The sequence below is a fragment of the Tachypleus tridentatus genome, chromosome 13, assembly GCF_004210375.1.
Source record: "Tachypleus tridentatus isolate NWPU-2018 chromosome 13, ASM421037v1, whole genome shotgun sequence".
Taxonomy (NCBI): domain Eukaryota; kingdom Metazoa; phylum Arthropoda; class Merostomata; order Xiphosura; family Limulidae; genus Tachypleus; species Tachypleus tridentatus.
The window spans coordinates 270,654,737-270,720,243 of record NC_134837.1 but is presented as its reverse complement, the minus strand read 5'-3'; the positions used below and the strand labels follow the sequence as shown (position 1 = coordinate 270,720,243).

Here is a 65,507-nt window from a genome sequence, read left to right as displayed (position 1 = left end):
AGTATTGACCAATTAGCTGAAGGAAGATTCATGAATAATCCACAAGCAGCAATGTATTAGGTCATCCCCCTCTGAAAATTTAATATAGAAAGTGCATTATCATTTGTGTCATTGTAGAAGCCTTTAATGGCTAAAAAATGCGAAGTAGGCCATGTATAAAATGTTCAGACAAATAAAAAAATTAACTCAACTCTACTTTTTCTGATTATTAATCAAATAAACCTCCATGAACATGGATATGTTTGACGAGCACATCAGGCATAAAATACTTTACAAGTTTACAAAAGGCAAAAGTGCAGCAGAAACTACATGAAACATTCAAGATGTTTATGGTGCAAAGTCCCTCAGTGAAAGAAAATGTCAAAGGTGGTTTCAGAGGTTCAAATCAGGTGACTACAGCTTAAATGATGTGCCACATTCAGGTCGTCCTGTTAAGTTTAATGATGACTTGCTGCTAGCTGCACTTGATGAAGACTGTGCTGTACCAGTTGAAGAACTAGCATAGAAGCTTAATTCAACCCATTCAACAGTTTACCAACATCTGCAACAGCTTGGAAATGTGTCAAAACTTGGAAAATGTCGTGGCAGTTATCACATTGTATTTTATAAATAATGTTGGTGTGATGTTTGTCAGTGTAGTTTTTACATAGTATAGACCTCAGTTTTGTGCCTGGTTTTTGAATAAATTTAGTATTAACTGAAATGTCATATTTTGTTACTAGTTTTTACCAAATGTTGGTATTTGTTTGCTGATGTCAGAATATATGGTATACAGCAGTATATGGTTTCAGTGATTTTGATCTGAGAGATATATTTACTTTAGTTAGTTGATTTTGCTTTTCGTCTAGATGTGTGTGTATAAAGTTTTATACGGTTTGTGGAGGAAACTTTTTAATGTTGATAAAGTATTGTTTTATTTTGTCTAATTCATCGTTAATTTTATCTTGTGAGCGTAGTTTTATGGCTGTGTTTATTTGGTTTCTTTGCATGTTGAGTTTTTATTTTGTTTCATGTGTTGAGTCCCAAGGAATGTATAGTCCAGTATGGGTGATTTTTCAGTGGATTTCTGTTTTAAATTGTGTATCAGTTCTTGTAATTTTGAGGTTAAGAAATGATATTTGATTGCTTTCTTCCTGTTCACATGTGAAGTTAATGTTGGGATGTATGGAGTTAATGTGATTGAAAAATTAAGTGTGTGTTCTGTAGATCTGAATCCTGCAACCGTGTCATCTACATATCTGTACCAGTATAGTGGTGGATGTAATGCTGTGTTAATTGCTTGTGTTTCAACTTGCATCATAAAAATATTGGCTAGAACTGGTGATACTGGGTTGCCTATGCTTAGGCCATTTGTTTGTATATAGTTGTGGTTGTTGAACATGAAGTTTGTCTTCATCATGGTGAATTCTACAAGGGTTACTAATTGGTTGCTGGGAATGTCTATAGTTGAGTTAGGGTCTCGGATATAGAGTTCTAAGGCTATCTTGCAGGCTTCAGTGGTTGGAACTTCTGTAAAGAAGGATATAACATCAAAACTGGCCATTAAAGCTATATGATTAAGTTGATTAAAGTTAGACTTGAAATTAAAAGTCTTTGATGAATGAGCTGGCTGATGTTGCATATTTGGAGAATGCCCATGCTATGTATTTACCAAGATTGTAATTAAACGATTCATATGTGGACAATATTGGTCGAAATGGACAGTCTGGTTTATGAGGTTTGGGGATGCCGATATATTTGCGGTGTCGCGTCGAGTCGGTTTAACGTAGGTAGGAATAAAGTGTTTGTGAAATTGTGTTGGCTTTTTCATTTGTAGTAGTAATTTGTTCAGTTAAGGCCTCGTGTGTCTTTGTTGGATTTGTGTGTACTGGTTTAAATTTGTTAGTGTCTGACAGGATGTCCTTCATTTTTGGATGTATTCATTCGTGTTCATTATGACTATAGTGTTTCCTTTATCTGCTTTTAGAATTTTAATGTTTTTGTCTTGTTTTAGGTTTTAATGGAATTAATGTCTCTTTTGTAAGATTATTTTTAACTTTCTGTTTTGTGAAATTATGTTGACTGTTTTGTGAGAAAATTCTTTGAAAAAATCATTTAAGATGTTGTTTTTAGGTGTTTCTGGAAAATATAAATTTTTAATTTTACCTGGGAAGTTTGGCTGTTGGATGTCAATAAAATTGTCCAAGTTGTCTTCTTTCTGTTGGTTGTTTTCTTGTTTTTGTTTTCTGTAGAAAGTATCACAAGTCTCCTGGCTAGATCTTCTAAACATGTTTTGATTTCTATGGTTGGAATGTACCTAGGTGCTATTGTGAAGCTGAGTCCTTTGTTAAGTAGATGTATCTCGTCAGTGTTTAATTGTCGGTCGGATCTGTTAATTATGAGGTTATTCAACGGTTTGTCATGTTGTCTTTTCTGTTGTTTACATCTTAGTTTTTCTAATTTTTGTTGTGGCAGATCTTTTGTCTCTGTCATTCCTAGTGTTGATTTGTTTTATGTTTCATTGTATAAGTCCATAAATCTCTGGTTTGATGCAGCATACCAGTTGATGGTCTAGGTTCATTTTTTGTTTTGTAAGTCATGTAGTTCTTTGTATTTCGTGTTCAACATGGCTTTAAGTAGTTTTTCTGTAAATTTTGGATAATGTTTGTGTATGTATTAAAATTTTTTGATAGTTTTACCTTTACAAAATTAGGGGTTAGTTGTTCTTTCTACATTGTTGAATGAAATATATGTCATTTCTTCTATTGATAATTTATTGGTTTAAATTTCTTAGTTTCTTAATGATCATATGAGTATATACTGTTAATAGTGTTGTAAGGTATGCTAGTTCAGATATAATGGTAACAGGTAAGTACAAAAAACACAAAGACGTACACTTCTCGTACAATTGCTGTGATGAAATAATAATCCGTGACATCGAGAAAACCCACTTGTAGATAAATATATATGTAAAAACGGCTCGTCTAGGTTGAGAAAATTTTTTACGTGGAGGAGTGAACAACGTTTCGATCTTCATCGGTCATCGTCAAGTTCACAAAGAAAGAAAGAGGTAACTGACCGAAGCTGACCACATGTTTGAAAGGGGTTGTGTAACTGTGTGATGGAATGTAGAGGGCGGTGTTTGATGTTTGAATATATAATTTTATATCATTTATTTTATTATTTTTAATATAGGTATAAAGGTGTTCCTTTGTAATGGTTTATTTTGGGTGTAAGTTGTTGTATAAGTAAGGCTTCTTTAATTTTGCATTTGTTTATGTTTGCTTCTTTATTTAGTATTTGAGTGTTTTCTATGCTTATGTTGTGTTTATTTGACTTGCAGTGTTCAAAACATGTGAAGGTGACATCACCTAACACTTGAATGTGTTTTTTAACTGTTAGAAAATATGGCAGAGTAACGTGTGTATTATTTTTTCAATAAAGCAGCAGTTTTAGTATGAGTCAAGGAAGAGTGGAGTACTTTTATTATGAGTCAAGAAAGAGTGGAGTACTTTAAGTATGAGTCAAAAAGGAGTGGAGTACTTTTAGTATGAGTCAAAAAGGAGTGGAGTACTTTTAGTATGAGTCAAGGAAGAGTGGAGTACTTTTAGTATGAGTCAAGGAAGAGTGGAGTACTTTTAGTATGAGACAAGGAAGAGAGGAGTACTTTTATTATGAGTCAAGGAAGAGTGGAGTACTTTTATTATGAGATAAGGAAGAGTGGAGTATTTTTAGTATGAGTCAAAAAGGAGTGGGGTACATTTAGTATGAGTCAAGGAAGAGTGGAATATTTTAGTATGAGACAAGGAAGAGTGAAGTACTTTTAGTATGAGTCCAAAAGGAGTGGAGTACATTTTAAAATGCCAGATCCATCTGGAAATCTCTTTCTCAATTCTGGAACAACTCTTCTCTGCAAAACTTCGATGTACTGTGATCCTCGCATCATACCTTCTAACGATATGTAAGCCTCGATGCCATAGTAGCTCAAAAAGCCCCCAAACATCTTCTTCAAGGGATGTTATACAAACTGACTGATGTGAGATTCTCAACGTTTCTCACCTGGAGATCTGTGAACATGCAGACTTCTTTGACCCTGTACGAAGAAATGAGTCTCAACACTAAATAACACCTTCCTTCATTATTCTTGCATCCAGTTCTTATATTTCAGATCCCATTGATACCGTTTTTTCTTCACTGAGCTGGTAAGAAGTTATTTTTTGGCTGGTCTCCTTGCCCTTCTAACACAATTTCAATGATGTAATATTCCTCAAAATTTCGTCATATATCCCAAAAATAGATCGATCATACAGCAAAACACAACTAATGATGCCGCCTGTGTGAAAAATGACTATTAAAGGAAATTAGCGGGTCCAGCAAGCCTACACCAGCCACCATGCTGAAAATATTGTAAAATGACCATTTGTTTCAATTAATTTGCACCAGGGCTGCACTTTCAAAATAACATACTTTACAGGCAGACTATTTTTGAAAACAATGACTCACCTTTTCTGTGTATCATCTGGTTCATACCTATACACTGAATAAAAAAATGTTAGAAACTTGCTTGCTTTTAAAGTTAACTTTCTCAGTTACTACTCAAAACATGTTAGTTTGAACTGATTTCTGACTAACAAATAAGTGTTTATATTACTTTGTTTGGAACAGGTACTCACCAAAGCATACACTGTTTCTTTCAATAAAAATATTTTCAATTTAATCTGTATTTTACAGCTTTTCAATAAGTCTTACAGCATCAAAATTAGCACTAAAGTAAACACAGGTCTATTTAAGGGATAAATTTAGAATAAGTGAATCAAGAATACAAGAAAAAAATATTCTACGGAATCTACTAGCATGTGGAAGAAGTAGGTAAAGGAACCCATCACACTAGACATGGCCTCTGTGAGCAAAATAATGGAAAAGGAGACAGAAATGGAGATCCTGGTTTGTACCTTATGTGTCTGACGACACAGGAAGAATGGAGAGCTTGACACAGAACTAGAAATGCTATGTGTTTCATCACACAGGGGAATGGAAAGCTGACACAGAACTAGAAATGCTGATATGTGTTTCATCACACAGGGGAATGGAAAGCTGACACAGGACTAAAAATGCTGATATGTGTCTGATCACATAAGGGAACAGAAAGCTTGACACAGGACTAGAAATGCTGATGTGTCTGATCACACAGGGAAATGGAAAGCTTGACACAGGACTAGAAATGCTGATAAGTGTCAGACGACACAGGAAGAATGGAAAGCTTGACACAGAACTAGAAATGTTGATATGTGTTTCATCACACAGGGGAATGGAAAGCTGACACAGGACTAAAATGCTGATATGTGTCTGATCACATAAGGGAACAGAAAGCTTGACACAGAACTAGAAATGCTGATATATGTCTGATCACATAAGGAAACGGAAAGCTTGAAACAAGACTAGAAATGCTGATATGTGTCTGATCACATAGAGGAATGGAAAGCTTGAAACATGACTAGAAATGCTGATATGTGTCTGATCACATAGAGGAATGTAAAGCTTGTCACAGGACTAGAAATGCTGATATGTGTCTGATCACACAGGGAAATAGAAAGTTGACACAGGACTAGAAATGCTGATGTGTCTGATCACACAGGGAAATGGAAAGCTGACACAGGACTAGAAATGCTGATATGTGTCTGATCACACAGGGAAATGGAAAGCTTGACACAGGACTAGAAATGCTGATATGTGTCTCATCATACAGGGAAATGGAAAGCTTGACACAGGACTAGAAATGCTGATACGTGTTTGATCACACAGGGAATGGAAAGCTGACACAGGACTAGAAATGCTGATATATGTCTGATTACATAGGGAAATAGAAAGCTTGACACAGAACTAGAAATGCTGATATATGTCTGATCACATAGGGAAATGGAAAGCTTGAAACAAGACTAGAAATGCTGATATATGTCTGATCACATAGAGAAATGGAAAGCTTGACACGGACTAGAAATGCTGATATGTGTCTGATCACACAGGAAATAGAAAGCTTGACACAGGACTAGAAATGCTGATATGTGTCTCATCACATAAGGGAACAGAAAGCTTGACACAGGACTAGAAATGCTGATACGTGTTTGATCACACAGGGGAATGGAAAGCTGACACAGGCCTAGAAATGCTGATATGTGACTGATCACACAGGGGAATGGAAAGCTTGACACAGGACCAGAAATGCTGATAAGTGTCTGATCACACAGGGGAATGGAAAGCTTGAAACAGGACTAGAAATGCTGATATGTGTCTCATCACATAAGGGAACAGAAAGCTTGACACAGAACTAGGAATGCTGATATGTGTCTCATCACATTGGGGAATGGAAAACTTGACACGGGACTAGAAATGCTGAGAAGTGTCTGATCACACAGGGAAATGGAAAGCTTGACACAGGACTAGAAATGCTGATAAGTGTCTCATCACACAGGGGAATGGAAAACTTGACACGGGACTAGAAATGCTGAGAAGTGTCTGATCACACAGGGGAATGGAAAGCTAACACAGGACTAGAAATGCTGAGATATGTCTGATTACATAGGGAAATAGAAAGCTTGACAGAGGCCTAGAAATGCCGATATGTGTCTGATCACACAGGGAAATAGAAAGCTTGACACAGAACTAGAAATGCTGATGTGTCTGATCACATACAGGAATAAAAAACTACACAACTAGAAACTCATTATGGTGAAAATAGTACTATCTGTACTTGTAGTGACCTGATACTATTGCTGTTGACCAACTCACTGTAGTGAAAACTGTTGCATCTGTACTTCTAGTGACCTGATACAACAACTGTTGACCAACTCACTGCAATGAAAACAACACCATCTGTACTTCTGGTGACCTGATATTACTACTGCTGACCAACTCACTGCAATGAAAACAGTACCATCTGTAGTTCTAGTGACCTGATACTACTACTGTTGACCAACTCACTGTAATGAAAACAGTACTATCTGTAGTTCTAGTGACTTTATACTACTACTGTTGACCAACTTACTATAATGAAAACAGTACCATCTGTAGTTCTGGTGACCTGATACTACTACTGTTGACCAACTCACTGTAATGAAAACAGTACCATCTGTAGTTCTAGTGACTTGACACTACTACTGTTGACCAACTCACTGCAATGAAAACAGTACCATCTGTGGTTCTAGTGACCTGATACTACCACTGTTGACCAACTCACTGCAATGAAAACAGTACCATCTGTAATTCTGGTGACCTGATACTACTACTGTTGACCAACTCACTGTAATGAAAACAGTACCATCTGTAGTTCTAGTGACTTGATACCACTACTGTTGACCAACTCAGTGTAATGAAAACAGTACCATCTGTAATTCTGGTGACCTGATACTACTACTGTTGACTAACTCACTGTAATGAAAACAGTACCATCTGTAGTTTTAGTGACTTGATACTACTACTGTCGACCAACTCAGTGTAATGAAAACAGTACCATCTGTAATTCTGGTGACCTGATACTACTACTGTTGACCAACTCACTGTAATGAAAACAGTACCATCTGTAGTTCTAGTGACTTGATACTACTACTGTTGACTAACTCACCGTAATAAAAACAGTACCATCTGTAGTTCTAGTGACTTGATACTACTACTGTTGACTAACTCACTGTAATGAAAACAGTACCATCTGTAGTTCTAGTCTTGATATTACTACTGTTGACCAACTCAGTGTAATGAAAACAGTACCATCTGTAATTCTGGTGACTTGATACTACTACTGTTGACCAACTCACTGTAATGAAAACAGTACCATCTGTAGTTCTAGTGACTTGATACTACTACTGTTGACTAACTCACCGTAATAAAAACAGTACCATCTGTAGTTCTAGTGACTTGATACTACTACTGTTGACTAACTCACTGTAATGAAAACAGTACCATCTGTAGTTCTAGTCTTGATACTACTACTGTTGACCAACTCAGTGTAATGAAAACAGTACCATCTGTAATTCTGGTGACTTGATACTACTACTGTTGACCAACTCACTGTAATGAAAACAGTACCATCTGTAGTTCTAGTGACCTGATACTACCACTGTTGACCAACTCATGATCAAAATTATATCAAAATGACTTTATTCATTACTACTCATTTATAGTTGTTAACAAGGAGGAATCAACATAGTAAACGAAATTCAATATAGTGTTTATAAATCAAGTTAACTCCTTCTTCAAGAAACATTTTATTTACGTATTTTCTACTTAATGTGTCACTATCTTGATTAAAAGGTTTCATGTGGTAGAACATGTAAAACCTCTATCGGATTGAATGGTATGAAATATTAAAGTTTAAAACCCAACGCACAAGATAATTCATGCCTCTCCTTACAAGTTGGTGGAATGTGGTTGTCAAATGTAAGTTACAATATTTTGAGTACCAACTAATCCTCGAACGTCAATTAAAATGACCCATATATTTAGAGCTATTCTAGTCGTGTGAAGACCTCAGATTGATCTAAGAAACCACAACTATAAGTTTAAACTTGGGATATCAATTGTCTCTTCTTTCAACACTTTGCAGGAAATAATAATAACGTGGCACATTTTGTCAAATTATTTCACTCTTTCGAATTTGCGTTGAACCATCGCATTTTCAACGAGATAAGGTTAACTATCATTTTCACAAATTTTTGAAGATCAAGTTTACTTTGTCGTCACTTATAAGTTCATTTATATTTACTTGGTAGGATTTTGTTGACCAACTTAATTTTATAACTTATCATACAATACCACTATAGCTGAGAACACAATGGCCTGGTACTTCGTTTGGTCCGAAGTTACCGACTCAACATGCAGAAGCTGTTTACAACATAAATTAGTCTCCATTCAAATCAATCTGAGTTTGTCATTTTTCAAGTGAATACTACAGCTTACAACATAAATTTACAAAAAGTTTAGTCTTACATATACAAGTAATAATTATGTAATTAAACAATACTACTGAGAACTTACCTGAGACTGTACAGACAACTGTAACACATACTTTGCTTTCAATTTAAATATACTAAAAATAACTGCGTTTCAGAAATCTACGTATACGATTCGCACCGCGATACCACCGCTTTATTAATAGCTGTCAAAAATGGATAACCAGGACAGTAAACTGCGCAGCTGCATCAATAAAATCTTCTCGCCTCACAGCATCTGACGTCATGAAATCTGATACACGCGCTGAACTGTTTGTTTTCGAGATCAATTTGATACCAGTTATTCATCTTTGAAGAGCGTTATAAAATGTACGGCGTAGGTAGCCTATGTTTATAAAATTTAAATAAAACGTTATTTTGCATTTTAAGTAGTATTAAATATGAATATTCGTACAATAAGAAAGACAAATAAAATGTAGTGTAGTTTTTCAAGACATACAGCAGTGATGTAGTTGTTAGCCTCACACCAAAGTACGAGCTGTAAAACAACTCTAACATTGTAAACAAATTCAGTTTTCTTTTCTGAACTGTAATATTCTGTAACATTAGCTACATTAAACTAAATAGAAAACAACATATGATATTGTGTAATGCTTTTGTTTTTGAATTTCGCGCAAAGCTATATTGTAATTAAGTCATCCAAGTTCTGCTTATTTTCCGTGTTTAAATTTTCAACAATCAGTAATTTTTATTAAATCAGTTACAATCATCATGAAAGTTGTACGTGACAAATACCAATGTAATATTACTTAACATATGGCCCCCACTAATTGCAAGTGTATAAAAAGGGTTAAATCCAGTGGGTCAGATTAAAAATATCCAATATAGTAATAATTGCACTCGTTTGTTTTTACTGTAATACAGAAAACAACGCTGTCTAATATACTCGTACCATCTTTAAATTTTCATACATAGTTTTTATTATGGTGTGAACGTAATATAGTAACATTCCTGTTTAACAGTCTACTACATATATTTGATTTTGTTTTCAAATTATTTTCATATATTTTATACAGAATGATTCAGATACTCTCGTTTCAGAAAAAAAACACTTGGAACTTTCTAATTAATACGTTCATTAATATACCAAAGCACTCAGTACTTTTAAATGCTCTGGCTAATTCTGTATGTCAAATAGTCGTAAACATCTCTTTATTATCATAAGTATTTTTTCTATGATAAGGGCAAAATCCCAACCTGTCGTTGTTCAGTTGATAATTACGTGAATTCAATGAAGCAAACAACGTTGAGGCCTAAATATTCTATGATTTATTAATGAGGTGTTAATTCAATGGAACTTGTTACGTATTATATCACGATTTATCTCGGACGAGTCTCGTATTTATATTATGTACGTTACATATTATGATTTCAAATAGCCGGAAATTTTCATTTAGAAGTTAATTAAATGTCAATACGTATCAAATTTAGAATTGTCAACATAAATGTATTTTAATATAAAAAATTATAATAACGATTATTACAAATAGTTATTAAACATATGGTTTATATACAAGTTTTATAACTTACAAACTATACCGAGTCTTCGATCTGGTCTAGAACTGAATATCTTACCGACTCTAGGTCCACGACGAGCAAATGAATTCTGATTTTATATTCTTATACATCTACAGGGTTGTCAGGTGTCTTCTGCCGCACAAGACCAAATTTTTATGGTCTTGGGACCCAATTAAGTAGCTTCAGTACCAAAATAATCAAATAATTTAAAATCCATCATCAGACTAAGCTTGCTGGAAAATGGATTAAGATACATATTTTTTTATCTGTTGTCCATGTATATTTATGTCGTATCATGTCATTCGTATGTAAGGGATTGTTATCTTTTATAAATTTTCCTTTTGTTTCAGGCTATACGATTTATAAATAACCTGTATGATATCTGAATATTACTGTATGGAAATAAAGCAAACAAACAAATACAGAAAATAACATGAGCTTAGCCGACAGTTTTCGAAAATGTTGTCTCTGTTGGCTTTGTGACTGGTGAGGTTCTGCCATAGAGTTAAAATTGAAACTTTAAGGGGCCTGGTTTACGTCCTTGATACTGCATTGTTGTCTACGAAATACACTTAAAAAGGACTTTTCAACAGTTGGAATACACTTGATAAGGACTTTTTAACAGTTGGTATACACATTATAAGGGCTTTTTAACAGTTTGATGATTCGATTTTCATCTTTCTTATTTTCTTGTGAACGTCTCTCGCTGAACATCTTGGCTCCATACTTGTTAGAGAAGGAGCGTATCAAGATTGCCATCTGGATCACTTTTACTATGGTATATTTTCGTGTTAAATAGTACCAACATGTTATCCGTCCGTTGCTTTTAAACCTATGCAACAGTTACTACTCATCATAAGGTGTGTTCTGATTCTCAAAATGGCTTCTAACATGCGTAGTCCCATACGATTGCAGACCTTGTTTTTCACAGAAATGACACGAAGAAGAATGACACTGCTTTGAAGAAATCTGTAGAGAATGTGAAGGTCATTTATTAGCTTTTCAAGATTGGCATTTGTTGCCTGAAAAAGTGCATTTACTTGTTCAAACTCAGAAACGAGTGGTACCGCAAAAACGAAATAGAGATAGTTGACATCATCTGCTAGCATGTCTGCAATCCTATATGCAAAAACGGCTCGTTTGGGCTGAGAAAACACTTTTACATAGAAGAGCGAACAACGTTTCGACCTTCTTCGTTTTGTAACGCACGTGCTGTGTTCCATATTGGCTTGTGGATGTAAAGTACTCCTTCAGTTCTTCCCAGCTTAACAAAATGTTTGATAACCTTGTCTCGCACTAGCCATCTTGTGTTTAACATTTTTTTAAAGAGGTAATGCCACGCCAACCCTTTCATTACCTGCATTTATAATTTCAAATAAATCTTTAAAATTTGAACGCCTAAGGGCACTTTTCCTGAACCATGCAGCAATTTCACTCAAAAGAAAACCTAAATTTGAAGGCAGATTTTCAAAGCCCTTCTGAATGCAAATCATAAGACTGTGGCAGGATGCATGGTATCTTAACACAATCTGGTGTCGCATCTCGAAGTTTCAACCACAATGAATTATTTTCCCTACCAAGTTACTAGCTCCATCACTGGCAAAACAATACAATTATACAGACTCAACTCTCTTTCCTAAAGCTGAAATAACAGTGCTTTGCAAAGAAATTCTCCAGTTGTTTCGACGACAGGAACAAGTCTCAAAAATGATGTTTTCACCGTACCATCGTCTTCGTCATAATATCTTGTAGGCCTGGCATGGCCTAGCGCGTTAAGGCATGCGCTTTGTAATCTGAGGGTCGCGGGTTCGCGCCAAACATGCTCGCCCTCCCAGCCGTGGGGGCGTTATAAAGTTACGGTCAATCCCACTATTCGTTGGTAAAAAAGTAGCCCAAGAGTTGGCGGTGGGTGGTGATGACTAGCTGCCTTCCCTCTAGTCTTACACTACTAAATTAGGGACGGCTAGCACAGATAGCCCTCGAGTAGCTTTGTGCGAAATTCCAAAAACAAACAAACATAATATCTTGCATAAACGTACGTTTTTCTCACTGGAAATGTCAGTATTTCTTGTTTCTCATTTTGTTCATTACTTCGTTTTCTAAACAATGATCAATCACGTTTTGAATGAGCAATGAACACTTAGTTCGGTGCAGTTGAAGGTTTTCGAGACAACTTCCCTTACCTTGCTTTGACATCACACCACAACCTATTTCACAACAGTATTCTATTACTGTTTGTAGACTAGCTTTATACCAATTAGACGAGATTCTCGAATGTTCGAAGACACAGTTTTCGTAAACCATATATTGTTGATTCTTGTTCTTGATAGTATTCTACAGATTTAGAGAACAGGCAGAACTTGCGCAACACAGATCAAACAATATACATCACATGCATCAAATTGAAACAAACGTACGTATTAAATTAAATGTATAACAGTAAATCCATTACAAACCACTCAGCTGCAGAGAACAAACTATGTCAGGCGATGATTTTGCAACACGATGAAAGTAAAAGCACAGTACATATCACACAGGTTCTTTGATGTTGGCCAGTTCTAGACAGGGCCAAACTTGGATTTATCTGTAGATACTCTCTTTCTACCGATTTTATGTCACAGAAAACTCGCATGTTGATGGAACAATTCATACCAATTGAAATTCGTTTAGGTACTCTTTCCTTAAACAACACGGAATTTTTAGCCTCTCATAAGCATTCTCACAGAATTCCAATAAGTTATTTGTAATTCAAGTAGATGAGTATAACATTTCAATATAGTCCCAGACATGGTATATTGCAATTATCATTGAAATGTAGTAGTAATTCAAATGGTAATACGACAAATTGTCACATTGGTATTCTCTCTGTTTGCTTTCGACATGTACTTACTCAAGATCCAATGTTGAAATCCATTTTTATCCACATGGTTTGTTTTTTGAATTTCACACAAAGTACTCGAGGGCTATCTGTGCTAGCCATCCCTAATTTAGCAGTGTAAAACTAGAGGGAAAGCAGCTAGTCATCACTACCCACTCCCATCTCTTGGGCTACTCTTTTACCAATGAATAGTGGGATTTGCCGTCACAATATAAAGACCTCATGGCTGAAAGAGCGAGCATGTTTGGCGTGAAGGGGATTCAAGCCCATGACCCTCGGATTATGAGTCAAGTGCCCTAACCATCTGGCCTGTTATCCAAACAGAGAATCCAAAGAAGAGTCAACCTCTGACAATGAACAGGTATCATGTTTTATAACTACATTCATCTTCTGGCGGTCGAGGCAGTACCTTAGAGATTCATACTTTTCACCAGTACAATAAGTGGTGCCCAAGGGTTAGTATTTGGTTCTATCACTCCTTGTTCCTTTATTGATTGTATATATTTAAAAGCCATAACCTGAATTGCGATGGGAAGTTATCTAGCTAAATGATGTACTAGAGCTGCATATATGTATATGGTGTTTATACGCATCCCTAGTGTCAACCTTAACATTGTACCTTAAGTCATGAGGTTCTCTGGCACTGGAAAAGACGTCTTGATATTCTGTGAGCAAGTTATGTAACCTCTGACACTGATCAGCTGTGAGACATATAAAGTTCTGAATATACAGCTTTTTATAATTCATGCAATAAGCTGTCCTTATGAAAGGACTTGAGATCAAACTTCAATAATTCTCGCCAATGGTGACAGCTTCTAATGTTAGTTAATGTGAAAGTACAATGTGGAAGCTACTCATCGTACAACAACGTCCCATCCAGATTTTCTATGGTTTGTTTTGTTCATGGCCCTAATAATGACTTCTTTACTCCTCAGATCCATGAAGATGTTACATTGGAAATACCTGTTGCATTGTAGCTTATTTCCCCATTTTGTTTAACTAGCTGTCTAACAACTTCTTACAATTTCTCTACACTAGGACTTCATGTTTAAATACTAATTGGTTTGACAGTCCTATAAATTAAATATAGCATCTTTAGTTGCTTACCAGCAACTTTAATGGATTCAAGTTCCATTGCTAAATTAACTTAGCTATACAACATAAAAATGGTAGAAGCTGCAAATAAATGACTTATTGTTGCTTCTCACATTTATACAAAAAATGTGAAGTGATCAGACAACACGGGAAAGATGCAATTGATGTATAAATGATTTATTGTGGTTTCTCACATTTATACAAAAAATGTGAAATGATCAGACAAAACGGGAAAGATGCAACTGATGTATAAATGATTTATTGTGGCTTCTCACATTTATACAAAAAATGTGAAATGATCAGACAACACAGGAAAGATGCAACTGATGTATAAATGATTTATTGTGGTTTCTCATACATGTTTACATAGAGATTTTCTTTAATAAAAGAATGCAGGAAACAAAAACATGAGAAATAAATTATTTTATTGGAATTTCTACTTAATATTTACATAAGGAACTTTAACCAGAAGAAAAAGATGATTGGTTGTTCACAGCTGGATTTTAACAAATGAATGTACATATAACTTCAAATGATAAACAAAGCTACCACCATTAACTCACAACTAATCTTCTTTCATACTACATCTAATGTTTTACCAATCAAAGAAACCATTGTTTGACCTTAGCTGACACTTAATCTTGTGGGTTGTCTTGCTGTGAAATCTTAGAACAGGGAATTTGTTCTTTATTATATATCAAGGATTGTAATCTTGATTAAAAACCTGACATTAATTATATTTTGGTTAAGTGAAACTAGAAATTTGTATCACCAACGATCATTCAAATTATTACAATTTATCTATATACTTGCTGCTTGTTATTATTTTTCTGTGATACATTAACAAGTAACATGCATTTTAGAAGTTGGTAAATTTATTTCAGTAAAACAAGTAATTTTCAAGTGGTTTCAAACTTAACTGTTCTTTCATCGTAAGCTAACTTCACACTATTTGTCGAGTTCTTCTACATTTGAGCTCTTGACACCAGGTTTTGAGATGAAGTTGAGGTGGGCCTACCAGACTCTATATTAAGCAAGTGGTCCCAGTTTGGGGATCTTTTAAGCTTTAACAGAAATTGACACGTTATTATACAATACACACATACAAGAAAACATATCCTCAAAAAAAAACACCATAAATATCAGTCAGTGGACATATTCTGGTATGAATTGTCTCAACATACATATATAAATAAAATTATGGATATCATGTTTGTACAGGAAATGTGATAATTTTTTACATACATAGACGTGTACATTGGGACCACAAACTGAGCCACAAATTCAGTTGACGAATAAATTTTAAAATTTTATATATTTGTTTACAGGTTTATCAATGTCTTTAAACTATGTATACAAAATTAAATTTAGAATGTAAACTTGTACAAAAACTTTTCTTGGAAGATAATTTATCTACATGCCTAATGAAAATTATGATTTTGCATACGAAGAAAACATGTTTAATGTAAACTAAAGAAACAACTTTTAATGGAACACAAAAATAAGTTTTAATAAATAAAAAATTACAATAGGCAGTGGAAAGTTTGATGTAGAAATTACTAATTATTTATCCATTCTAAATTACTCTAAATGTTTGTTATTTCAGTAATTAATCTGATAAGTTTAATTATTTATCCATTCTAACTTTCTCTAAATGTTTGTTATTTCAGTAATTAATCAGATAAGTTTAATTATTTATCCATTCTAAATTACTCTAAATATTTGTTATTTCAGTAATTAATCTGATAAGTTTAATTATTTATCCATTCTAACTTACTCTAAATGTTTGTTATTTCAGTCATTAATCTGATAAGTTTAATTTCTGTAATACTTACATAAGTACTTTTTTGAATCGAACCCCTGTATAGATGTCCATCATATCCCCTAAGTACCGTCTGTTGTCTGGAATATTAAATACACAATAAATACTTTAAGTACCATATGTTGTCTGGAATATTAAATACACAATAAATACTTTAAGTACAATCTGTTGTCTGGAATATTAAATATACAATAAATACTTTTAATTACTGTCTGTTGTCTGGAATATTAAATACACAATAAATACTTTTAAGTACTGTCTGTTGTTTGGGGTATTAAATACACAATAAATACTTTAAGTACTGTCTGTTGTCTGGAATATTAAATACACAATAAATACTTTTAATTACTGTCTGTTGTCTGAAATATTAAATACACAATAAATACTTTTAATACACTAAGACAATATTAAATACACAATAAATACTTTTAAGTACCGTCTGTTGTCTGGACTATTAAATACACAATAAATACTTTTAAGTACCGTCTGTTGTCTAGACTATTAAATACACAATAAATACTTTTAATACACTAAGACAATATTAGATAAACAATAAATACTTTTAATACACTAAGACAATATTAAATACACAATAAATACTTTTAATACATTAAGACAATATCAAATACACAATAAATACTTTTAATACACTAAGACAATATTAAATACACAATAAATACTTTTAATACACTAAGACAATATTAAATACACAATAAATACTTTTAACACACTAAGACAATATTAAATACACAATAAATACTTTTAATTACTGTCTGTTGTCTGAAATATTAAATACACAATAAATACTTTTAATACACTAAGACAATATTAAATACACAATAAATACTTTTAAGTACCGTCTGTTGTCTGGACTATTAAATACACAATAAATACTTTTAAGTACCGTCTGTTGTCTAGACTATTAAATACACAATAAATACTTTTAATACACTAAGACAATATTAGATAAACAATAAATACTTTTAATACACTAAGACAATATTAAATACACAATAAATACTTTTAATACATTAAGACAATATCAAATACACAATAAATACTTTTAATACACTAAGACAATATTAAATACACAATAAATACTTTTAATACACTAAGACAATATTAAATACACAATAAATACTTTTAACACACTAAGACAATATTAAATACACAATAAATACTTTTAATACACTAAGACAATATTAAATACACAATAAATACTTTTAATACACTAAGACAATATTAAATACACAATAAATACTTTTAATACACTAAGACAATATTAAATACACAATAAATACTTTTAATACACTAAGACAATATTAAATACACAATAAATACTTTTAATACACTAAGACAATACAAAAACTGATAAGAAGTATGAAGTTCTTATTGCAGATGATTTTAACCAACATTTATTATAAAATATTTAAAACTAATTTACAAAGACATCAAATTTAATAAATTCATCCCTTGCATATATATGTCCATATATTTATTTTCATGTGCCTTCTTAAAAACAAATCTGTTACAATATCCTTTGGATAACAAGTCAATCTTTTGTTACATTAACATATTCCTGTACTTCTAACTATCCTAAATCTAACAAATCTGTTACAATATCCTTTGGATAACAAGTCAGTCTTTTGTTACATTGACATATTCCTGTACTTCTAACTATCCTAAATCTAACAAATCTGTTACAATATCCTTTGGATAACAAGTTAGTCTTTTGTTACATTAACATATTCCTGTACTTCTAACTATCCTAAATCTAACAAATCTGTTACAATATCCTTTGGATAACAAGTCAGTCTTTTGTTACATTGACATATTCCTGTACTTCTAACTATCCTAAATCTAACAAATCTGTTACAATATCCTTTGGATAACAAGTTAGTCTTTTGTTATATTAACATATTCCTGTACTTCTAACTATCCTAAATCTAACAAATCTGTTACAATATCCTTTGGATAACAAGTCAGTCTTTTGTTACATTGACATATTCCTGTACTTCTAACTATCCTAAATCTAACAAATCTGTTACAATATCCTTTGGATAACAAGTTAGTCTTTTGTTACATTAACATATTCCTGTACTTCTAACTATCCTAAATCTAACAAATCTGTTACAATATCCTTTGGATAACAAGTCAGTCTTTTGTTACATTGACATATTCCTGTACTTCTAACTATCCTAAATCTAGCAAATCTGTTACAATATCCTTTGGATAACAAGTTAGTCTTTTGTTATATTAACATATTCCTGTACTTCTAACTATCCTAAATCTAACAAATCTGTTACAATATCCTTTGGATAACAAGTCAGTCTTTTGTTACATTGACAAATTCCTGTACTTCTAACTATCCTAAATCTAACAAATCTGTTACAATATCCTTTGGATAACAAGTTAGTCTTTTGTTACATTAACATATTCCTGTACTTCTAACTATCCTAAATCTAACAAATCTGTTACAATATCCTTTGGATAACAAGTCAGTCTTTTGTTACATTGACATATTCCTGTACTTCTAACTATCCTAAATCTAACAAATCTGTTACAATATCCTTTGGATAACAAGTTAGTCTTTTGTTATATTAACATATTCCTGTACTTCTAACTATCCTAAATCTAACAAATCTGTTACAATATCCTTTGGATAACAAATCAGTCTTTTGTTATATAAACATATTCCTGTACTTCTAACTATCCTAAATCTAACAAATCTGTTACAATATCCTTTGGATAACAAGTCAGTCTTTTGTTACATTGACATATTCCTGTACTTCTAACTATCCTAAATCTAACAAATCTGTTACAATATCCTTTGGATAACAAGTTAGTCTTTTGTTACATTAACATATTCCTGTACTTCTAACTATCCTAAATCTAACAAATCTGTTACAATATCCTTTGGATAACAAGTCAGTCTTTTGTTACATTGACATATTCCTGTACTTCTAACTATCCTAAATCTAACAAATCTGTTACAATATCCTTTGGATAACAAGTCAGTCTTTTGTTACATTAACATATTCCTGTACTTCTAACTATCCTAAATCTAACAAATCTGTTACAATATCCTTTGGATAACAAGTCAGTCTTTTGTTACATTGACATATTCCTGTACTTCTAACTATCCTAAATATGCAATTTTTGATTTACAGAGAAATAGAGTTTTTACACATCTGTACCTTTTAATTCTCACTAAACAAAAAACAGATATAACTGACAAAGTAGCATAGTTATCCTGTGGCTGTAGGATCGGTCAGTACATTTAGTGAGGCAAACTGTGACAGTTAAACTTTATTACAAAAACAATACTGACCAATCATAACATTTTTGTCACTTGGTGAAACAAAAGTTAAAAAATGACAGTTTTTACAGGTTTGAAAAACAAAAAATGATGTTCTCAAGTTAATATACATAAAAAAAATTTATATCTGAAAGCACTTAGAAACTAGGGCAATATAATACACCCATTTCTGTCAGGAAATAATTAGTTTATTACATAAACTTGTTTTAACAGTTTTGAAATATACTTTAAAAGGGATAATTTACTCCAGAATTTAAATCAAATATCACGATTACTGTCTTTCAGTCCTTATATTAGTGTTTATTATGTGTGTAACATACAACCACTACTGTCTTTCAATCCTTATATTAGTGTTTATTATGTGTGTAACATACAACCATTACTGTCTTTCAGTCCTTATATTAGTGTTTATTATGTGTGTAACATACAACCACTACTGTCTTTCAATCCTTATATTAGTGTTTATTATGTGTGTAACATACAACCATTACTGTCTTTCAGTCCTTATATTAGTGTTTATTATGTGTGTAACATACAACTACTACTGTCTTTCAGTCCTTATATTAGTGTTTATTATGTGTGTAACATACAACCATTACTGTCTTTCAGTCCTTATATTGGTGTTTATTATGTGTGTAACATACAACCATTACTGTCTTTCAGTCCTTATATTAGTGTTTATTCTGTGTGTAACATACAACCACTACTGTCTTTCAGTCCTTATATTAGTGTTTATTATGTGTGTAACATACAACCATTACTGTCTTTCAGTCCTTATATTAGTGTTTATTATGTGTGTAACATACAACCACTACTGTCTTTCAGTCCTTATATTAGTGTTTATTATGTGTGTAACATACAACCACTACTGTCTTTCAATCCTTTAAATTAGTTTTTATCATGTGTAACATACTACAACTACTGTCTTTAAATCCTTAAATTACAGTTTTTATTATGTGTGTGACATACTACAACTACTGTCTTTAAATCCTTAAATTACAATGTTTATTATGTGTGTAACATACTACAACTACTGTTTTTAAGCCTTAAATTACAATGTTTATTATGTGTGTAAAGTACTATCACTATATCACTACTGTCTTTCAATCCTTTAAATTACAGTGTTCATTATGTGTGTGAAATACCACCACTACTGTTTTTCAATGTTGAGTTAAAGTGCTTGTGATGGTTTTAATTAATATTAACTCTTATGTTAAAGTGCTTATCAAATGTTTAAATACATAAAGTACAATTGATGGTTTAAATACTCTTATATCTAGATGTGATTTTAAACTTATAACCATGATAGAGGTTACTTTAATAATAATTATTTGTATTACAATATGACTCTAAATATTAACAGTAAGATAATCAGAATAATGTCTGGATTTCCTGATCTTGTGTGCCTGTGTGTACAGGTAGAGATCAAAGTGCACATATAATGACCTTTTATAGAGTGCAGTTCAACATCTTATTATGTAGTTAATGTCAGAGTTATCAACCATTGATTTTACCCTAGACTGTTCATTTAGTAATAATTCATGGTAATAAATACCAGATATAAAAAACAGGAATACTGTAGATATACATTTAGAAGGTTGTAGAGGTCATGCAAGTGCAATATAGAAATTGTACAGATTTAATTTTTCAGATAAACATCACTTAACACTTTCATTTGTCACTGTTTGAGCCAAACTCAATTACAACATTTGAAGAGTACATATATTTTTGTAAGATATCTGATTTTCTGTGTACAACATAACACTTAAAACTTAGCACATTTTTTGTAGATACATACAGTAAACTGGTAATTATAGTCAATATTCCTTCTTCAGTATCTGGTCAGTTCAATAAACTGATCCTTCACACATTCAGTTAGTTAAGGAACAATACTTTAAGATGTTTGTGTGTGTTTGGTGACTGACTCAGTAGGTAAACAAATAAGTCTAGATCTCTAGTTCTCACTCATATGTTCTGCCCATGTTTTAAAATTAATTCCTCAGTTAAGCAGTACAACAAAGAACCACATATCATGTTAAAAATAATCAATGATATAATTCAAGAGGGGTCACTACAACTGTCTTTGAAAGTAAATGAATGAGAAAAGTATGTATTGAATAACTTCAGAAGAGAACTTGTCTGTATAAAGTCAACATCCTGAGGAGCCAAAGGTTCCTGTAGAAACCACTTCTACCAGAGGAAATCAACAAACTCAGAGCTTCTAGCAGAGTTGCTCAACAACTTTCCCAGGAAGAAGTCTCTTAGTGACGGACAGCCAGTGACGACAAGGGACATCCTATCACGAGCCTCAGAAGTGAAATCCATCAAAAACATGGTGAATGGATAGTTTAGTGTACTATTTTATTTGTTTGGTAAGATTGTTGAAGTTACATTACAATCCACAAAATGAAACAGAGTTGAAAGCTATATATTTTTGCCAGAGAAAGCTGCTGGTTATAACAGTTAAAGTGAGTAGTAACTTATTAGAATACCAGTCACTTTAAGTATTTAGTTTCAGTTCAGTCAGTAAACAAAAGAAAACATCCAATCAGTATTAGTTACCATATATATTAAATTACACAATTAATTAACTATGAAATTCTTTATATACACTGATCTGTATGATAGTTGTAATACCATTACTGAGTAAATTATCTGTTGAAAATGATAGTTGTGAACATAAGCCTACAACTGTGTACAAGTGATAGTAGCCTGTAGCAAATGTCAAGAAAGGAATCAACTGATTTGTTAGTGTTATGTGCATTGGAATTCCTGTTTAATGTATTCATTCTAATACTAAACACAGAACCTGATTTGGCCTATATTAAGTTAAACATAACACTATTTACCAAAATGATGTGTAGATATACACTGTTTTATGTGTTACTTCTAACATTAAACATACATAAAGAACCTATTCTGGCCCACATGAAGTTAATCATAACACTAGTTAAGAAGATGATATGTAGATATACATTACTTCACATTTTACATCTAATATTAGACATAAAACCTGATTTGGACTACATTAAGTTAAACACAACACTAGTTAACAAGATGATGTGTAGATACATGCTGTTTAATGTATTTCTTCAAATATTAAGCATAGAACATGATTTGGACTACATTAAGTGAAACATAACACTAGCTACTAAGATTATGTGTAATTATGCACTATTTAATGTGCTACTTCTAATATTAAACATAGAACTTGATTTGGACTACATTAAGTGAAACATAACACTAGCTACTAAGATTATGTGTAATTATACACTATTTAATGTGCTACTTCTAATATTAAACATAGGACTTGATTTGGACTACATTAAGTGAAACATAACACTAGCTACTAAGATTATGTGTAATTATACACTATTTAATGTGTTACTTCTAATATTAAACATAGGACTTGATTTGGACTACATTAAGTGAAACATAACACTAGTTACTAAGATTATGTGTAATTATACACTATTTAATGTGTTACTTCTAATATTAAACATAGAACTTGATTTGGACTACATTAAGTGAAACATAACACTAGCTACTAAGATTACGTGTAATTATACACTGTTTAATGTGTTACTTCTAATATTAAACATAGGACTTGATTTGGACTACATTAAGTGAAACATAACACTAGCTACTAAGATTATGTGTAATTATACACTATTTAATGTGCTACTTCTAATATTAAACATAGGACTTGATTTGGACTACATTAAGTGAAACATAACACTAGCTACTAAGATTATGTGTAATTATACACTATTTAATGTGTTACTTCTAATATTAAACATAGGACTTGATTTGGACTACATTAAGTGAAACATAACACTAGTTACTAAGATTATGTGTAATTATACACTATTTAATGTGTTACTTCTAATATTAAACATAGAACTTGATTTGGACTACATTAAGTGAAACATAACACTAGCTACTAAGATTACGTGTAATTATACACTGTTTAATGTGTTACTTCTAATATTAAACATAGAACTTGATTTGGACTACATTAAGTGAAACATAACACTAGCTACTAAGATTATGTGTAATTATACACTATTTAATGTGTTACTTCTAATATTAAACATAGAACTTGATTTGGACTACATTAAGTGAAACATAACACTAGTTACTAAGATTATGTGTAATTATACACTATTTAATGTGCTACTTCTAATATTAAACATAGGACTTGATTTGGACTACATTAAATTAAACATAACACTAGTTACTCAGATTATGTGTAATTATACACTATTTAATGTGCTACTTCTAATATTAAACATAAAACCTGATTTGGACTACATTTAAGTGAAACATAACACTAGCTACTAAGATTATGTGTAATTATACACTATTTAAAGTGCTACTTCTAATATTAAACATAGAACTTGATTTGGACTACATTAAGTTAAACATAACACTAGTTACTCAGATTATGTGTAATTATACACTATTTAATGTGCTACTTCTAATATTAAACATAAAACCTGATTTGGACCACATTAAGTTAAACATAACACTAGTTACCAAGATGAATTGTGGATATATGCTGTTTAATGTATTACTTCTAATATTAAACATAGAACGTGATGTGATCTACATTAAGTTAAATATAACACTAGTTAACATGACCATATGAAATACATATATTACTTCTCATATTAGATGTAAGATATTATTTCACCTACATTAACTTGAGAATAACACTGTGTACAATGTGATATGAACAAACATCTGTCTATGAACATACTTACATGTAGGGTGAAGTTGTGAATAGACTGAAATAGAAGATAAAATTATTAAAACAGCAAATTTTTATTTTTCGAACAGAACAACGATAATTTACAATTTTATGTTAATTGAATATTATTGGATATGTGAGTAATATCTAGCTTTACTTTTGTTTAAATATTCCATACAATACATCTAACAATACAATTGTGAAGGTGTGGCACAATGGACTGAGATTCTGAACCCAGGGGTTCATCATTCATACCCCATTGCTGAAGATATATGCTCTACAATCTGGGACCATGGACGCTATCCAGTCTGACTAGATTAGCCCAAGTTTTGGTAGATGCCAATGTTGACTAGCTATCTTTTGTTAGCCTATAAGTTTAAAATTTGGGATATCTTGTCACAGATAAGTTTTGTGTAGCTTGTGTAAAATTTATGAAATAAAATAATACAAGCTACTTATAAGAAAAACATAAGATAGAGAGGTTATAAATCTTAATTTAGTTATAAAACTACTAATACATTTAATACCATCTTATGAAGTGGGCACTAGATACAAGTTACTTATAATATTAACAGTGAAATAGATAGGTTTTCAAAATTCAAAATTTGATCTTCCTAAACATTTTATGACACATACATAATAGAGATTACATCATTTGTTACACACTCTCTTGGAAGTTTACTGACAGCTATCTCCAATCACCATTCAATACCCCCCCCCAAAAAAAAAAAGGTTTGATACTGAACTTTGTAAATAATTTCTGTCAGTTATGCTAAATAATATGAAACTTCTTTCCATAGACATAATTTACTGAACATCATGAGTAAATTATAATCAAAATTTAATTACACTTCTTTTTCCCTAATACACCAATAAATATATTATAAAAACATATCTGATAATCCATATGTTAATATTAAGTAAGTTAACATGAATTTTTTTATAAGAATAATAATAATAATAAAAAAAATCTACAATTTTCCCTAGTATGAGAATTATGATATTTATTCTCTAAGTATTCCTAACACCCCTCCAAGACGTGGTATTCCTAACACCCCTCCAAGACGTGGCATTCCTAACACCCCTCCAAGACGTGGCATTCCTAACACCCCTCCAAGACGTGGTGTTCCCTCTTCTCTAATTTATACAACACCCCTCCAAGACGTGGTATTCCCTCCTTCTCTAGGTATTCCTAACACCCCTCCAAGACGTGGATAAATCTTTAGTAAAGATACTTCATTAAAAAATCTGATTTTGCTTTGTGTACCAAACACTTATAATAGTTACTAAAAGTCTGCCAAATTTTATAAAGATAAAATTAAAATATGGTTATGTGGTCAGTGAAAGATATAACACCTGTGTCTTCTAATGCTAGCTCACCTTGGAAAAACAGATTTTTTGGTGCGAGAGAAAGGAGTAGTCAGGGTATGTTTGCCCCCACAGTTACGGCCATTATGAAAACAGTTATTACAAAACACTGTTCTTCCAGATCTAAAATGGAAAATCCATGAGTGATTATCAAAATGACATGACAAATAAACAGATTTTAGACTTAATTTATTCTCAATATACACTCGTTAATCTAAACACATTATTCCATACTTCATTTCTGTTGAGGGGTTAACAGATCAACACACAACCATAATACATCACAAAAATGAAACTCAACAACTGTCAGTTTTAAAGTTATGTAAATCAGAACCAATCTAGGATAGACTGAAAAGAGTGGAGATATGACTGCAAAGTAGACCTCTACATCAATTTTACTAAAACATATCTTTGGAGAAATCCTATAATACATGAACATTTCAAGCAAATAAAGCAAAATTAATTATGAAATACATATTGACCTTAAAAATTAACATTTTTTCTTTCAAAGTGTTCAACTACTGCAGTACTATCTGAACACATATATATACACTACATAGCCAAAAGTATGTGGATACCCGACCATCACACTCATATGCACTTGTTGAACATCTCATTCCAAAACCATGGGCATTAATATGGAGTTGGTCCCACCTTTGGTGATATAACAACCTCCACTCTTCTGGGAAGGATTTTCACTAGATTTTGGAACATGGCTGCAGAGATTTGCTCCTATTCAGCCTTAAGAGCATTAATAAGGTTGGGTGAAAAGGTCTGGTCATTTTACACTCTATCATTAAGATTTCCTTTCACTGGAACTGAAGAGCCTAGTCTAAACCATGAAAAACAGCCCCAGACCATTATTCCTCCTCCACAAAACTTTACAGTTGGCACTATGCATTCAGACAGGTAGCATTCTCCTGGCATCTGCCAAACCCAGAAAATGAGTTTCCAATGTTCCAGGGTCCAATAGTGGTGTGATTTACACCACTCTGGCCGACACTTGGCATTGTGATCTTAGGCTTGTGTGCGGTTGCTAGGCCATGGAAACCTATTTCATGAAGCTCCCAACAAACAGTTGTTGTGCTGATGTTGCTACCAGAGGCAGTTTGAAACTTGGTAGTGAGTGATGCAACTGTGGATAGACAATTTTTATGCACTTCAGTGCTTGACAGTCCTGTTCTGTGAGCTTGTGTGGCCTACTGTTTTGTGGCTGAGCTGTTGTTACTCATAGATGTTTCCACTTCACAATAACAGCACTTACAGTTGACTGCAGCAGCTCTAGCTGGGCAGGTATTTGACCATCTGACTTGTTGGAAAGGTGACATCCTGTGACAGTGCCACGTTACAAATCACTGAGCTCTTCAGTACAACCCATTCTATTGCCAATGTTTGTCTACAGAGATTGCATGGCTGTATGCTTGATTTTATGCACCTGTTAGCAATGGATATGGCAGAAATAGTTGAACCCACTAATTAGAAGGCATGTCCACATACTTTTGGCCATGTAGTGTGCAAATGTATCTATTATAACCATAATTTTTTAAAAAAGATCCTAGGGTACAAGCTACAACGTGGGTTTACAAAATGTTTCTTAGGTTTTGGATACGTGTATATATATATATCAAAGTTTAAAACTTACTTTATGTATCAGACAGTTTTAAACAACCTTGTCATATTTATGTAACAAGCTCTTGTGCATTTCTGAAAGTTGTTTAATATTACTATTATAATTTGTAGTAGTTTGAGTTAAATAACACAATTACTATGCATAGTAATTTTGGTAAATGAAAGTAAGTCAGTCAAAGTTTTAACTTTAGAGTTAGTGGTGTAAGTTGTACTACAATTTTAAATTAGGCTTTGCAAGTGTAATGGTAGTTTAGGTTTGGATATAATTCATCTTGTAACTTGAAGAACAGGATAAATACATTATGTTATTAAATAAATATAATATAAAATCTAGTTTATTGTCTTTTGGTGTTTTAATAATTAACTTGTTTACCTGAACTTATATCTATTAATTTAAATTCAGTTTATAGATACACCTAGGTTATAACATAAACCAAGCTAAATACATTGTATTGTTAATGTTATGTATATATCAAAGTAAAGTCTAGTTATTGTCCCTTCTAATACAGCTATATTTCTAAGTTGTATATAAATAAAATAAACATAATTACTTTACAGTGAAGACAAAGTAGTGCCAAAAAATTAATATAATTTATTCTTAAACATTAGGATTAATAGTCAAAGTATCAATAACAGGCTACTGGTATTTGATACAAGTGTAGGAATAAAGTGTTCACAGTTTTTTAAATGTTATGGGTTTTAACTGAGAACTTACAAATGTCATGTACTTTTAAGGAAGCTAGTAGTGAAGATGTGTGACTGTTATATAGACTTTGTAGGTTGGAGGATATCCTAAGTAAAGTAGAGACAAGAGAAGTATAGACTGTGGGAAATAATAGCAGTATTCAAAAAGAAGCTTACACTTTTATGTGCAAGGAACATGGCAGTTAAAAATGGTGTCTGAGAAGTTAGAAAGAGTATTGTTAGGACTAAAAGTAGTGAATTTAACTGTTAATGAGCCTACTCTGTTGAGCAAAAGACTTCAGCCCTTGGTTTACGTAAATGACGAACTACTGGAGAAAAGGAAAACTAAACGGGCAGAAAAGAATGTGGAAAATAAACTTAAGGAGATGAAAGTTATAGGTGATACCTAAACAAAGCCTATGAATGGGATAGTTTGTAGGGTAAGTATGGTAAAAAAAATTAAATTGTGTTACCTGGAGGAGGATATAACTGGCAGAGCAGTAGATAAAATAGAGGGGACTAGCAGAGATGCAGTTTTTGTTGTGTATGTAGGGGCTAATGATGTACAGAAAGATAGGTCAGAGTAACTAATTAATAAGTTGAAGAGGTTGATAAAGGTATTTAAAAAGAAAGTCCATAACTTAATTTTGTCAGGGATAATGCAGAGAATTAAGTATGAGGATGGAGTTATAAGTAGGTGACTAGGGCTAAATATAATGCTAGATATACACTGCTGACCAAACTCTTAAGGCCAATGAACATAAAGACAAAATATGCATTTTGTGTTGTTACACTCAACCACTTATTTGAGCAGAGCTTCGAAAGATGAAAATAAAAGGGAAAGTAAAAATAAAACACTTTTAGCATTGAGTAGGGAAAATGTGAATACCATGAAATTAACCTAAATACTAGCTGGTCAAAAGTTTAAGACCACACCAAAAAGAAGTCCTAAACAGGGTAGGAAATGTCTAACAAGAGGTCTCAGTAGTGAGTTGCATGGCTGTCATTGCAAATAACTTCAAACATTTGCTTTGGCATGATCAATATAAGCATTTGCAGAAGGCTGGCTGGAATGTTATTCCAAGTGGTGAAGATGGCTTCACAAAGATCATGCACTATTTGGAATTGACGTCCATTTCTATAGACTTCCCTTGCCATCCAGCCCCAAACATTTTCAATTGGGTTCAGTTTGGGCAAACACGCTGGATGGTCCAAAAGAATCACGTTATTCGCCATGAAAAAGTCCTTTGTCCTGCAGGCATTGTCCTGCTGAAAGATCCAGTCATTTTCACACAAGCGAGGGCCTTCAGTCAATAAAGATGCTCTCTCCAACATGCCAGTGTAGCCAACTGCTGTTTGACGCCCCCTGTATAACCTGAAGCTCCATTGTTCCATGGAAGGAGAAAGCACCCCAGATCATGGTGGAACCTCCTCCACTGTGTTGTGTAGCAAATGTCTCCAGTGGGATATCCTTATCGTGTCAGTAACATTGGAAGCCATCTGGACCATCCAGGTTAAATTTTTTGTTATCAGAGAACAAAACCTTCATCCACTTTCTTACGTCCCATGTTTGGTGCTTCTCAGCAAAGTTTAACCGTGGTGTGGAAGGAGGCGTGGCCTTTGAAGATGTTTATGGTTTTTAAAGCTTTTCTCTCATAGATGCCATCGTATTGTTCTTGAGCTGTATTCTGCATTCGTAAGGGCCTTAATTTGGTTTGACGATTGGCTGGTGTCTTGCCAGACAACCCATTAAATCCTTCTGCTCAATGTCGGCAAAATTTTCTTGGGCTGACCACTTGAAATTCTTGTTCTGTATCCCTCAGGGTCTTTTAAGAAATTTGCAACAGCACTTTTACTCTGCCCAATCTCACCAGCGATGGTACACTGAGAGAGACCTTGCTTTTGCAGCTCAACAATGCTGCCATGTTCAAACTCTCAACTTTTTAGTTTTTGTCATGTTTTTACCCAATGTAACACAGGAGATGTCAGTGGGAGATGTTGACAATGCTAATGTTTGAACATAAATGACTAAATTTTGTTATATGTTTACCAATTAATACTTCCTTTCAGTATGGTCTTAAACTTTTGACCAGCTAGTATTTAGGGTAATTTCATAGTGTTCATATTTTCCCTACTAAATGCTGAAAGTTTTTTATTTTCATCTTTCGAAGTTTTACTCAAATAAGTGGTTGAGTCTAACAATGCAAAATGCATATTTTTTTCTTTATGTTCATTAGCCTTAAGATTTTGACCAGAAGTGTATAAGAAATAAAACAGATGGCTTTAGAGCACTGGTAGGAACAAAAGATTGTGATTTAATGGGAATAACCGAAATATAGTTAAATGTAAATTATTTTGATTATTGAAATTTCTTTGATATTTAGGGTTTAGGCTATTTAATTGGGATAGAATATGTATTAAAAAGAGGGCTTTAAGTGTAAAATGTGAGTTACATCCCGTTGAAGTTGAGGATATGAAAGATAATAGCAAGTATATTGAATTCATTTGGGTTTCTGTTAGTGGATATAAAGGAAAGAGGCTTTTAGTGAGAATTTGTTACAGACCACCAGATGATACCAACAAAATTAGTGAGAAACTTTACAGCTGTTATTGAAGTCATAATTATAGGTGATTTTAATTTTTGACATATAGATTTGAAAATGCTAGAGTGAAACCATGAAGAGAAAAGGTTTTTAGAAACTGTTTAAGATGACTTTCCTCACATATCAGTTAAGGAACCAACTACAAGTAATGCTGTTTCAGATTTGTTAAATTCACATATAAAAATGATTTAGATGGTGGTAACTGTGGAACATCTGGGTACAAGTGATCATTGTTTCATTAGGTTTAATGTTTTCCTACATATGGAGAGAAGGATTTAGATGGTGGAAACTGTGGAACATCTGGGTACAAATGATCATTGTTTCATTAGGTTTAATGTTTTCCGACATATGGAGAGAAGAAATAATGACAATTTGGTGACAAATTTCAAAGTAAATTTTGTAAGGAAATAACAACAATTATTTGTTGTGAAAATAGTAGATAAGTTATCTGTAGACACTGATCAGATGTGTAAAATATTTAAATATTCAATTCCTTATCCCTACAGACATGGGTCTTCCTATGATCCCAGGTCAAAGGCCATGTTACTGGGTTTATAGACTCACATTCAACATTTTATTGAACTATTTTACAAATGTATGTCAATAGGATTGGCATTAAGCTGTAGATTATAATTCATATTTTAGTATTATTCATTGATCAATTTCATAATTTAAAGGTAAATACCGAAAAGAACCACCTAAATATCTATTTTTGTGTATCACATGGTATGTTAAATGTAGCTTTGGTTCAAATTAAATGTCTGTGTTGTAAAAATACAAAGTCTACAGTTTCTACCAAATTAAATACTCATATTAATGATACTTACAAGCTAGAATTTAAGAACCTCCCATCATTTCTATTTTGTGAGATATTGATATATTTAAATGTTGAATCAATCATGGTGGCTTCACCCACCTCTTGCACTTTTGGAAATACTTGCTATATACACCTACTTAGCTCTGTGACATGTTTATAACTGAAAGCTCAGAATGCCCCACCCCCCTAGTGGTTTTATCAACCTCTGTAAAGTATTTACAGAAGAATGTCTTTCTTTTTATGCTAGAGTAAAGTAAGACATTAGTGAGGTCAAAACATATTGATTTATACCCTAATACAGATTAGTTACTAAGCATGATAAATTATAATGGAATTCTGTTGTACTGTTGTAGTAATTTATAATTTTCTCTTTGTTATTACAAACGTATTTATATAAAAAAATTTTTCCTGAAAGTGTGTAATGGTAAATAAAAGTTTTATCTTACTTTTCAGCGGTTGTTTGCCTACTGTGTTTCTTAAAAACAAATACTTATTATTTCACGTACGTATGTCATGAATATCGTAAAATATTTTCGTGATGTAACTGTATATACGGTTAACAGCAATTGTGAAAAATATAAAGCAATCATAACAGCTTACTTTTGAGGTACTGAAACAGCAAAATGTAAGTGTTCATTTAAAACAGTGTGAGTAGAGATGTGGTTAACTCCTTGGGAAGAGGTTTCAAATTCACTGAGTGAAAATCCCGAGATCTCTGTTGGTTGAGAAAAGGAAACTACAGATGCATTGTCTTTTTGTAATTGGGTTAGTTCCTTTTGAATTATAGTCATCTTCATTGTATTCAAGTAATCACTAAATGAAGGAAATATGCAAATACACACATAAATAAACACTTTGTATAAATGTATACACATAGGACAAGGAACTTCAATGAAAGAGAAAATGTTTCTGTACATGTTACACAATTAAAAATTACAAAATTAAAGTGCTATTAAAAATATGCATAGAGAGCAATTGTAACAAACAATGCACAATGTGTGTTCAAATAATGTCATACACCTTTCACACAAAAAGCCCACAGTGAACAGATAAAGAACGATATGAATTATCATTAACCTTTATGAATATATCACATACTTTTTATTTCTTTTAACATACATAAAAGTTAAAATATAATCTATGATGTAGAAGCCTAGCTCACTTTCAGACTTTCACACATACATAAAGTTTATGTATCATAGTATCCACACACAGTATAAAAACAATTTAGAAAATACATTTGTAATAACATTCACACAACAGAAGAGCAATACATCTAGTAAAACAGAAGTTTTTATGAATTACAATAAGAGTGGAACAATAAAACTGTTACTTGTTATTTTCTGTGGCATATCAACAGTAGAATACTGAAACTACAAACTGATGTTTTATAGCATTACACCAAGAGTAGAACACTGAAACTACAAACTGATGTTTAATAGCATTACACCAAGAGTAGAACACTGAAACTACAAAATGATGTTTTATAGCATTACACCAAGAGTGGAACACTGAAACTACAAAATGATAAATGTTTTACTACACCAAGAGTAGAACACTGAAACTACAAACTGATAAATGTTTTACTACACCAAGAGTAGAACACTGAAACTACAAACTGATAAATGTTTATAGCACTACACCAGGAGTAGAACACTGAAACTACAAACTGATAAATGTTTATAGCACTACACCAGGAGTAGAACACTGAAACTACAAACTGATAAATGTTTTATTTCACAACACCAACAGTAGAATACTGAAACTACAAACTGATGTTTTATAGCATTACACCAAGAGTAGAACACTGAAACCACAAACTGATGTTTTATAGCCCTACACCAAGAGCAGAACACTGAAACTACAAACTGATGTTTTATAGCATTACACCAAGAGTAGAACACTGAAACTACAAACTGATGTTTTATAGCATCACACCAAGAGTAGAACACTGAAACTACAAACTGATGTTTTATAGCATTACACCAAGAGTAGAACACTGAAACTACAAACTGATGTTTTATAGCATTACACCAAGAGTAGAACACTGGAACTACAAACTGGTGTTTTATAGCATTACACCAAGAGTAGAACACTGAAACTACAAACTGATAAATGTTATATAGCATTACACCAACAGTAAATACTGAAACTACAAAATGATGTTTTATAGCATTACACCAGGAGTATAACACTGAAACTACAAACTGATAAATGTTTTATAGCATTACACCAAGAGTAGAACACTGAAACTACAAACTGATAAATGTTTTATAGCACTAACAGTAGAATACTGAAACTACAAACTGATATTTTATAGCATTACACCAAGACTAGAACATTGAAACTACAAACTGATAAATGTTTTATTTCACTACACCAAGAGTAGAACACTGAAACTACAAACTGATAAATGTTTTATAGCACTACACCAAGAGTAGAACACTGAAACTACAAACTGATGTTTCATAGCATTACACCAAGAGTAGAACACTGAAACTACAAACTGATAAATGTTATATAGCATTACACCAACAGTAAATACTGAAACTACAAAATGATGTTTTATAGCATTACACCAGGAGTATAACACTGAAACTACAAACTGATAAATGTTTTATAGCATTACACCAAGAGTAGAACACTGAAACTACAAACTGATAAATGTTTTATAGCACTAACAGTAGAATACTGAAACTACAAACTGATATTTTATAGCATTACACCAAGACTAGAACACTGAAACTACAAACTGATAAATGTTTTATTTCACTACACCAAGAGTAGAACACTGAAACTACAAACTGATAAATGTTTTATAGCACTACACCAAGAGTAGAACACTGAAACTACAAACTGATGTTTCATAGCATTACACCAAGAGTAGAACACTGAAACTACAAACTGGTGTTTTATAGCATTACACTAAGAGCAGAACACTGAAACTACAAACTGATAAATGTTTTATAGCATTACACCAAGAGTAGAACACTGAAACTACAAACTGATAAAAGTTATATAGCATTACACCAACAGTAGAATACTGAAACTACAAAATGATGTTTTATAGCATTACACCAAGAGTGAAACACTGAAACTACAAATTAATGTTTTATAGCACTACACCAAGAGTAAAACACTGAAACTACAAACTGATAAATGTTTTATTTCACTACACCAAGAGTAGAACACTGAAACTACAAACTCATCAATGTTTTATTTCACTACACCAAGAGTAGAACACTGAAACTACAAACTGATAAATGTTTTATAGCACTACACCAAGAGTAGAACACTGAAACTACAAAATGATAAATGTTTTACTACACCAAGAGTAGAACACTGTAACTACAAACTGATAAATGTTTTACTACAACAAGAGTAGAACACTGAAACTACAAACTGATAAATGTTTATAGCACTACACCAGGAGTAGAACACTGAAACTACAAACTGATAAATGTTTTATTTCACAACACCAACAGTAGAATACTGAAACTACAAACTGATGTTTTATAGCATTACACCAAGAGTAGAACACTGAAACTACAAACTGATAAATGTTTTATAGCACTACACCAAGAGTAGAACACTGAAACTACAAACTGATGTTTTATAGCATTACACCAAGAGTAGAACACTGAAACTACAAACTGGTGTTTTATAGCATTACACCAAGAGTAGAACACTGAAACTACAAACTGATAAATGTTTTATAGCATTACACCAAGAGTAGAACACTGAAACTACAAACTGATAAATGTTTTATTTCACTACACCAACAATAGAATACTGAAACTACAAACTGATGTTTTATAGCATTACACCAAGAGTAGAACACTGAAACTACAAACTGGTGTTTTATAGCATTACACCAAGAGTAGAACACTGAAACTACAAACTGATGTTTTATAGCATTACACCAAGAGTAGAACACTGAAACTACAAACTGGTGTTTTATTTCACTACACCAAGAGTAGAACACTGAAACTACAAACTCATAAATGTTTTATTTCACTACACCAAGAGTAGAACACTGAAACTACAAACTGATAAATGTTTTATAGCACTACACCAAGAGTAGAATACTGAAACTACAAACTGGTGTTTTATAGCATTACACCTAGAGTAGAACACTGAAACTACAAACTGATAAATGTTTTATAGCATTACACCAAGAGTAGAACACTGAAACTACAAACTGATAAATGTTTTATAGCACTACACCAAGAGTAGAACACTGAAACTACAAACTGGTGTTTTATAGCATTACACCAAGAGTAGAACACTGAAACTACAAACTGATGTTTTATAGCATTACACCAAGAGTAGAACACTGAAACTACAAACTGGTGTTTTATTTCACTACACCAAGAGTAGAACACTGAAACTACAAACTGATAAATGTTTTATAGCACTACACCAAGAGTAGAACACTGAAACTACAAACTGATGTTTTATAGCATTACACCAAGAGTAGAACACTGAAACTACAAACTGGTGTTTTATAGCATTACACCTAGAGTAGAACACTGAAACTACAAACTGATAAATGTTTTATAGCATTACAACAAGAGTAGAACACTGAAACTACAAACTGATAAATGTTTTATAGCACTACACCAAGAGTAGAACACTGAAACTACAAACTGATGTTTTATAGCATTACACCAAGAGTAGAACACTGAAACTACAAACTGGTGTTTTATAGCATTACACCAAGAGTAGAACACTGAAACTACAAACTGGTGTTTTATAGCATTACACCAAGAGTAGAACACTGAAACTACAAACTGGTGTTTTATAGCATTACACCAACAGTAAATACTGAAACTACAAAATGATGTTTTATAGCATTACACCAGGAGTATAACACTGAAACTACAAACTGATAAATGTTTTATAGCATTACACCAAGAGTAGAACACTGAAACTACAAACTGATAAATGTTTTATAGCACTACACCAACAGTAGAATACTGAAACTACAAAATGATGTTTTATAGCATTACACCAAGAGTAGAACACTGAAACTACAAACTGATGTTTTATAGCATTACACCAAGAGTAGAACACTGAAACTACAAACTGGTGTTTTATAGCATTACACCAAGAGTAGAACACTGAAACTACAAACTGATAAATGTTATATAGCATTACACCAACAGTAAATACTGAAACTACAAAATGATGTTTTATAGCATTACACCAGGAGTATAACACTGAAACTACAAACTGATAAATGTTTTATAGCATTACACCAAGAGTAGAACACTGAAACTACAAAGTGATAAATGTTTTATAGCACTAACAGTAGAATACTGAAACTACAAACTGATATTTTATAGCATTACACCAAGACTAGAACACTGAAACTACAAACTGATAAATGTTTTATTTCACTACACCAAGAGTAGAACACTGAAACTACAAACTGATAATTGTTTTATAGCACTACACCAAGAGTAGAACACTGAAACTACAAACTGATGTTTTATAGCATTACACCAAGAGTAGAACACTGAAACTACAAACTGGTGTTTTATAGCATTACACTAAGAGCAGAACACTGAAACTACAAACTAATAAATGTTTTATAGCATTACACCAAGAGTAGAACACTGAAACTAGAAATTGATGTTTTTAGCACTACACCAAGAGTAGAACACTGAAACTACAAACTGATAAATGTTTTATTTCACTACACCAAGAGTAGAACACTGAAACTACAAACTCATAAATGTTTTATTTCACTACACCAAGAGTAGAACACTGAAACTACAAACTCATAAATGTTTTATAGCACTACACCAAGAGTAGAACACTGAAACTACAACCTGATGTTTTATAGTATTACACCAAGAGTAGAACACTGAAACTACAAACTGGTGTTTTATAGCATTACACCAAGAGTAGAACACTGAAACTACAAACTGATGTTTTATAGCATTACACCAAGAGTAGAACACTGAAACTACAAACTCATAAATGTTTTATTTCACTACACCAAGAGTAGAACACTGAAACTACAAACTGATGTTTTATCGCATTACACCAAGAGTAGAACACTGAAACTACAAACTGGTGTTTTATAGCATTATACCTAGAGTAGAACACTGAAACTACAAACTGATAAATGTTTTATAGCATTACACCAAGAGTAGAACACTGAAACTACAAACTGATAAATGTTGTATTTCACTACACCAAGAGTAGAACACTGAAACTACAAACTGATAAATGTTTTATAGCACTACACCAAGAGTAGAACACTGAAACTACAAACTGATGTTTTATAGCATTACACCAAGAGTAGAACACTGAAACTACAAACTGGTGTTTTATAGCATTACACCAAGAGTAGAACACTGAAACTACAAACTGATGTTTTATAGCATTACACCAAGAGTAGAACACTGAAACTACAAACTGGTGTTTTATTTCACTACACCAAGAGTAGAACACTGAAACTACAAACTCATAAATGTTTTATTTCACTACACCAAGAGTAGAACACTGAAACTACAAACTGATAAATGTTTTATAGCACTACACCAAGAGTAGAACACTGAAACTACAAACTGATGTTTTATAGCATTACACCAAGAGTAGAACACTGAAACTACAAACTGGTGTTTTATAGCATTACACCTAGAGTAGAACACTGAAACTACAAACTGATAAATGTTTTATAGCATTACAACAAGAGTAGAACACTGAAACTACAAACTGATAAATGTTTTATAGCACTACACCAAGAGTAGAACACTGAAACTACAAACTGATGTTTTATAGCATTACACCAAGAGTAGAACACTGAAACTACAAACTGGTGTTTTATAGCATTACACCAAGAGTAGAACACTGAAACTACAAACTGATGTTTTATAGCATTACACCAAGAGTAGAACACTGAAACTACAAACTGGTGTTTTATAGCATTACACCAAGAGTAGAACACTGAAACTACAAACTGATAAATGTTTTATAGCATTACACCAAGAATAGAACACTAAAACTACAAACTGATAAATGTTTTATAACACTACACCAACAGTAGAATACTAAAACTACAAACTGATATTTTATAGCATTACACCAAGACTAGAACACTGAAACTACAAACTGATAAATGTTTTATAGCACTACACCAAGAGTAGAACACTGAAACTACAAACTGGTGTTTTATAGCATTACACCAACAGTAGAACACTGAAACTACAAACTGATAAATGTGATATAGCATTACACCAACAGTAGAATACTGAAACTACAAAATGATGTTCTATAGCATTACACCAAGAGTAGAACACTGAAACTACAAACTGATGTTTTATAGCATTACACCAAGAGTATAACACTGAAACTACAAACTGATAAACATTTTATAGCATTACACCAAGAGTGGAACACTGAAACTACAAAATGATAAATGTTTTACTACACCAAGAGTAGAACACTGAAACTACAAACTGATAAATGTTTTATAGCACTACACCAAGAGTAGAACACTGAAACTACAAACTGATAAATGTTTTATAGCACTACACCAGGAGTAGAACACTGAAACTACAAACTGATAAATGTTTTATAGCACTACACCAACAGTAGAATACTGAAACTACAAAATGATGTTTTATAGCATTACACCAAGAGTAGAACACTGAAACTACAAACTGATGTTTTATAGCATTACACCAAGAGTAGAACACTGAAACTACAAACTGGTGTTTTATAGCATTACACCAAGAGTAGAACACTGAAACTACAAACTGATAAATGTTATATAGCATTACACCAACAGTAAATACTGAAACTACAAAATGATGTTTTATAGCATTACACCAGGAGTATAACACTGAAACTACAAACTGATAAATGTTTTATAGCATTACACCAAGAGTAGAACACTGAAACTACAAAGTGATAAATGTTTTATAGCACTAACAGTAGAATACTGAAACTACAAACTGATATTTTATAGCATTACACCAAGACTAGAACACTGAAACTACAAACTGATAAATGTTTTATTTCACTACACCAAGAGTAGAACACTGAAACTACAAACTGATAATTGTTTTATAGCACTACACCAAGAGTAGAACACTGAAACTACAAACTGATGTTTTATAGCATTACACCAAGAGTAGAACACTGAAACTACAAACTGGTGTTTTATAGCATTACACTAAGAGCAGAACACTGAAACTACAAACTAATAAATGTTTTATAGCATTACACCAAGAGTAGAACACTGAAACTAGAAATTGATGTTTTTAGCACTACACCAAGAGTAGAACACTGAAACTACAAACTGATAAATGTTTTATTTCACTACACCAAGAGTAGAACACTGAAACTACAAACTCATAAATGTTTTATTTCACTACACCAAGAGTAGAACACTGAAACTACAAACTCATAAATGTTTTATAGCACTACACCAAGAGTAGAACACTGAAACTACAACCTGATGTTTTATAGTATTACACCAAGAGTAGAACACTGAAACTACAAACTGGTGTTTTATAGCATTACACCAAGAGTAGAACACTGAAACTACAAACTGATGTTTTATAGCATTACACCAAGAGTAGAACACTGAAACTACAAACTCATAAATGTTTTATTTCACTACACCAAGAGTAGAACACTGAAACTACAAACTGATAAATGTTTTATAGCACTACACCAAGAGTAGAACACTGAAACTACAAACTGATGTTTTATCGCATTACACCAAGAGTAGAACACTGAAACTACAAACTGGTGTTTTATAGCATTATACCTAGAGTAGAACACTGAAACTACAAACTGATAAATGTTTTATAGCATTACACCAAGAGTAGAACACTGAAACTACAAACTGATAAATGTTTTATTTCACTACACCAAGAGTAGAACACTGAAACTACAAACTGATAAATGTTTTATAGCACTACACCAAGAGTAGAACACTGAAACTACAAACTGATGTTTTATAGCATTACACCAAGAGTAGAACACTGAAACTACAAACTGGTGTTTTATAGCATTACACCAAGAGTAGAACACTGAAACTACAAACTGATGTTTTATAGCATTACACCAAGAGTAGAACACTGAAACTACAAACTGGTGTTTTATTTCACTACACCAAGAGTAGAACACTGAAACTACAAACTCATAAATGTTTTATTTCACTACACCAAGAGTAGAACACTGAAACTACAAACTGATAAATGTTTTATAGCACTACACCAAGAGTAGAACACTGAAACTACAAACTGATGTTTTATAGCATTACACCAAGAGTAGAACACTGAAACTACAAACTGGTGTTTTATAGCATTACACCTAGAGTAGAACACTGAAACTACAAACTGATAAATGTTTTATAGCATTACAACAAGAGTAGAACACTGAAACTACAAACTGATAAATGTTTTATAGCACTACACCAAGAGTAGAACACTGAAACTACAAACTGATGTTTTATAGCATTACACCAAGAGTAGAACACTGAAACTACAAACTGGTGTTTTATAGCATTACACCAAGAGTAGAACACTGAAACTACAAACTGATGTTTTATAGCATTACACCAAGAGTAGAACACTGAAACTACAAACTGGTGTTTTATAGCATTACACCAAGAGTAGAACACTGAAACTACAAACTGATAAATGTTTTATAGCATTACACCAAGAATAGAACACTAAAACTACAAACTGATAAATGTTTTATAACACTACACCAACAGTAGAATACTAAAACTACAAACTGATATTTTATAGCATTACACCAAGACTAGAACACTGAAACTACAAACTGATAAATGTTTTATTTCACTACACCAAGAGTAGAACACTGAAACTACAAACTGATGTTTTATAGCACTACACCAAGAGTAGAACACTGAAACTACAAACTGGTGTTTTATAGCATTACACCAACAGTAGAACACTGAAACTACAAACTGATAAATGTGATATAGCATTACACCAACAGTAGAACACTGAAACTACAAAATGATGTTCTATAGCATTACACCAAGAGTAGAACACTGAAACTACAAACTGATGTTTTATAGCATTACACCAAGAGTATAACACTGAAACTACAAACTGATAAATATTTTATAGCATTACACCAAGAGTGGAACACTGAAACTACAAAATGATAAATGTTTTACTACACCAAGAGTAGAACACTGAAACTACAAACTGATAAATGTTTTATAGCACTACACCAAGAGTAGAACACTGAAACTACAAACTGATAAATGTTTTATAGCACTACACCAGGAGTAGAACACTGAAACTACAAACTGATAAATGTTTTATAGCACTACACCAACAGTAGAATACTGAAACTACAAACTGATGTTTTATAGCATTACACCAAGAGTAGAACACTGAAACTACAAACTGATGTTTTATAGCATCACACCAAGAGTAGAACACTGAAACTACAAACTTGTGTTTTATAGCATTAAACCAAGAGTAGAACACTGAAACTACAAACTGGTGTTTTATAGCATTACACCAAGAGTAGAACACTGAAACTACATACTGATAAATGTTATATAGCATTACACCAACAGTAGAATACTGAAACTACAAAATGATGTTTTATAGCATTACACCAAGTGTGGAACACTGAAACTACAAACTGATGTTTTATAGCACTACACCAGGAGTAGAACACTGAAACTACAAACTGATAAATGTTTTATAGCATTACACAAAGAGTAGAACACTGAATCTACAAACTGATATTTTATAGCATTACACGAAGAGTAGAACACTGAAACTAGAAACTGGTGTTTTATAGCATTACACCAAGAGTAGAACACTGAAACTACAAACTGATAAATCTTATATAGCATTACACCAACAGTAGAATACTGAAACTACAAACTGATAAATGTTTTATAGCATTACACCAAGAGTAGAACACTGAAACTACAAAATGATAAATGTTTTACTACACCAAGAGTAGAACACTGAAACTACAAACTGATAAATGTTTTATAGCATTACACCAGGAGTAGAACACTGAAACTACAAACTGATGTTTTATAGCATTACACCAAGAGTAGAACACTGAAACTACAAACTGATGTTTTATAGCATCACACCAAGAGTAGAACACTGAAACTACAAACTTGTGTTTTATAGCATTAAACCAAGAGTAGAACAATGAAACTACAAACTGGTGTTTTATAGCATTACACCAAGAGTAGAACACTGAAACTACATACTGATAAATGTTATATAGCATTACACCAACAGTAGAATACTGAAACTACAAAATGATGTTTTATAGCATTACACCAAGTGTGGAACACTGAAACTACAAACTGATGTTTTATAGCACTACACCAGGAGTAGAACACTGAAACTACAAACTGATAAATGTTTTATAGCATTACACAAAGAGTAGAACACTGAATCTACAAACTGATATTTTATAGCATTACACGAAGAGTAGAACACTGAAACTAGAAACTGGTGTTTTATAGCATTACACCAAGAGTAGAACACTGAAACTACAAACTGATAAATGTTATATAGCATTACACCAACAGTAGAATACTGAAACTACAAAATGATGTTTTATAGCATTACACCAATTGTGGAACACTGAAACTACAAACTGATGTTTTATAGCACTACACCAGGAGTAGAACACTGAAACTACAAACTGATAAATGTTTTATAGCATTACACAAAGAGTAGAACACTGAATCTACAAACTGATATTTTATAGCATTACACGAAGAGTAGAACACTGAAACTAGAAACTGATGTTTTATTTCACTACACCAAGAGTAGAACACTGAAACTACAAACTAATGTTTTATAGCATTACACCAAGAGTAGAACACTGAAACTACTAATAGATAAATGCTTCATAGCATTACACCAAGAGTAGAACAAGGAAACTATGGACGTAAAATTTTTTTATGGCATTAGATAAGACTGAAACAACCAAAATAACATCTAGAAATTAATTTATGGCATTATATCAAGAATAGCAAAATGAAGAAAATGTCTGAAAACTAATTAAAGTCATTACATCAGTGGTAACACAATCATATTAACATTACACCAGGAGTAGATAAACAAACTGTCATCTTGAAACTAGTTTATTGCATTACATCAAGAGTAGGACAAATAAACTGTCATCTAGAAACTAGTTTATATCATTACATCAAGAGTAAGACAAATAAACTGTCATCTATAAATTAGTTTATAGCACTACATCAAGTGTAGGACAATCAAACTAACATCTATAAATTAATTTATAGAATTAAATCAAGGGTAGGAAAATCAAACTAATATCTATAAATTAATTTACAGAATTAAATCAAGGGTAGGACAATCAAACTAACATCTATAAATTAATTTACAGAATTAAATCATGGGTAGGACAATCAAACTAACATCTATAAATTAATTTACAGAATTAAATCAAGTGTGGGACAATCAAACTAACATCTATAAAGTAGTTTATAGTATTACATCAAAGGAAGGACAATAAATTGAATGAATAATAAAGATCAGCATAGATAAAGTTCTAAAATATTCTTTACTCAAGTACACAGAGAAATAACACTGAACCTTTGTTAAAGTTCAACTTACAGTGGTTTCTGAAGCTTGGTGGTACCAAACACAGAGTATGGAGGACTTAGCTGACTGAACTGAAGACCACTGGCACAAGACCAACCACTAAGAATACAGAACAGTCTCATAATTATTGATGTTTTAAAATGTAAATGTGTCCTCTTACTTTGAAAGTATCAGTCTATTAAGTTAAGAGATCTAATTAAAATTCTTCAGTTAAGACTGAGATTAGAACACATGTACAACAATAACTGTCAAACCATGTTTGATAAAAAGGAAAAACAAAATGTCTCTTTCTAAAGACACATTTATAAGCATTTCACATAAAACAGAAAATGTAAAGAAATTGTATGACATCAGAAGTTTCACAAAGAAGATAAATAACTCAGATTAATATACAGCACCATCACCATCCTCTATGGCTATAAACAATAGAGGGCATTAAACTTCACTCATATGAGAACATTAGTAATAATCAAAATATCAAAAATATACTACTGTGCTCAACCTTAACAGTGGAAACATTTCTGAAAGGTTACACATAACATTTCAAATATTTCAAAAGAAATTTAAATATTTTCAAGGATATTTCACATAAATATCAACCTTATATAATTAAAGGCCCAGCTGAAACAACATTTAAAAATACACAATAATTTAAAATTGTTGGAAGAGTCTGGCCCTACTAATAACCCACATGACTTGGTTCCACTATCATCAGACAGTGATGTTATTGATGATAAACCACAGACCCTCAAAACCATGTAGATTATTAGTAAGGCATGATGCTTCAACAATTTTAGTTATTATGCACTTGCAAATATTCTTCTAACTGACTTAAAGATTTAAATAGCTAATGATACAAACCTTTAGTTTTTGGTGTATGTACACCCTCTGAAAAGTTTCAAATGACAGTATGTATCTTACTTATCAGCTATCACATTTCTTGATGTAGACACACCCTTTGAAAAGTTTCAAATGACACTATATCTTACTTATCAGCTATCACATTTCTAGATGCAGACACACCCTCTGAAAAGTTTCAAATGACAGTCTATATCTTACTTATCAGCTATTACATTTCTTGATGCAGACACACCCTCTGAAAAGTTTCAAATGACAGTCTATATCTTACTTATCAGCTATTACATTTCTTGATGCAGACACACCCTCTGAAAAATTTCAAATGACAGTATATATCTTACTTATCAGCTATCACATTTCTTGATGTAGACACACCCTCTGAAAAGTTTCAAATGACAGTATGTATCTTACTTATCAGCTATCACATTTCTTGATATAGACACACCCTCTGAAAAGTTTCAAATGACAGTATGTATCTTACTTATCAGCTATCACATTTCTTGATGTAGATACACCCTCTGAAAAGTTTCAAATGACAGTATGTATCTTACTTATCAGCTATCACATTTCTTGACGCAGACACACCCTCTGAAAAGTTTCTAATGACAGTATGTATCTTACTTATCAGCTATCACATTTCTTGATGCAGACACACCCTCTGAAAAGTTTCTAATGACAGTATGTATCTTACTTATCAGCTATCACATTTCTCGATGTAGACACGCCCTCTGAAAAGTTTCAAATGACAGTATGTATCTTACTTATCAGCTATCACATTTCTTGATGTAGACACGCCCTCTGAAAAGTTTCTAATGACAGTATGTATCTTACTTATCAGCTATCACATTTCTTGATGCAGACACACCCTCTGAAAAGTTTCAAATGACAGTATGTATCTTACTTATCAGCTATCGCATTTCTTGATGTAGACACACCCTCTGAAAAGTTTCTAATGACAGTATGTATCTTACTTATCAGCTATCACATTTCTTGATGTAGACACACCCTCTGAAAAGTTTCAAATGACAGTCTATATCTTACTTATCGGCTGCTGTATTTCTTGGTGTCAACAAACTTTCTGAATAGTTTTTAATGATAGCATATACCATACTTATCAGCTATTGCATTTCTTGGTGTAGGTGCACTCTCTATAAAGTTCCTAATTGTACCTTATTTATCAGCCATTGTATTTCTTGGTGCCAACACACTTTCTGAAAAGTTTCAAATTATGGGTTATATCTTACTTAGACATCAGGTCTGTGAAAACCTACAGTATATACCCAAAGCCCACAAAACCTGTGAACTCTAACGATATATACACAGAGGCCACAAGACCTATTACACTATATACACAAGTATCACAAGACCTGTAAACTCTAACGATATATACACAGAGGCCACAAGACCTATTACACTATATACACAAGTATCAACAAACCTGTAAACTCTAATGATATATACACAGAAGTCACAAGACCTATTACACAATATACACAAGTATCACAAGACCTGTAAACTCTAACGATATATACACAGAGGCCACAAGACCTATTACACTATATACACAAGTATCAACAAACCTGTGAACTCTAACGATATATACACAGAGGCCACAAGACCTATTACACTATATACACAAGTATCAACAAACCTGTAAACTCTAATGATATATACACAGAAGTCACAAGACCTATTACACAATATACACAAGTATCACAAGACCTGTGAACTCTTAACGATATATATATACACACACAAGGCCGATGAACTCAAAGATTTTCCACCTTATATTTGACTATTACAATAACTCATGTAACATGGTTCTGTAGCTTTCACTCACAAGTTAGTGATTAGATGTATCTATAAAATGGTGTTATTTAAACACAACTAGTAACTTCACCTGTTTTCACATAAGGAGTGTGGTTTACTACATGAGATGAAGAGCAAAATGAAAATTATAGTTACAGATAATGTTATTTAAAAACATTACATTATTTAACCATCTGTAATAACCATCTAGTAAAACATTACATTATTTAACCATCTAGTAAAACATTACATTATTTAACCATCTGTAATAACCATCTAGTAAAACATTACATTATTTAACCATCTGTAATAACCATCTAGTAAAACATTACATTATTTAACCATCTGTAATAACCATCTAGTAAAACATTACATTATTTAACCATCTGTAATAACCATCTAGTAAAACATTACATTATTTAACCATCTGTAATAACCATCTAGTAAAACATTACATTATTTAACCATCTGTAATAACCATCTAGTGAAACATTACATTATTTAACCATCTGTAATAACCATCTAGTAAAACATTACATTATTTAACCATCTGTAATAACCATCTAGTAAAACATTACATTATTTAACCATCTGTAATAACCATCTTGTAAAACATCACATTATTTAACCATCTGTAATAACCATCTAGCAAAACATTACATTATTTAACCATCTGTAATAACCATCTAGTAAAATATTACATTATTTAACCATCTGTAATAACCATCTAGTAAAACATTACATTATTTAACCATCTGTAATAACCATCTGGTAAAACATTACATTATTTAACCATCTGTAATAACCATCTAGTAAAACATTACATTATTTAACCATCTGTAATAACCATCTAGTAAAACATTACATTATTTAACCATCTGTAATAACCATCTAGTAAAACATTACATTATTTAACCATCTGTAATAACCATCTAGTAAAACACTACATTATTTAACCATCTGTAATAACCATCTAGTAAAACATTACATTATTTAACCATCTGTAATAACCATCTAGTAAAACATTACATTATTTAACCATCTGTAATAACCATCTAGTAAAACATTACATTATTTAACCATCTGTAATAACCATCTAGTGAAACATTACATTATTTAACCATCTGTAATAACCATCTAGTAAAACATTACATTATTTAACCATCTGTAATAACCATCTAGAAAACATTACATTATTTAACCATCTGTAATAACCATCTAGTAAAACATTACATTATTTAACCATCTGTAATAACCATCTAGAAAACATTACATTATTTAACCATCTGTAATAACCATCTAGAAAACATTACATTATTTAACCATCTGTAATAACCATCTAGTAAAACATTACATTATTTAACCATCTGTAATAACCATCTAGTAAAACATTACATTATTTAACCATCTGTAATAACCATCTAGTAAAACATTACATTATTTAACCATCTGTAATAACCATCTAGTGAAACATTACATTATTTAACCATCTGTAATAACCATCTAGTAAAACATTACATTATTTAACCATCTGTAATAACCATCTAGAAAACATTACATTATTTAACCATCTGTAATAACCATCTAGTAAAACGTTACATTATTTAACCATCTGTAATAACCATCTTGTAAAACATAACATTATTTAACCATCTGTAATAACCACCTAGCAAAACATTACATTATTTAACCATCTGTAATAACCATCTAGTAAAATATTACATTATTTAACCATCTGTAATAACCATCTAGTAAAACATTACATTATTTAACCATCTGTAATAACCATCTGGTAAAACATTACATTATTTAACCATCTGTAATAACCATCTAGTAAAACATTACATTATTTAACCATCTGTAATAACCATCTAGTAAAACATTACATTATTTAACCATCTGTAATAACCATCTAGTAAAACATTACATTATTTAACCATCTGTAATAACCATCTAGTAAAACACTACATTATTTAACCATCTGTAATAACCATCTAGTAAAACATTACATTATTTAACCATCTGGTAAAACATTACATTATTTAACCATCTGTAATAACCATCTAGTAAAACATTACATTATTTAACCATCTAGAAAAACATTACATTATTTAACCATCTGTAATAACCATCTAGTAAAACATTACATTATTTAACCATCTGGTAAAACATTACATTATTTAACCATCTGTAATAACCACCTAGTAAAACATTACATTATTTAACCATCTGTAATAACCATCTAGTAAAACATTACATTATTTAACCATCTAGTAAAACATTACATTATTTAACCATCTAGTAAAACATTACATTATTTCACCATCTGTAATAACCATCTAGTAAAACATTACATTATTTAACCATCTAGTAAAACATTACATTATTTCATGATTCAAGATTAATGTATATTATATAACACAACAGTACTTTAACCATCTGTAATAACCATCTAGTAAAACATTACATTATTTACATGATTCAAGATTAATGTATATTAAATAACACAACAGTACTTTAACCATCTGTAATACCCATCTAGTAAAACATTACATTATTTCCATGATTCAAGATTAATGTATATTATATAACACAACAGTACTTTAACCATCTGTAATAACCATCTAGTAAAACATTACATTATTTCCATGATTCAAGATTAATGTATATTATATAACATAACAGTACTTTAACCATCTGTAATAACCATTTAGTAAAACATTACATTATTTCCATGATTCAAAATTAATGTATATTAAATAACACAACAGTACTTTAACCATCTGTAATAACCATCTAGTAAAACATTACATTATTTCCATGATTCAAGATTAATGTATATTATATAACACAACAGTACTTTAACCATCTGTAATAACCATCTAGTAAAACATTACATTATTTCCATGATTCAAAATTAATGTATATTATATAACACAACAGTACTTTAACCATCTGTAATAACCATCTAGTAAAACATTACATTATTTCCATGATTCAAGATTAATGTATATTAAATAACACAACAGTACTTTAACCATCTGTAATAACCATCTAGTAAAACATTACATTATTTCCATGATTCAAGATTAATGTATATTAAATAACACAACAGTACTTTAACCATCTGTAATAACCATCTAGTAAAACATTACATTATTTCCATGATTCAAGATTAATGTATATTATATAACAACACAACACAACTTTAACCATCTGTAATAACCATCTAGTAAAATATTACATTATTTCCATGATTCAAGATTAATGTATATTATATAACAACACAACACAACTTTAACCACCAAGTAGTAAGCACCTGATAAAAAATATTACATTATTTCCATAATTCAAGATTATTGTATATTGTAGAACAACACAACAGTACTTTAACTTGAAAATGCAATTGCACCTCACTGTCTAAATGTGCATGCACATCCACCTAATTTCAATGAATGCAATCAAAAGGCAGATGTAAATATACTTCAGTAAAGATCTTGTACAACAAAATATTACAAGGTTATCAAAGTGTTTACAAAGGTCTAATGGCAGGTTGAAGAATAACATAATAATATTTTTGTTGATAGCATTAAGTATGGTAAAGCTAGTATTAACTAACTTAATGCACAGGATGTACACAAGCTGTAATTACCTTATCTCTATTAAGTATAGGCTGTACTTAATAAAGGCTTAGTTATTGTTAGTTTAAACACTGATAGATTTCTGTGTCTGCAATCACAGTTATTTTATATTATTCCAAGTATTAAGCATGTAATAATTATATAATTTCCATAACTCGAGATTAATCTACAATATATAACACAATAGCCTGTTAACCATCAAGAAATATGGTTCCAATGAGAAATTTCATTATTTTCATGCCTTAAAATTAATATACATTATATACTAACACAATAGTACTTTAAATGTCAAGTAATATGGATAAAAAATTCTATTAACAGAATGATATGAAATATGAGTGAAGATTATTTAAAATCATGTGAACAGTAGAGTCACTCAGGTACTCTCCACAGTTAACTCACATTAACAGGTATTCTCATTCAATGGTGCCATCTATATCCAAACTTTTGTTTTGCATGGAACAAGCCTTGAATTCCCACATAATCCATAATCAATGTGGTTCAACAGCATCTCGCATGAAATCATAATGTGTCAACCTTCCACCAATAGCAGTGTGACATGCTCCTGATGCATGCAACTCTCTATTCAACTGTACTAAACTATTACTTTGAGATCGGGCAGAAAATGGAAGCACTTGTTTATAGCAGTGTGTTGAAAGTGTGAGAGAAGGTAAGTATCTGTTAGAAGTACATTTTTAGTATAGGAAAATAATAATGTCCAATACAGCACATTTCCTTTTCTCACATGTGTAGTTAGAATCCCACATTGAATAGGAAGAAAAACTGAGAAAAAGCGTAAAAAAGAACCATCCTTCAAAAGTGTCCAATGAACACTCCTCAAGTGTGATCCTCTTTGGAAACACATGTGGAACACTGCACTAGTTTGGTACCAAGTACACACTGTAGCAAGTGTGGAAAGAGATGTCTCATACATGGGTGGAAAGTGGAAGGAGCAAACAAAAAGAAGAAAAAAACAAACAGACAAGTGTTGGAATCTGAATCACTGTATACTAGAATATTAATATTATGTACAAGAATCCTATACACACACAAATGTGGGGAAAACTTAAATGAATGTGCTCCATGACTAAGACACAATGGATCATATGCAGCCAGTCAACACCAGTCCAAGACCAAGCAGTATTGGGAATAGAACCTCTGACACATGGTAGTACCTACTCTCAATTGAGAATTAAATACTCAGCATGAACCCTGACACCAGAAGAAGAGAAAACAAAACACTCTAAGGAAGGGGCATCATGTAATAAGGAAGGAACAGTGTCACAGGAAGGGGCATCATGTAATAAGGAAGGAACAGTGTCACAGGAAGGGGCATCATGTAATAAGGAAGGAACAGTGTCACAGGAAGGGGCATCATGTAATAAGGAAGAAACAGTGTCACAGGAAGGGGCATCATGTAATAAGGAAGGAACAGTGTCACAGGAAGGGGCATCATGTAATAAGGAAGGAACAGTGTCACAGGAAGGGGCATCATGTAATAAGGAAGGAACAGTGTCACAGGAAGGGGCATCATGTAATAAGGAAGAAACAGTGTCACAGGAAGGGGTATCATGTAATAAGGAAGGAACAGTGTCACAGGAAGGGGCATCATGTAATAAGGAAGGAACAGTGTCACAGGAAGGGGTATCATGTAATAAGGAAGGAACAGTGTCACAGGAAGGGGCATCATGTAATAAGAAAGGAACAGTGTCACAGGAAGGGGCATCATGTAATAAGGAAGGAACAGTGTCACAGGAAGGGGTATCATGTAATAAGGAAGGAACAGTGTCACAGGAAGGGGCATGATGTAATAAGGAAGGAACAGTGTCACAGGAAATTGGTAAAATGGAAGAGTTAAGCTCAGCAGATTCCACACCAGAAGCTTGGAGAGGCACAGAATAGTTACTTAGAAGAAAAGATTGTCAAAATTCTTATCATCATGAAAAGGTTTGGTAGATTGCCAAAGAAATCAAGCAACAACGGAAGAAGGTTGACTCCTATAACATCAATCTCATAGGAATTATAGTTGAAAATTCCTCAGTTGAAATCTCCTCACCTAAAGCTTTTGTCAGAGTACTGAAAGTATGTGAAAGAAAAATTTGAAGCTTTGGAATTTATCATAAATGATGAAATATCTGAAAGAAAAATGAGAAAAAAAATAGGAACAAACCAAGATAAGTTACCTTACCAAAACTATAAATAAAGAAATTGTAGCAAAATAATTAAATAAAATCATTACTTTGCAGAAAATATAAAGAAAACATGATATGGTATGCAGAATAATATACAATTTGAAATATGAAAATCAGTAAGCTATGTAACAATCACAGTCAATGTACAGCTTTAGTGGATAAACATGTACCACAAATACATTTTAACTTTTCATGTGTTTTTTTCACAGATAGTGTGATGTCACCAACAATATAGTATTTTCCAGACAACTATACATGTTAGCCTTCTCCAGTGCTAAATATTTATAAACTCAGGCCATACAAATATGTTCGGATTATAAGTTTAGATTTCCAAATTTGGGGATAGCTCTTGTATTCAATGTCAGAAAAAAACTGAATGTGGATAAACATGAACAAGAACAATTCAAAATGAGACCTATAAAAAATGTTACTGTGGTATGTCAAGTGCAGCATCTTGTAACAGATCACTAGTAAAAGCTATCTTAAGCAACATAATCATGAAGAAGAATTTCCATCTGGAGAAATGATACAAGTCATGTGTTTCTTGCACATCACATCTACTCAACTATTACACTCCTCATATAGATAGAGACTGAAACATTCATTCATTCTATTCCATAAAAAGACATATCAGTAAATTCACTAGATGCTGCATCTATTGATTTATGTGCAATCAGAATGTTTAGTAAGAAGTACGGGAAACCAATGTCCTTGTTCACAGGATGAAGTACAGAAAACAAGCAAGGAGAGTTAGTTTGTTTTAGAGCAATGCTGTTTCCACCACAGGGAATTAAATCTCAGGTTCTAGAATTGTAAGTCTATTAACATACTGTTGTCCCACCGGGCACAGAAGTACAGGGAAACCAATGTCCTTGTTCACAAGATGAATTACAGAAAACAAGCAAGGAGAGTTAGTTTGTTTTAGAGCAATGCTGTTTCCACCACAGGGAATTAAATCTCAGGTTCTAGAATTGTAAGTCTATTAACATACTGTTGTCCCACTGGAGCACAGCAAAGATGAATGGTGTACGTTGAACAAAACAGCTTTACAGAAGAAACACTTGAAGAGGAAATTACAATGCAGAGTAAATGTCAAGATGCCAGATCATCAGGTGCAAACACAATGACATACACTGTAATGAAGTGATGAAGTCTAAAACATTAAAATTACTTAATATAATCTACTCAGCCTCTGTATTACCAATATATTCCAACCAATGTCATGAAAACATACTGCACACAATGTTTAAGTTTCATAGTTAATTCATGAATGAGAAATGTATATTATTTACAGCAAATAAATTCAACTCTATAAGAACAATACACATAATGTAAAAAATATAACATCCTTCACTTACAGTTCTATAACAATTTAACAAAACATACATTTGTTTCTATTATTTAAAAATTATATTTACTTTAAAAATATTGAAAATATTTTCTGGTTCAATTAACACTGGTACTAAGTTGATGTAACACCAGTTACACAATTAACACTGGTACCAAGTTGATATAACACAATTAACACTTGTACCAAGTTGATATAACACAATTAACACTGGCACCATGTTGATATAACATTATTTACACAATTAACACCGGCACCATGTTGATATAACATTATTTACACAATTCACACTGGTACCAAGTGGATATAACATTAGTCACACAATTAACACTGGCACCATGTTAATATAACATTAGTTACACAATTAACACTGGCACCATGTTGATATAACATTAGTCACACAAATAACACTGGCACCATGTTAATAATAACATTAGTTACACAATTCACACTGGTACCATGTTGATATAACATTAGTTACACAATTCACACTGGTACCAAGTTGATATAACACAATTAACACTTGTATCAAGTTGATATAACACAATTAACACTTGTACGAAGTTGATATAACATTATTTAAACAATTCACACTGGTACCATGTTGATATAACATTAGTTACACAATTAACACTGGCACCATGTTGATATAACATTAGTTACACAATTCACACTGGTACCAAGTTGATATAACATTAGTCACACAAATAACACTGGCACCATGTTAATATAACATTAGTTACACAATTAACACTGGAACCATGTTGATATAACATTAGTCACACAATTAACACTTGTACCAAGTTGATATAACACAATTAACACTGGCACCATGTTGATATAACATTAGTTACACAATTCACACTGGCACCATGTTGATATAACATTAGTTACACAATTCACACTGGTACCAAGTTGATATAACACAATTAACACTGGCACCATGTTGATATAACATTAGTTACACAATTAACGCTGGCACCATGTTGATATAACATTAGTTACACAATTCACACTGGTACCATGTTGATATAACATTAGTTACACAATTAACACTGGCACCATGTTGATATAACATTAGTTACACAATTAACACTGGTACCAAGTTGATATAACATTAGTTACACAATTCACACTGGTAACAAGTTGATATAACATTAGTTACACAATTCACACTGGTAACAAGTTGATATAACATTAGTTACACAATTAACACTGGTACCAAGTTGATATAACATTAGTTACACAATTCACACTGGTACGAAGTTGATATAACACAATTAACACTTGTACCAAGTTGATATAACACAATTAACATTTGTATCAAGTTGATATAACACAATTAACACTTGTACGAAGTTGATATAACATTATTTACACAATTCACACTGGTACCATGTTGATATAACATTAGTTACACAATTCACACTGGTACCATGTTGATATAACATTAGTTACACAATTCACACTGGTACCAAGTTGATATAACATTATTTACACAATTAACACTGGCACCATGTTGATATAACATTAGTTACACAATTCACACTGGTACCAAGTTGATATAACACAATTAACACTTGTACCAAGTTTATATAACATTATTTACACAATTAACACTGGTACCAAGTTGATATAACATTACTGTAAAACTTACGTTTTTGTTGTAGCAGCAGCATCAGACAAATTCCTTGATTCTTCAAGTTCAATGAGCTTTCTTAATATACCTCTAATCTCTTTTTCTACATAATTTTTAACTGAGTCTAGATCCATCTTTTTCATTTGCTTATCCAAGTCACCAGTGAGCTCAGTTATTGATTTTTGCCATTCTAATTCCTAAAAAATATACACATACCATTTAAGATTTCTTGAATCACAACACTGACCTGCTTCAACAGCAACTCAAGAGTGACTGTATACAGAAACAACTGAACTACACAGAATACAATTAATGTAATTAAAACAATGCATAAAAATTATCTAAATAAATGCAATCAAACCAAGAGATCACATAAAAAGGAACCAGAAGAAACTTCACTAGAAAATAGAAACTACAAGAACTAAAAATTATGAGACAAAGCAAAACCAATCAATACACCATATAAAAAAGAAGTTAGAAGGTACACAACAAAATAATAGAGAAAAACATATATTTACAGACCACATCAAAATAAACTTAAGACATACAGAAAAACACATATTTGAAGACCACATCAAAATAAACTAACAAACAAAGAAAAAGAAACAAATCTACAGACCACATCATAATAAACTAAGAAATACAGAGAAAAAGAAACAACTCTACAGACCACATCATAATAAACTAAAAAATACAGAGAAAAAAAAAACTACAGACCACATCAAAATAAACTAAGAATTACAGAGAAAAACAAACAAATCTATAGCCACATCAAAATAAACTAAGAAATACAGAGAAGAACAAACAAATCTACAGACAACATCATAATAAACTAATAAATACGGAGAAAATACAAACAAATCTACAGACCACATCAAAATAAACTACTAAATACAGATAAAAACAAACAAATCTACAAACCACATCATAATAAACTAAGAAATACAAACAAATCTATAGACCACATCATAATAAACTAAGAAATACAGAGACAATACAAACAAATCTACAGACCACATCATAATAAACTAAAAAATACAGAGAAAAAAAAACAAATCTATAGGCCACATCAAAACAAACTAAGAAATACAGAGAAAAACAAACAATTCTACAGACAACATCAAATCAGTGATGTTGAGAAACCCACTTGTTGAGAAATTAATATACAAAAACGGCTCGTTTGGGTTGAGAAAATATTTTACATAGAAGGTTGAAACATTGTTTGCTCTTCTATGTAAAATATTTTCTCAACCCAAACGAGCCGTTTTTGCATATAAATAGACAACATCAAAATAAACTAAACAATACCAAAAAAAACAACAACCGACAAACACTACAAAAATAAACAAAGAAATACAGAGAAAGACAAATAAATCTACATACCACATCAAAATAAACTAAAAAATACAGAAAAAAGACACAAACCTACAAACCACAAAAAAATAAAGAAATACAAAAAAACAAACAACTCAAGAGTGACTGTATACAGTAACAACTAAACTACACAGAATACAGTCCACATCAAATATAAACTAAGAAAAACAGAAAAAACACAAACAAACCTACAAACCACATCAAAATAAACTAAGAAATACAGGGAAGAACAAACAAATCTACAGACAACATCAAAATAAACAAATCTACAGACCACATCATAATAAACTAACCAACAAACACTACAAAAATAAACTAAGAAATAGAGTAAAACATACTTACAGACCACATGAAGAAACACAGAAAAAATAAAGAAATAGACATCTTTCAATTTTTGAAATTGAAAATTACTAGAAATACAGAATCTAGTTCTGAAAAAAAAACACTTACAAGAGAGGTTAGTCGATTCAACATTTTAGAAAGCTCAGACTTTAATTCAGTGCAGCTGTTTTCAAACATGCCTCTACTAACTTTTCTTTCCAATGTTATTATGTCTGCTTTCTGAAAGAGAAAAAAAAATTTTGATATTGAGTTTCACATTATCTAAAATACAACATGTCTCGTAAAGTAGTTATAAATAGTCAATAGAATTTATAAAATACAATATACATCTTGTAAACTATTTATAAATAGTCAACATACCTTCTAAACAACAATGTACATCTTGTAAAGTAATCATAAATAGTCAATAAATCTAATACACTACAACATAAGTGTTGTAAAGTAGTTATAAATAGTCACCAGAACAAATAAAATGCACCATACATCTAAAAATTGTAGTTATGAATAGTCAACAGAAGTTCAAAAATACAGCAGAAATCTTTTAAAGTAGTTATAAATAGTAAAGAACTTCTAAAATACAACATACATCTTAAAAAGTAGTTATAAATAGTAAAAACAATCTCTAAAATACAACATACATCTTAAAAATTAGTTACAAACACTCATGAGAACTTCTAGAATCCACTATACATCTTATAAAGTATTCACAAACAGGCAACAAAACTTCTAAACTACAACATACATTCTTTGATAGATTGTTTAGGCAGAGTATTCATGATGAAACATTGTAGAATAGATGGCAACTGCCTGTTGTGAAGACACAAGAGTAGAGGACAACATTGCGAAAGTCTTCCACCTTTCGTCTTCAACTAGATGTTGTCAGTCTTTTATAGTGTCCTGGTGGGTTGTGGAGAAAGTGTTATGATTGGTTGGATTACCACTGTTTCTGATTGGAGGAAAGACTTCCTGTAGATTCAACCAATGGCAGCCACAAGTTACTCATTATTAAACCTTCACTAAACAGAGATTCCAGATTAGAGGTGAGTATTCTGTAGCTGCCATTGGTTGAATCTACAGGAAATCTCTCCTCCAATCAGAAACAGTGATAATCCAAACAATCATAACATGCCCTCCACAATCCATCAGGACACTATAAAAGACTGACAACACCTACACACACACTAACTTGAAGATGAAAGGCAGAATACTTTTAAAACGTCGTCTTCTAGACTTGTGTCTCCACAACAGGCAGTGGCTGTCCATTTTAAAAAGTTACAACATACATCTTAAAAAGTAATTATAAATAGTCAACATAACTTTTAAACTACAACATAAATCTTGTAAAGTAGTTATAAACAGTTAACAGAACTTCTGAACTACAACAAAAATTTGTAAAGTAGTTATAAACAGTTAACAGAACTTCTAAAATACAACATACATCTTGTTACAGTAGTTGTAAAAAATAGAATTTATAAAATAAAACCAGCATCTTAAAAAGTACTTATAAATAGTCAATAGAACTTCTAAACTACAACATACATCTTGTACAGTAGTTATATCAAGTAAATAGAACTGCTAAAATACAACATACATGTTGTAAAATAGTTATAAATAGTCAATAGAACTTCTAAACTACAACATACATCTTGTACAGTAGTTATATCAAGTAAATAGAACTGCTAAAATACAACATACATGTTGTAAAATAGTTATAAATAGTCAATAGAACTTCTAAACTGCAACATACATCTTGTACAGTAGTTATACAAGTAAATAGAACTGCTAATATACAACATATATGTTGTAAAATAGTTATAAATAGTCAATAGAACTTCTAAACTACAACATACATCTTGTACAGTAGTTATACATAGTAAATAGAACTGCTAATATACAACATACATGTTGTAAAATAGTTATAAATAGTCAATAGAACTTCTAAACTACAACATACATCTTGTACAGTAGTTATACATAGTAAATAGAACTGCTAAAATACAACATATATGTTGTAAAATAGTTATAAATGGTCAATAGAACTTCTAAATTACAACATACATCTTGTTAAGTAGTTATACAATAGTAAATAGAACTTCTAAAATACAACATATATCTTGTAAAATAGTTATAAATAGTCAATAGAACTTCTAAACTACAACATACATCTTGTAAAGTAGTTATAGTCACAGAGAACTAAAACACAATACATCTTGAAAGTAGTTATAAATGGTCATCTGAACTTCCAAATTGCAACATGCATCTTGTAAAGTAGTTATAAATAGCCAATAAAACTTCTAAAATATGAGATACATCTTCTAAAGTAGTTTTAAGTCAATAGAATTTCTAAAATACAACATGTGCATCTTGAAAGCAGTCATAAACAGTCAAGAGAACTAAAACAACATACATCTTGAATGTAGCTATAAATAGTCATCAGAATTTCTAAAATACAACTTGTAAAGTAGTTATAAATAGTCAATAGAACTAGAAAGTTGTTATACATAGTAAATAAAACTAGAAAGTTGTTATACATAGTCAATAGAACTACTAAAATATAACATACACCTTGAAAGTAGTTATGAATAGTCAATAGAACTAGAAAGTAGTTATAAATAGTCAATAGAACTAGAAAGTAGTTATAAATAGTCAATAGAACTACTAAAATACAACATAATCTTGTAAAGTAATTATAAATAGTAAACACAATTAATAAAATAGGTAGTTCAAATACTTCACAAAATTTCTAAACTACAACATAAATCTTGTAATGTAATTATAAATAGTCTACAGAATGTCTAAAGTAAAACATGCATCTTGTAAAGCAGTTATAAATAGTCAATAGAATTTCTAAACTACAACATAAATCTTGTAGTTATAAACAGTCATTAGAACTTTTAATTCATAACATGCATCTTTTAAAGTACTTTTAAGTAGTCAAAGAATTTATAAAATAAAAGATGCATCTTAAAAAGCAGTTATAAAAAGTCAATAGAACTGGTAAAAATATACATCTTGTAAAGTAATTATAAAAAGTATAAAGAACTTCTAAAATACAACATGCATCTTGAAAGTAGTTATAAATACAAAATACATCTTCTAAAGTAATTATAAATAGTCAATAGAACTACTAAAATACGAGATACATCTTCTGAAGTAGTTTTAAAATGCTAATATAATTTCTAAAATACAATATGCATCTTGGAAAGCAGTCATAAACAGTCAACAGAACTTAAAAAACAACATACATCTTGAAAGTAGCTATAAATAGTCATTAGAACTTCTAAAATACAACTTGTAAAGTAGTTATAAATAGTCAATAGAACTACTAAAATACACGCATCTGCTGAAGTAGTTATAAACAGTTAACAGAACTTCTAAACTATTAGGTTGAGGAATAATTTGTGAGCGTTTTTAAATAATTTCATTCAAGCATTACATGCAAGACTATACAATACTTCAATGCATGAACACATTACACCCAAAACATTTATTATGATACTTTATTTCATGTAATACCTAGGTATATAGTATGCATTGTGTTAAACGAAATTGCAAGAAATTAAATGCGAAAAGCAGATGGTGTCGAAAATGCTCGATTTTGTCCACTTGACATTTCATTTAATGAGCTGAAAATGAAAGCAAAATTAAAGACATATGAAAATCAAACACACCATCTATTAGAGCAAAAAATTATCTACCAAATGACATGAAATATTTTGCAAAAGCGTTTCATTTATGAATATATTTTTTTAACTTGAAAAAATGCTCACGAATTATTCCTCAACCCAATACAACATAAATCTTATAAACAGTCATTAGAACTTCTAATCTATAATATGTATCTTTTAAAGTACTTTTAAATAGTCAATAGAATTAATAAAATAAAACATGCATCTTAAAGAGCAGTTGTAAATAATGAACAGAATTTATAAAATACAACATGCATCTTTTAAAGTAGTTATAAATAGTCAATAGAACTTTTAAAATACAACATATATCTTGTAAAGTAGTTTTAAATAGTAAATAGAACTTAGAAAATAAAATATGCATCTTACACAGTACTTGTAAATAATGCCCAGAACTTCTAAATACAACATGCATCTTTTAAAGTAGTTATAAATAGTCAATACAACTTCTAAAACACAACATGCATCTGGTATAGTAATTATAAACAGTCAACAGAACTTCTAAAATAAAACATGCATCTGGTAAAGTAGTTATAAATAGGCTACACAGATTCTAAAATACAATATACATCTTTTAATGTACAGTGGTACCTCAGTTCTCGAACGACTCCCTTCTCAAACAATTCGGTTTTCAAACATGTTGTTTGAGAAAAAAATATCTCAGTTGTCAAACATAAACTCAGTTCCCGAACCAAGCTGTTGTGTGGCCCGAATCCCTGAAATAACCCAACCGATGACCCAAATGACCCTTCAACAATTTTCATCCCACGCCAAGCTTGCCCAAAACATTTTACCCTCACTTGTCGTTCAGTTCACAACCCCACTAAAATCTGCTGTGAATGTTCTTGTTTTTTTTTTGTTGTTTTTTCTAAATATTCTGATTAAATAAGCCACCATGGGGTTAAAGAAGGATAATGAAAGCAGCAAACCAAAAAGAAAAGTTGTTAGAGCCACAATAGAGGTGAAAAAAGATCTCATAGCAAAGTATGAGAGTGGTGTTCACGTGTCTGACCTTGCTACACAGTTTGGTATGGCGAAGCATACAGTCTGTACCATACTGAAAAATAGAGGTCGTCAAAGAAGCTTATGTTGCAAAAGGAGAGACAGTACTTAGAAAACAAAGATCACAAACAATGGAAGAGGTAGAATAACTGTTGTTGATTTGGGTAAAGGAAAAACAGTTAGCTGATGATAGTATTTCTAAGGTCATAATTTGTGAGAAAGCAAAGCAGTTGCATGCTGATCTCCTGAAAAACACCCCTGGATCAAGTACTGATACAAGTGATGCCTTTAAGGCTAGTAGGGGGTGGTTTGAAAAAGTTAGGAAGAGAAGTGGCATACATAGTGTGGTGAGACATGGGGAGGGTGCCAGGCAGAAACAAACCTCATTAGACAAGTTTTTAATGAAAAATAGGTCTAGTGAGTCTCAAGCAGGTTGTAGCAGTGCAAAGAGACAGAAAAGAGAAAGAACCCCAGAAGGAGAGTTACCTGACATTTCTATGGAAGGTGACTCCCCTTACATACAATAATAACCCTCCTACTCTCCACGTTCCTCACCACCTTTCACTTACGCCATCAGCTCCCTCAGCACAGGTAAAGTGCAGTTAAATTTTCATTTATTGTTTCTTTAATGTGTTTATAGTTTTTGTGGTTGACTTTATGCATGTAAGTATTATTATACAGGTATAAATAAGCAATATTTTTACTTAAAATGCTTCATAATGCATAATTTTTGGAGGTCTGTAACAGATTAATTTAATTTACAGTATTTCTTATGGGAAAAATTGATTCAGTTTTGAATAAATCGGTTTTGAACAGCCTTCTGGAACAGATTAAGTTCGAGAAGCAAGGTACCACTGTAGTTTTAAATAGTCATTAAAATTTATAAAATATGTATCTTAAAAAGTACTTGTAAATAATGCACAGAACTTCTAAATACAGCATACATCTTGTAAAGTAGTTATTAGCAGTTAACAGAACTTCTAAATACAGCATACATCTTGTAAAGTAGTTATTAACAGTTAACAGAACTTCTAAATACAGCATACATATTGTAAAGTAGTTATTAACAGTTAACAGAACTTCTAAATAGCATACATCTTGTAAAGTAGTTATTAACAGTTAACAGAACTTGTAAAACAGAACATATATTTTGTAAAGTAGTTCAAATAGTCCAGAAAACTTCTAAAACACAACATATAGTTTGTAAAGTAGTTACAAATAGTCTACAGAACTTCTAAATACAGCATACGTTTTGTAAAGTAGTTATATAGTCTTCTTTTTCAGCTTTGGTTTCTTGCAAATCTTGAACACATGACCAAATCTCCTAAAATACAATTTACACAGAGTAGTAAGCTTACAAGACAAATGCAAAGACAGTGTAAATTTCAACTGTGTGTAAAATTTGAAGAAAAGAACAACTTCTAAGATGATTTTACAACTGACTAGTATGATATTGTCTGTATAATTTAAAATTTAAAATATGGATTATGATCTAACACACTTAACAAACTTATGATGTTAACTGCTGTGAAATATATATTATCCATCAAACAGAACTTATAATTTGTATCTTGGGTTTTCATATTAATACCTAATGTTTGAGGAGGGTTCAATTACTGATTGGCTAATATCTCTTATGGTCATTAATAATAAAATATATTATGACAATTATCACCACATTTTTATTTAAAAGTGAAAATATTTCTGTTACATTATATAATCAGTAGTAAGCAAAACTGACAACAAGAAAACAACAAACTATCTAATTTTACGTTTGTATTATTCAGTTGTACATATCATTCTGTAGACATTTTATAAACATATACCTTGGTGACAATGTTGCTCTACAGAGATAATATACTAACACATATTGGTCATAATATAAACATATACATTGGTGACAATGTTGCTCTACAGAGATAATATACTAACACATATTGGTCATAATATTGGTTTGGAATTAAGGTAACAACACATACTGATTGCAATGTTAGTTTATAGAGATAATATATTAACATACACTGGTAACAATATTAGGATATAGTTAGTGTAACATTGCTGATATAGGGTTAATATGCACAACACATATTGATCATAAAGTTCATATTTCATCAGTATAAGCAATATTAGTCACTAAGCTGGTATAGGTTCAATATAACATTGGTCTATGGCAGGATCACAAAGCTGGTGTAGGTTCAATATAACATTGGTCTATAGCAGGATCACAAAGCTGGTGTAGGTTCAATATAACATTGGTCTACAGCAGTGTTATAAAGCTGGCATAGGTTCAATATAATGTTAGTCTATGGCAGGGTAATAAAGCTGCTGTAGGTTCAATATAACATTGGTCTATGGCAGGATCACAAAGCTGGTGTAGGTTCAATATAACATTGGTCTATGGCAGGATCACAAAGCTGGTGTAGGTTCAATATAACATTGGTCTATGGCAGGATCACGAAGCTGGTGTAGGTTCAATATGACATTGTCTATGGCAGGATCACAAAGCTGATGTAGGTTCAATATAACATTGGTCTATGGCAGGATCGCATAAGCTGGTATAGGTTCAATATAACATTGGTCTATAGCAGGATTACAAAGCTGGTGTAGGTTCAATATAACATTGGTCTATGGCAGGATCACAAAGCTGGTGTAGGTTCAATATAACATTGGTCTATGGCAGGATCACAAAGCTGATGTAGGTTCAATATAACATTGGTCTATGGCAGGATCACAAAGCTGGTATAGGTTCAATATAACATTGGTCTACAGAAGTGTTATAAAGCTGGCATAGATTCAATATAACATTGGTCTATGGCAGGATCACAAAGCTGGTATAGGTTCAATATAACATTGGTCTACAGCAGTGTTATAAAGCTGGCATAGATTCAATATAACATTGGTCTATGGTAGGGTAATAAAGCTGCTGTAGGTTCAATATAACATTGGTTTATGGCAGGATCACAAAGCTAGTGTAGGATCAATATAACGTTAATCTATAGCAGAGTCACAAAGCTGGTGTAGATTCAATATAATGTTAGTCTATGGCAGGGTCACTGAGCTAGTGTAGGTTCAATATAACATTGGTCTATTGCAGGGGTTTAGTGCTGCTATAAAAGCACCTGAGAGTATAGCTGAATCCTGACACTTTAAAAAACTAATGTATTAGTATACAAATTTACATCTTGAATTGTCTTTCATAACCAAACTCTCAGAGAACATCCTGGCTCACTTTGATCCGACATGTCTGTGTTAAAATGGTCAGAGGTAGTGTTAGAAAACACACTGGCTTTCTTTGATTCCACATTTTGGTGTTAAGATATACAGAGTACTGAAACATTTAATCATAAAATTGGAGAGAACAAAGACACTCTGTATGTTTCACAACTTACAAACATCCTTATTGTTCTCAGTATTGTAATTATAAAATTTCATCAAATACCAATTATTTCAAGTATTAATATACCTTACAATGACACAGCATGTTTAATATACACAATTTATTTACATAATATGTAAATAAATTTCTGTG

General features: G+C 31.7%; 1 protein-coding gene across 3 annotated transcripts; it reads right to left on the bottom strand.

Annotated features, from left to right (window-relative positions):
• Window positions 1-14,799: 14,799 nt before the first annotated feature.
• LOC143238107 (uncharacterized) lies at window positions 14,800-63,953 on the bottom strand. 3 transcript variants are annotated; one of them, XM_076478061.1, is made up of 9 exons: window positions 63,228-63,952; window positions 57,399-57,509; window positions 55,593-55,771; window positions 44,100-44,186; window positions 32,068-32,280; window positions 25,747-25,857; window positions 24,380-24,403; window positions 16,308-16,374; window positions 14,800-15,536 (listed from the first exon to the last, which is right to left on the bottom strand). In XM_076478061.1, exons 2-9 carry the CDS (start codon window positions 57,465-57,467, stop codon window positions 15,438-15,440), a joined length of 849 nt encoding a protein of 282 aa, XP_076334176.1. In that variant the 5' UTR covers window positions 57,468-57,509; window positions 63,228-63,952; the 3' UTR covers window positions 14,800-15,437. The 3 variants fall into 3 exon arrangements, with proteins under 3 accessions (XP_076334176.1, XP_076334177.1, XP_076334178.1); XM_076478062.1 differs by lacking the exon at window positions 63,228-63,952 and adding an exon at window positions 58,033-58,143; XM_076478063.1 differs by lacking the exon at window positions 44,100-44,186 and having other exon boundaries at window positions 63,228-63,953.
• Window positions 63,954-65,507: the final 1,554 nt, after the last annotated feature.

Excerpts from the sequence above, each read along its gene's own strand:
- LOC143238107 (XM_076478061.1), bottom strand. The coding sequence starts at position 57,467 with ATGTTTGAAAACAGCTGCACTGAATTAAAGTCTGAGCTTTCTAAAATG. Across the intron at positions 44,187-55,592 it reads GCTGCTGCTACAACAAAAAC|TGGTTGGTCTTGTGCCAGTG; the intron begins GTAAGTTTTACA and ends CTGTATTCTTAG. Across the intron at positions 16,375-24,379 it reads TTCACAACTTCACCCTACAT|ACAACAGACGGTACTTAGGG; the intron begins GTAAGTATGTTC and ends TTAATATTCCAG.